This window comes from Crocuta crocuta, unplaced genomic scaffold (assembly GCF_008692635.1).
Source record: "Crocuta crocuta isolate KB4526 unplaced genomic scaffold, BGI_CrCroc_1.0 scaffold426, whole genome shotgun sequence".
NCBI classification, from domain to species: domain Eukaryota; kingdom Metazoa; phylum Chordata; class Mammalia; order Carnivora; family Hyaenidae; genus Crocuta; species Crocuta crocuta.
The window spans coordinates 291787-363875 of NW_027532452.1; the positions used below are offsets into that span (position 1 = coordinate 291787).

Genomic DNA, 72089 nt, shown 5'->3' on the forward strand with positions numbered 1-72089 from the left:
CCTTTGCTATATTCAAAGTGGAAAATTAAGGAATATCATAGTTTTAGTTTTCTGGAAAACACCCTAACAATAATTNGCTTTCCCCCCCCTTCCTCTCTCCCCCACCCCCATCAGTCCTCAGTTTGTTCTCTCATTCAAGAGTCTCTCATTATTTGTCTCACTCCCTCTCTCCCACTATTTTCCCCTTCTTCTCCTGCATGGTCCTCCATTAGCTTCCTCCTAATCCACCTATATGTGCAAACATATGGTATCTGTCCTCCTCTGCCTNCCTTTATAGCCTCTGACTGGTGTGAGGTGGTATCTCACCATGGTTTTGATTTGTATTTCCCTAATGATGAGTGATGTTGAGCATCATTTCATGTGTCTGTTGGCCATCTGGATGTCCTCTTTGGAGAAGTATCTGTTCATGTCTTCTGCCCATTTCTTCACTGGATTATTTGTTTTTTGGGTGTGGAGTTTGATGAGTTCCTTATAGAGTTTGGATACTAGCCCTTTATCTGATATGTCATTTGCAACTATCATTTCCCATTCTGTCAGCTGCCTTTTAGTTTCATTGATTGTTTCCTTTGCCATGCAGAAGCTTTTTATCTTGATGAGGTCCTAGTAATTCATTGTCGCTCTTGATTCCCTTGCCTTTGGGGATTACACACACACATATAAACACACACACACACACACACACATATATTAAGCCAGCAAAGCCACAGAGTAGAAAAAATATTTGTATGGGGCAGCTGGGTGGCTCAGTCAGTTAAGCGTCCGACTTTGGCTCAGGGCATGATCTCATGGTTCGTGGGTTCGAGCCCCACATCGGGCTCTGTGCTGACAGCTAGCTCAGAGCCTGGAGCCTGTTTCAGATTCTGTGTCTCCCTCTCTCTCTGACCCCCCCTTGCTCATGCTCGCTCGCTCTCTCTCTCTCTCTCTCAGAAATAAATAAAACATTTAAAAAACAATATTTATAACATGAATAATTGAACAAAGTATCCAAAATATGTAAAGAACTCCTAAAAATGAATAACAACAAAAACAAGGCAACTCAATAGAAAAAAGTGAACAGAAAAAAAACTGCAAGAATGACTTCACACAAAAGGATAGGGAATGATGGGGCACCAGAGTGGCTCAGTCGGTTAAGCATCCGACTTCAGCTCAGGTCATGACCCCACAGCTCATGGGTTCAAGCCCCACCTAGGGCTCTCTACTGACATCTCAGAGCCTGGAGCCTGCTTCAGATTCTGTGTCTCCCTCTCTCTGCCCCTCCCCCCACTCACACTGTCTCTCTCTCTCCTTCAAAAATAAACATTAAAATATTTTTAAAAAAGGATAAGGGATGAGATACACCAGGAGCCCCTCATCCTCCATGCAAAATCAACACAGAAGTGTGTGTAAAGGAAATGGGTAACACCTCATAGGGCAAAAGAGAAACGGGGCTTGGTGAGAAAATGCATCTCCTCTTTCTGATGTTCTCCTGTGCTCACAGGACAAACCCACCAGCAGGGCCTGGTCAGGTGGAGATAGAAACTGGTGGACAAATGTCTCCTTTTTTCCTGGCCCTGGGAGGTCCTTCTTGGGATGCAATTGATTCAGGTTTTCCGATCACAGCCTCTTAAAATTGAACATGCAGCTGCCTTTTGTGGGGGCCAACTCAATAGCTCACCTCTGAGTCCCCCTCTTAATCTGCCTCATTCACCAGGTTATTCCCCTTTGTCCCTCATTCCTGCTCCCTAGGACTGTACCCCCTAATAAAATGGTAGCACAGTAAACCTCGGCTCTGCTTTCCAGGCGACTCACGTTAAGACAACAGTATTCTCCCACCTCCCCCATGTGGTCAGTGTCCAGAGCTATTGTGGATTTTTCCCACCCCTGCCCCGCTCCTTAGCAACACCCTAGCAACAGGAAAGGCTTCGGTAATGGACAGCATGTCAGCATGTTACTGCGTTAAGCGGTATTTTAGGTGAAGGCTGTGAGGGGAACTTGCTGCCTGAGGGTAAGAGCAGATGGAAGGAGGGATCCTGGGACACAAGCCCTCCACTCTACAGATGCCTTGGGCAACTTTACTAGTCTTAGAGCCCCAGGCTCTGTTACTGATCTCTGCTCTCGCCGAAAACCAAACCAGCTTTCTACATTTTCTTGACACAAAACACAGGGAAGGATAGATCCAGTCGTGGTGCATTTAAAGATCTCTGTCTGATGCCAAATGAAAGGAAAAGGGAAAGTTTCATAAAGATCCCCTTTCAAGGTTGTGAACCCAAAGGCAACGATGAACTTCCATCACCACAGGACAAGATAGCTATGGTTATTTTTACTGCATCATTAATGTTAAAAATTCTGATTTCAAAGCCAGTTTGAGGGATCACACAATTGTGCAGATGGAATAAACAAGTTATTTTTTCAGTAGTGATTATTTTTCTAGACAAAGTAACATCAGTTTCAGAGCAGCCACCTTCTCTCTGTTGTGACAGTACAATGTCAGAGCAATGTTTCCCAATCACTTCCCATGTTTACACTAATTTAAAGCTGCCAATTATGTCAGATCCTTGTCAACAGAAAACAAAAATGTGCAAGCTGCTATACAAATTAATTATTGAAATTAAGTACTCACTGTCTCTAGATAGTCCTCTAAATTATTTAAAGGTTCCAATTTGCTTTCCTTAGTAGGAAAAAAGGCCCTTGGTCTCCAATGTTTTAAGACAGACAATTCAAATATACGAGAGAGATCCAAGTATAGAGCAGGAGTAAGTTTACACTGTTAAAATATAGTATATAATCATTAAAAAGCTAATGTCCGTGTCTTTTATCATCAGACTCGAGGTATAGTTTAAAACTGGGCGGAGGGTTGCTATGTAGGTCTCACTCTTGGTGGGTTTTTTTCTTTTTTCTTTTAATTCTATCCATTGTTCTCTCTTTACCATTATTTCCAGATCATGCTGTTTAAGCTAGGGTTCCAGCTCCTATAACAAAGGCACTACATATAGGTGCTTCAGGGATGACCTGCTCTTTTATTTCCATGTCTTCTTTCTTTGTTTTATGAGCAAGAGGGCGGGGAGAGGGGGAGGAGGTAGGTAGGCAAGAAACCATTTCTGGAAATCTGGAAATGTGCTGAGTCTCTGACTGTAAAAGAAATGCAGGCTTTCCCCAAATCATCGCAGATGGGACTTCTGCTGAACCTCTCTGAATTTCAGTTTGCTCAGCTGCAAAATGGGAGGAATAATGCCTGTCACACCTCTCTCACAAGATCTTTTTAAAAATAAATTACAGTAACAGGCTGCTTTTGGCCAACTGTAACTCTGTATCATAGTGCGAACCTAGCATTGTAACATAGACAAAAAACAAAAATAAGAGATGGTTTGGTTGGTGGGGTTTTCTTTATGTCCTCAGTGAATTATACCTCATCCACAACTGCTATTCCTGGACCTGAGCCCAACCTCAATTCCTACTTCCTTGGGGGCGAGGGGGAGGGGATTGTAACCTGTCGGTCTTCATCTGCCACCCAGTGGTCTGCTGGCCAAATGACACCAAATTATCTAGTGAATTTGAAACATTTCAGAAAAGTTAATTCAAAGAAAACCACCAACTACTTTAACCCACCACCTAATTAAATGTACCTAGGGGATTCACTTTTTAAAAACTTGTTGAAAAATCAGGGGCACCTGGGTGGCTTAGTGGGTTGAGCATCGGACTTCAGCTCAGGTCATAATCTCACTATTCATGAGTTCGAGCCCCTACATAGGGCTCACTGCTATCTGTATAAGACCTGCTTCGGATCCTCTGTCCTCTCTCTCTGTCCCTCCCCCATTTGCATTCTCTCAAACATAAAATTAATTTTTTTTAAAAATTAAAAACCTGTTGAAAAATCAAATAATTATGTTGTGATATGAATAATGCATCCCGAATTCATCTTTATAAATTAAGAAACACACATATTAATCAATAGTTTTTCAGAATAAGTTGTATAAATGAACTTTTACTGTCTGAGCACATTAATGAGACTCCATTACATAGCTTCAGCTGTTTAAACAAGAAGAGTTTCCAAATATAGGTAAAATATTAAATTTTAAAATCAATTCACCGATTTAAACATGTATAATACAATAGTGGCATTTTATTTTCTTTAACACTTATTTTTTTTTTTAATGTTCATTTCTCTTTGAGAGAGAGAGAGAGAGCGCGCGCACAGAAGGAGGGGAGGAGCAGGGAGAGAGACACAGAATCTGAAGCAGGCTTCAGGCGCTGAGCTGTCAGCACAGAGCCCGATGCGGGGCTCGAACTCACAAACAGAACCATGAGTTCGTGACCTGAGCTGAAGTTGGGCGCTTACCTGACTGAGCCACCCAGGCACCCTTGTTTATTTATTTTGAAAGGAGAGGGGCAGAGAGAGAGAGAGAGTGAGAGGGAATGGCTCCACACTCAGCTCATAGCCCAACGTGGGGCTCTATCTCATGACTATGAAATCATGACCTGAGTGGAAATCAAGAGTTGGATGCTTAACCAACTGAGCCACTCAGATGCCCTAATAGTGGTGTTTTAAAATGAAAATGAGCAATGCCCATTGCTTTGGCCCAGAATCTTTTTTAAAGATTCTTTCAACAACCACTCCTCCACAACTGAAAGGCAGTTAACACTTTGCAGTTATCCACATTTATTCATAAATCTTCCCTTTCCTGAACTCTCGAAATATGTACCACCTCATAAACATTTATAAAGGAGGGAGAACACTTCTTTCCTCTTAGGTGTGTTGTTTTCCTGGGTGGTCATAACTATTTTAGACCATTGAGATGATAAAGACTTCCTCATCCCCTTTGGGAGATGTCCAGTGTGGTCCACAGAGATCACCACTGCTCCTGGGACGGCTTGCTGAGGCCCCTGTTCAGCAGGGGCCCAGAGACAGGCCCAGGCTTTTGGAGACTAACATTGTGAGGAACCCTGGGCTCAAGGTCAGAAACTGGTACCCATTTAACAGCACACTGGGGACTCCTGCTTCGTTGTTACACGAAGTCCATCTTCCCACTGAGCCCATGTAAAAAAAAAAAAAAAAAAATTCCAACTCTGAACTGTGTCAGTCTTTTTGAAAGCTCTTGAAGAAATGGTGGCAAAGAGGGGAAACCGCATATGCAATACATACGTCCTGGAAGTATGGGCTTCCTCTTAGAACCCTGTTCATCGTGGCAAATGTCCCCCACATTCTCTTCTGTTGTCAAACCCCAACCTCGCTTCCACTCTTTTCCTGTCTTCTATAAATAGCTACATAGTCCTTCAGTTATTCATCCCAGTGAATGGAGACAGTTAGAAGTTGTACGGAGGCAGAGAAAAGCCAGCGGATGATACAAGCCAGAAGAGAGGCTTCAAGGGAAAGGAGGGGGTCAACACTCACAGCTTTTGCCAAGTCAATTAACCCTTTACGGCCTGACTTTTTTCTCCCTCTTCCTTTCTCCATAACAGCAACCTCAGGGATGCACTAGTCCAAACCCTATAGAACTATAGTTCTCTATACTTACGCCTTGACTAAGATGATCATCCTCTCACTTTAAACAGCTGTCCCTCCAGACTAGGTTGGCCTTGAAGTCCAAGTAAGGTGTCTTGGCCTGCTCAGCTGCTGTAACAAAATACCAGACTGAGGGGCTTAAACAGAGAAACCGTTCTGGAAACTGTGAAGTCCAAGATCAAGAACAAACTGCAAGGTTTGGTTTCTGGTAAGAGCTCTCTTCCTGGCCTGCAGGCCATCTTCTCGCTATGTCCTCGCATAAAGCAAGCTCTCTGCTGCCTTTCATTACAAAGAAACTAATCCTACAGACCTAAGGTCCCACTCTTATGACCTCACTCAACCTTAATCACTTCCTTATTCCAGCGGCAGTCACAGCGGGGGTTTAAGTGTTCAACATATGAATTTGTAGGGGACACAATTGAGACCATAGCAGAAGGTAACAGCCATGAAGAAAAGTCGCTTTCTCCACTTCCGGGGTGGCAAAGGCACACTTGCCCTCCAGTCCTCGCATATAAACAATAGAGCTCAGGTTTTCAGAGCACCCTAGTCTCTAGGGAAAGAGGGAGGAGGGTGTGCGATAAGAACTAAAATGTGCCTGTGCCCGCCCTTGCGGCAGGCCTGCGCGGCCTGTGTGCCTGTCTTGCACCTAATTCTCTCAGTGATCTCACCAGAGATGGCTCAGAGAGACAAGGTGGCTTGTTTCAGACTGTACGAGCGGTCCCTGGGAGAGCCAGTCTGAGCACTCTCCGCCGCACCACAGTGTGCTCTGAGGGAGCAGAAACCCCCAAGCCACATCAGGATCAAGCATGCTAGATCAGAGGGCCTAGCGAGCCCGATAGGGGTGTCTTCTCTGACTCTCCCTTTCCTCAGCAGTAAACTGGAGCTCATAACGCTTCGTCCACAAGGTTATTCTGAGGATTAAATAAGATCACAGTGTGAACTGGCTGGCCGAGTCTGCACTAAAGCCGGGCTGGTCCCCTTCTCTGGCCTCCCTCTGAGAGCCCACACGGAGCTAGGAAGGCAGCTTCGCTGGAAATGACTAAGCATTTGAAAGCCCCCCACATGAAAGATTACAGGGAACAAAATGAGAGGAAATGAGATTATTTTTACTCACCTAGCCAAAAAGCTTAGCTCTCCCGGTCAAGTAGATTGTAAAGTCAGTTAGCGAGGTGGTGAGCCGCTTGGCAAGCTGCAGCACAGGAGAGCCACCGTCCTGCAACCTCAGAAGGTCAGTCCTAACCTTCAGGCCTCGCCACCCCCTCACCCAGTCTGAGGGACACCCTCACCTCCTCCTCTGGTGCGTACCCCGAGTCCACTCAGTCCTCTCATTCCTGCCCCGGCGGCATCTCTGGGGGCAGGTCCCTCCCCTCCACCCATCCTGCACGGCTCACTGGGGGTACTGAGCACCGCTCACCTGCATGCACTGCTACAGCCCCTTCCAGTCCGACTGCTCCAGGCCCAGGTCCAGGCTGCTGGGATCTTCCTCAAACAGCCTATCCCATCACCATCCTACTGAAGAACCTCCACCCTCTTTATGACGGCATCCCCCACTGGCTCTCTTACCACCCCAGGACACACGTGCCCTTAAGCTCCATTCCCTTTCATGGGCTGCCTCCCCCATCCCCACGGGACGGCCCCTTACCCTGGTCTCTGTTCTTCTCCCAAGTGGCTCAAATGGCACCTCATTGGAAAGCCTTCACTCGACTCCCTTAGCAGAGAAGTGCTGCATCCTGCTGCTGGTCCTCACAGCATTTTGATGACCATTCTTTACCCTGTTACAATTAGCAGTTTTGGTTTCTGTCTTCTCGACCAGACTGTGAAATCCTGGACAGCAAGAGCCAGATTTTATTCATCTTTGTATCCCTATTGCCAGACCCAATAGATATGCTCAATAAATGTTTGTTGACTGACAGAGCGACGGAGGTTCCTTCTGTTGTGAATTTGTATAGTCAACACTCAATTTATCCCGAAATTACCTATCTTAAACCTTTCTCTCTTGCCCTATATTAACTTATCTTTTTGAATGTTAAACCTCAGAAATAAACTTTTCATTCGCATAGGTTCCATGCTGATTGGCTGACCCACTCACAGACTTCCCAATGGGACAGAAGTCCGGCAGGCTCCACACACAGCTTCCTCAGCTACACGGATCTGCCTATGGATCTGCTTTGTCAGCAGAGACGGGAATATGGAAGAACTTGCACCTGGCTCCATGGCTCACATCTGTTTTCTTGGATGTTCAGGATGCTGAGATGGTTAATAAGCAAATCAGCCTCAGTATTCAAATATGCAGTTAATAAATCCTGAAAGAGATACAAATCAAAATCCCCTTGGAGATTTCCTGACTCTATGCAAAGGACTCTAGCCAGAGGAGCAGTCAGAGTGCTCCAGGTTGTATACCCTGTTTAAATGACAGCAGCACCTTCCTATACCATGTGTATTTGAGTTTCCGGTCACAACTCAGCCTAGAGCAGAGAGCATACAAGGTAGTGTAAGGCCAGCCCTCTGGACTTGGTAAGTCTACAAGCTTACCTTTTAAAGGCTGCTGTGCCCTTGGGTTTAACTTTTCTTTCCTGGAGCTGGCCTCTTTCAAACAAAGACTCTGACCAGACTTTGGGAACACAGAATAAAATGCAAGATCAAGGGAGAGGCTAACACTCAGCCAAGGTCATGATGCTATGCTGCCCATTTTCTTTTCTCCCAGGGGAAGTACAAAGAGGAGCAGCTGTTCTCCCAGAAGGACCCTCCCGGGAGATGGAGACACTGGATACTAATGCCTCAGTGGACCAGAGATTCTGCAAGTTCTCAGAAGACTACAAGCAAATCTACCTCTCCCTGACCTACAGTATCATCCTCATGCTAGGGCTGCCCCTGAATGTCATGGTCTTGTGGCTCTCCTGGAGCCAAACCAAGCGCTGGAGCTGTGCCACCATCTATCTGGTGAACCTGATGGTAGCTGACCTACTTTATGTGCTGACGCTGCCCTTCCTCATCATCACCTACTCCCTGGGTGACAGGTGGCTCTTTGGAGAGCTGCTGTGCAGGCTGGTGCGCTTCCTGTTCTATACCAACATCTACGGCACCATCCTGCTACTGACCTGCATATCTGTGCACCGCTTCCTGGGTGTGTGCCATCCCCTGCGTTCACTGCCGTACCGGACCCGCCGGCATGCCCTCCTGGGCACCGCCACCACCTGGGCCCTGGTGGTCCTCCAGCTACTGCCCACATTATTCTTCTCCCAAACAGACTACATCAATGGCCAGACGGTCTGCTATGACACGACAAGCCCTGAAAAATTTGATCAGTTTTTCGCCTACGGCATGGTTCTAACACTGTCCGGCTTCGTCTTTCCTTCTTTGGTTATTTTGGTGTGCTACTCGCTGATGCTGAAGAGCCTGATCAAGCCAGGAGAGACCCTCCTGAGGACAGGCAACGCAGCGCGGACCAAGTCCATCCGGACCATCTTGCTGGTGTGCGGCCTCTTCACTGTCTGCTTTGTGCCCTTCCACATTACACGCTCCCTCTACCTCACACTCCGCTTCCTGTCTTCAGAGGACTGCCAGCTCTTGATGGTGGCCAGCTTGGCCTATAAGATATGGAGGCCACTGGTGAGCATGAGCAGCTGCCTCAACCCAATCCTGTACTTTCTATCAGTTGGCAACAACAGAGTCAAGCTCTTCCAGAAACTCAGACATAACAAGGTGGGTGAGCATCCAGCTAGAGCCAAGGGCGAGAGACCCAAGGGTGGGCAGATCTGGGTACTGACAAGATGAAGTTTGGGGACAATGAGCTCCAAGATGTTGACAATGACTTGTGTGAACACAGTTATCTGCTACTAGGAGAGGGGTTCAAGGTTTCCTAGTGGTGTCCTGCTACAAAGGATTTTATATTGATGTTAAGAAATTTTAAAATAAGCATATGGAGAGAGCCAACAACACAAAAGAAAACTTTCTTATTTTAACCAGAGTTGACAGTTATCTTGGCACTCAGGCCTCAGCTTAACCTGTTACCTCCTCAAAAGGCATACCTACCCACCTCAGTTAGCAATGTCCTCTCTCTCTACAACCCGGTCACTCTCTATTTCCCTATCTATTGTCTTTTTAACACTTACTACATGAACTTGTTCATTTTAGTTATTTATAGTGTGTCTCTTGCCCCTAGAACTTACCTTCCAACAGGACAGGGACCTCATTTGCCTGACTGCTGTACCCCAACACCAGCCTCCACAGCGGGCCCAGCACATAGTGAGTGCACAATGGATAGGAGTGGACTGAATAAGTAAAGAATGGGTGGATGGACGGATGGATGGATGGATAAGTGAAGAAAGCCCTTACTATGAAAGAGCACTTTACATGGAGGGACTCATTTAATCGTCACAAAGCCCCTGCAGGTGGGAGTTAATGTTAGCCCCATGTACAGATAAGAAAACTGAAGCATAGAGCTTCAAGTACTTGTCCAAGGTCACCCAGCTGGAGAATGCCCAGATCACAGTGCTGGATGGAAGCTTTGAACCCAGGCACTGGCCTCTGAAGCATACACTCCTAAGACTGAAACTTATATAGCCCAACCCAAGCACTGGTCAAGAGCCAGCCAGGTTCTCCTCGACAGCACCACCTCATCGTTTTAGGTCAGTTCACTTTCACAGAATTGCTCTCATGGGCAGACCACTGGGTATACAGTATGTGTTCTTTTCCTATACTTCTTAACCAGGGTTCTGATTAAGGTTAGAAAAAGTTCTGCAGAATAAAGTGGGGAAAACAGGATAATGTGGCTGCATGAATGACAATTCACCTTATTCTTATTTGAACATAATGTCAGTTTATGACAGAAAAGTTTTACTGCTATCTTTAATCATAATATGATATTCATTATTTAAAAAAAAGATCCAAAGTAATCCAAAAGATAATCTTAAAAACCTCTCATATTTGAACAATAATGATCTCTAAGGAGTTCTCAAATCTAAACATGCATTATTTAATAATTCATTATAATCTCCCTATGAAGAGGTGGATAAGCCTTTTTAATAAAAACCAAAGTGTAACCCCTCATTACTATCCTACTCTAATTACAGGAAGTGTCTGAGTAAGCCATGTAGATGTCTAAATTATATAATTTTATTTTAAAAGTGCAGTTTATTGCTTTCAAGGGCACACAATAATTAGAACCAGACGAAGTGTTGCCTAGTAGAATGCCTTAGGATAATTAATTTAATGAATAGGCAAGGATGTTTTCTAATTAGCAGGTCAGCTGTTTCCACATAAGTGCCTCTATAGCAGCTAAGAGAATTTAAAACTTTGCTCTTTTGAGCATTCTCTCAGCTCTCTTGCTTGTATTATTCATTTTTGTCCCTTTCTTTGCATAGCACACAGGGAAGAGTCAGCTGACCAACAGTCCCAATTATCACCTCTTACAAATTAATATGGTTTATATTACTGGAAAATTGGTGCACTAGGTTCCTCAATAAAAGCAGAAAGCCACCCCATGTCCCCCACTTAGACCTTATCTCTAATGCACACCAGCCTGCCAACCCTGGAGGTGGGAAAAAAAACCTAATCTAAAATCCTCAGAATATATCACCTTTATCTAAAAAGCAAGTGCTTTAACACCCCTGACCAAAGTTTTCCAGCCTTTAGTCTTTGTTAACTTAGGTACTTGCAATTATTTCTTCGATCCATATAATGCTAATTTTGCATCTGCAGATCTTCTGACCTACTTAACAGCAAAGTATAAGCATCCATTTTTAACTTACTTCTGGGTAGTTGGGATCAAAAAAGTTTAACTTAGTTGATATTATATCCCAGTTTTCTGGGACAATTATATCAAGACAAGAATCAAACTAGACTATTCCCTTTGAAAACAGGACTCCCTCCCCAAGGGGTGCCTGGTGGCTCAGTTGGTTAAGTGTCCTACTTCGGCTCAGGCCATGATCTCATGGCTCATGGGTTTGAGCCCCGCATTGGGCTCTGTGCTGACTGCAGCTTAGAGCCTGGAGCGTGTTTCAGATTCTGTATCTCCCTCTCTCTCTGACCCTCCCCTGCTCATGCTGTCTCTCTCTCTCAGAAATAAATAAAACATTAAAAATTTTTAAAAAAAGGAAAAGAAAACAGGACCCCCTTGTAATAGGAGCTGGGAACCCACTGCCCAACATAAATCAAGGGTATATTCCTAACTCCCTTGTGGTCATTGAAAACCCACCTACATAAGGGGGCAAGAAGACTAGAAGAAATGAAAGTTCTTCCAGGATCTACTCATTCAATGCCCACCACCCTGGTAAAAGCTGGGATCCTCAAATGTGATATTGCCCTGAGCCCCAAGAATCTTGCATAATGTGCGTAGCTGTTCTGACAGGGTAAAACAAAGCAGAAGGTCAGCAAATATTACCATGTTCAAAATACCATGACTGGGGCTGTAGTAGATGACAATATAATGGCTGAAGCCACCTACCAAAGGATCAAGGATGTTACAGACTGTTGGAGAAACAAAACAAAAACATACAAACAATATGAATGCTAATTAAACAGTTTCTGCAGCTACAGAAGAAATCATGTCAGTTGTTGATTAAACAAAAATGAACAGTACAGGCAGTAAGTATTAGGGACGTTTCACAAGCAGGGTTAAGACTACTACTGGCTGAGAGGGCCATGAGCATGCAGAAGACCGGTGAAATTTCAAACAGCACAATTTCCCACACAGTGTTCAAGAAAATGGAAAATCTGTGTGAGAACCAAATGTTGGTTCCTGAAGGGGAGGTGGTGGAGATAATGTTGGAAAGGTGGGCTGAAGTATGATTGCAAAGGCCACCCCGAAGCCAGCAAAGAACCACTCAAGGCACAGGCAATCTCTGAGGGCAGGAGAGTGATATGACCAAAGCTATGATTCAGGAACTTAATCTCGCAGCCCCCATGTTTTGAATGGATTAAGGAAGAAAAACAAACTGTCCACAGAAGACTTCTGTGAGGTCTCCTAATTCCTTCCCTTCAAAGCCAGCCTATACACTACCTCCACATTTTCTTTACAAGAGCATTTTTCATACATCACACTCTCCCCAATTCTGTCCATGCCCTCCCTATGCCCTCACTTCTACAGGACAAAGCCCAGACTTCTCATGCGGGCATACTACACCCATCACAGTCTAGTCCCAGCTGAACTTTAAGCTCACAACTCTCCTACCACATCACACTCACAACTCTCCTATCTACATGTGATTTCTACCCCTCACATGTTTACCACTCAACACCTTCCCCAAAAACTTCTCCACATGTTAAGTGCTTATCTTCCCAGGCCTTGGATTCTCCAGCTGCTTTCCCATCTCACTCTGCACTGCCGGCTCCCCCACTGGTTTATCACCTTGGAGTTGATGAGGGGTTCCATTATCATCCCAGGTCTGTTTTCTCTCCCCCAATACTCCCATTTTCCAGTCTATAGAACATGGCATGCTAGCAACATTCTGAACATAGTAGACACTCAGTAAGCAATGGTGATGCTGATAATGAAGATGAAGGCAATCCACATTTAGACCACTGCAGTGATCCAAGCATACAGATAATGGGAATGAGGAGAACTAAAACGATTGTAAAACATACTGGAAAGAATGAACAGAAATAAAATACTTACTTAGACAAGAGTGATAAGGGAGACAGAATAAAAATGACTCAGACACCAAGTCTGAGAAATCAAAGGAATGATAAACTAGTGCCTAGTACATGGTAGGCACTCAGCAGTCATTGGGGAAAGAAAGTGAGGGAGGGAGGCAGGCTGTGCATTGCAGGGGAAAGTGCAGATTCAGACAAATTAAATGTGAATGTCTAGGGAGGCCTCAGCTGGAAATGAAGGATGGAGATTCAGAGACAGCTTAGGCTCAAGCTCTGAGTTACAAATCTGTCCAGCAAAATATTCAAAGCTTCAGACTTAAATGGTACCTCTGAAAAAGGAAAGAGAAAGAACAGAAGACCTGTTTCTGTTATAGATATAGCAACCATAGAAATCCTGACAGGTAACACAGGGATAGGAAATGGTGTTGGATAATAGAGTGCTGGAAAATCAAATGAGGGAACAGTTTGAAGAAAGGGGGTAATTAATCAAGAGTGTCACATGAAACAGACTATTCAGAGAATGAACAACCATCTCTCAGCAAATAACTCAATCACCACCTCTTCCAAGAAGCCTTCCCTGATCATGCATCAGAACGTCCTTTCCCTTCTCTGACCACACCAAAGGTGCATCTCCCTTCTACCAAACATGAGCAACAATATTTAAATTCTCTTACTTACCCTCCCCCCACCCTGGAGAGGATCTGGAAGAGGCTTCAACATATGGGTACTCACTAAATCTTTGTAAAATAAATGAACACAAAGCAAATGATACTCCTGTGTATGCTTTTCTGGAATTACTGCCTAAATCCAATTTATGAATGTGTGCCTCTAACATTAAATCACAAGTTGCCTGGGATTTATTTGTTCTAACACTCACCAACTCCAATTCAAAGCAATTCCAGAATATACAATACCTGCAAGCATTCATCCTTTGTAGCCCACATTTTAAAGAGAGGAATAAAAACAATAAAGAGGGGAAATGTTTCACAAAGTTGTTTGCAATTAAATATAACTTAACCTAGTCTTATAAAGTTATATATTCTCATTATCTTTTACTTTCTTGTAAACAAGCCAAGTCTCTCTAGTATTTCAATTTCTCAACTTTTTGTTTTGTTGAGGGTTTTTTTAAATGCATCAAACTTCAAAGGTAATGGCCTCAAGAAGAAATCCATGATGAGAAGTAGAATTTATGTTCTTGCAGCAAGCTGTAGCTGGGAATGTTTACAGTGGTTAGTTAAACCATGAACAAAAAGCAAAAAGTGCCACTTCAAGAAAATTAAAGAATCGCAGAGTCTGAGAATATTCCAAGTAGAAAAACACATTAACAAGACCTTTGTAAAGCATTAACCTCACAATAAAACACACACACACACACACACACACACACACACACACACAGCCACTGAAGACTCCTTATGTTCTCTCTTTTATGAGCTNTTCTCTGATTTGCTATGAGCTAGTTTCTTGTAATAGTAGGCTACCTTTTTTATTCTAATTTCTACCTTGGATTCCTACTCCAAATCATTACAACCTGGCTGCTCTTTCTTGGTTAAATGGCACCACCGTCCATTCAAGCCAGAAATCTGGGAGTCATCCTCAATCCCAGCTTCTCCCCCACCTCGTATGTCATGATCATGTTGTCAGTTCAGCCTCTAAGCATCACTAGAACTTGCGCTCTCCTCTCCCATTTTCCCTGCCACTGCCTTAGTTCAAGTCCTCATTACTCTCGTAAGCTTCATTGCTCCAACCTATTAAACGTCCTCTTGACTCCAGATTTGGTCCCCTCAAACTCTACTTCATTTCCCTCCTTCTGCTTCTAGGGTCATCTTTCTGAAATGCAAACCCTATCTTAATCCCCAACAGAAAAATCTCCCCCCGCCCCCAAAAGAAACCCCTCCCATTTTCCTTCAGGATTAACATCACGCCAAACATGGAATGATGTTTGTACCAAACAAAACTTTCAAGCTCAACTCCTGGCGCACCCCTTCACTCCATTTCATTAACCAGCAAGCTCGCCCAGCATTAGCTATGGGACCTCTTGTCCTCCCCATTCTTGCCCCACTCCTTCCCTACTTAAGTGAATTGTCTTACTCATTCTTTATGATACAGATCGAAGACCATCTCCTCTGGGAATCTTGGAAGTATTCTAGATCCTCTGAACCCCATTAGCCATTGCTCTAGGACACTGCTCATCACACTGTATCACAAGCAGAATCACTGAGCCTTTGTCTGTTTACCCTATGCATCTATGCAACCTTTGAGGGGGATGGTCTACATTTTCCACATCTCTGAATCGCCACCCCTACTGAAGAGCTTTAGGTTCAGTGATGCCAGAAATAAGTGATGACACAGAAGTCTGTGCATATCTCACATCATCAAGCATCATCACATTATTCTAGCATCCTGCTTGGTTTTTCCCACAACTGGTTTTCTTTGAATTATAAGATGGTATCACACATATGTCCCAATTTCAGAGATGTCAAAGGTGAAATATTGTAGTCTATGAAGTACAGCATATTAACTTAAGTAACATGATCATGAAAACTTTACATATTTATGTAGTCATCAAACTAGAAAAGCAGTTTAGCAACTGAAGTGTTAAAAAATAAATCAAACATTGAGATTAACACTGGGTGTTACATGGAAACCAACTTGACAATAAACTATAAAAGAAAAAAAATAATAAACCAGGCAACTCTTAAATGAAGGGAACATGTGTACTTTACCTTAATATATTATAGTATTTTTTCCTTTGAAATGGTAACTGAGGAATTGTTTGTTCTGTATCTTAATTGTGGTAGCCTGAACACAAATCTCTATTAAAATTCATAGAACTTTAAAATAAAATTAAAGCTATGGAAAATATTTCTAAACATCCGTTAAGTACACCTGCCCTCTTAGGCCCATCCTCCCACTCTCCATCCACCGAGCCTGCGTTCCACCTTCCAGACCCCACTAGTACCCAAAGAGGACACTTATTTCTCCTTTGACACTCTCCATTTCATGAGCAGTGACTCTCAAATCTGAGATAACCTCTATCCAGGCCCACCTGCCCCGTCTGTGTCCCAGCCTGGGACATATGTCCCAGCCATTTCTCTCCCAGATCAGTGGCTGTTCAAGCCCAGATTCTCCTCCCTCTCACCCTCTTCCCACCTCACTCCATCAACCGTCCACTTCTTATCCACCATACCCATGTGAAATCTGGGCTCTATTGGATTGGGGAGGGGGGAAAAGAGAAGAGGGTTCACCTTGTGTCCTGCTCCATTTATTTGCCAGAGTTCCCAAAGGAATCTGAGCATAATCGCAGGGCAGCCTGTCTTCTCCGACCCATCAACTAAAGGCAAAGAATGGACAGATATTTCCCTTGACAGTGTTTCAGGTCATCCATCAATGAATATATATCTAACAAGTGGCCATCAACCATATCTGTATGTTTCACACATTAAGTACGTGAGTGCTAGAAAGAATTCTAGTGATAACTCCGTTTCGCTAATCAGAAAATGGAAGCACAGAAAACTACAACCTAATAAAGCTTGGGAGACAAGCATAGAAGGTGATCTTCAAAAAGGCAAACTTCTACAAAGTACACACTAATCCCAAATGGAATGTCTCATAGGTCCACTGATTTTCCATTACACAATTGATTTGCAGTCAAACCTACTGGGAAAAAAAAAAAATCCTTTTAGGAGTTGAGGGAGTTACGCAGGGCCTCTGCCAAAATGTGGGACTGATAAAGACCCACAGGGGAAAGAAATGTGTGCTTGAGTACATGACCTTATACATGAATACCTCAGGGGAGTAAGTGGTAAAAGTATGCAATAAGTTTGGTTGTCTGGCCTACCTGCATGATGTCAAGGACATTTCAGTATTTCTTACAAAACATCAAAGTTTTCCCCATTAACCTCTAGGTAGCAAATTTGTATTCAGGACCTAAATTAAATTTCCCCATGGTGCATTCCAAGAACATGCAAATGGAAGAAGCCAAGGGGTATGAAACTGAGGTTAAGGAATTCCAGAAATCATGCGGAGCTTGCAGACAACTTGAAGCTGTTCTTTGCCACTGGTGGGACCAAAATGTGTATTATTTCATTAGCCTTTACCCCATTCTCTATTCCGTCTCTCAAGGTTCCCTTCACATTCAATTTTCTTCCTGTCAATGCAAATTCTATTTCTAACTCAGAGCCCTGTTTAACTCCCACCTACATCCCCGAAGTTGTTTGGGAAACGGTACCTATTCCCTTTCTCCTTTCTGAACACCAACTTCCACTTTCCTCAAAAGTAGAACTCAAACTTGTGCTAAATTTTTTTTGTGGGTTTTTAAAAAATTTTTATTATATAATGTTTACTGTTGAAAAATTAGAAAATACAAATAAGCCAAAATAATCACCCAGAAACATTTACACACACAACCTTCAGACACGTTTGTGTGTTTTTACAAAAACAGCAGCACTCTGAATCTTCACGTGATAATGCCATCATTCCATGTCAATGCTCTCTAACAAATCCATTTAATGACTGCTTTAATATTTCACTCTAAGTGTATGATACAATGTACTTAACAAAACTTCTACTCTTATAAACATGAGTAGTTTCCTATGTTAGGCTATTATAAGCAATCTCGTGATCAAAATACTTTCTTAAAAGACATTTATGTGTGTACTTGTATAATGGTTTCCTTAGGATAAATTATTATAAATGAAACTGCTAAGCCAAAAGGCACAGGACCCACCACCATCTTTTTTAGGTCTTTTTATTCATACTGCCAATTTGTCCACCAAAAAAAGATTATTCCGTTTTACTCTTTATTTATGCATCATTCAAAAAATATTTATTTTGTGCCTACTTTGTCTAGGCACTATTGACACAATCATAACATAATAGACACAGTCCCTGCCCTCATGGAGCTTACAATCTAAAGGAAGAGGTAGATAACCACACCCCCACTATCACAAATTCTTCATTATAAGCTGAGGTAAGCTAAGATGGAAAACGTTACAGGGCTTTTCAAAGATGACAGAAATTTGAAAAGAACTTGATATAGTCTGAAGGGTCTGGAAGAGTTTCCACAGGAAGAATGGTTCTGAGCTGGTGCTAAGGTTTCCTGTTGTAAATGAGGTGAAAGCAAATCATGGAGAATTTTGATTTAAATATTCTAGGCAGAGAAGGTAGCATGGACAAGGCCCCTGAAAAGGGAAGGACCATGACCCATTTAAAAAAATGTACTTAAGCAGCTCACTGTGGCTGAGGCACAGAGGTGGCAGAAAGAGTAAGGCAAGGGCTGGACCACACAAACCCTCCAGCAACAGCAGCAGCGGGTTTCCTCTACTCTCACCAACTGAGAAAGCCAGCATTCAATGATCTGGGCTAGAACAGTCACAGGGCAGTCAAAACCTAAAGAACTCACAACTGAACAATGACACAATAAACTCTAAATCAGAAAAAAAATGGGTGTAAATAAACAGCTTGAATCAGGAATGCATTTTCAATCTGTTCAAGAACTTTCAAGCATAAAATGTCATGTATTTAAACAATATAATTAGCTAAATATATGACAGTTTAGTAGTTGTCTAAAATATCTGCATGTCCCTGAAAAGCAAATCACATGAAAAATTTCTCAACTTTAACATATAATATGCTAGGACTAAGTCAATTAAAAAGTATTTAAGCTTGTCAAAGAAATTTTATAACCATATTTTATTTAATCTGAAATATATAAATATTACCTAAGGTCCTACTCTGGAGAAAAAGGTGCTCCACTGACTTGAAGACTATAATTAGGCAAATTTCCTTTATTCCAGCTTAGAAATTTTTGTTTGTTTGTCTGTTTGTTTAAGAAAGAGTGAGGGAGAGAGAGCACAAGCTGGGGAGGGGCAGACAGAAGGAGAGACAGAATCCCAAGCAGGTTCCACACCATCAGCACAGAGCCTGATGTGGGGCTCAAACTCACAAACTGTGAGTACATGACCTAAGCCAAGATCAAGAGTCAGATGCTTAAAGGACTGAGCCACCTGGCATCCCTCCAACTTAGATTTTTTTAGAGATCATCTTCCAAATAATTAAGAGTTAAAATCAGTGTCTTAATATTTTTTTTAAAAATCAAAAGTTTTAAAAGACACCAAGTATTCCTTTTTCAGTGTTTTAATCCATATAGATATGAAATTATTATAATTTAAAGATAATGTTTAGTAATTAATTAGACTGTAGGGGAAAACTCTACCACAAAATTGTATTCCTAAGTGATCAGGGTCCTGAGTAATGGAGATATAAAGAAGCTCAAAAGGGGTCACTGCTCAGCAACCTCTTATAACTAATGAGAGCAGAAGACAATGTGCTATTTGTGAAAATGAAGAAAGTGCATTAAAAAATATCTTTCAAATATCCCCTATCAAAATAGGGAATGCCTATGAAAATGCCATTGTTTATTCTGTATAAAATATCCCTTCAACCCCTCAAAAGCCTTTATTTATTTATTTTTTTTGCTTTAAGATTTAAAGATACACCTTTTGAAAATTATCTCAATACAAGATCCAGGTTTTCCATTATTTACTCTCCTTACTAAAGTTCACCTGCATATGCCAGAGAAACATTCTAAACTTCACTGTTGATTAGCCCACTCCAAAGTAGAATTCTTCAGCAATACACAATTCATAAGACACAGGCCAAAACAGCCATCACAAATACACTTTGAAATAGGCGTTTTTGAAATATAAATATAATAACTTTCCAGATCATTATTTTTCCTAATGATTAATCTCTAGATTTAAAAAAAATAGAAGTTTTCAAACCAACGATGTGTGCAGCCCATCTCACGACAGTCATTTAATCTTCTCATCTGCAAAACACAATGCAGTAAGTTATCAAAAAGGAGAGGAAAAAAACAGATCTCATCTGGTTTACAGTATAAAAACCATAAGCATTACAAAATATGTAGTAGTGCCAAATTATTAAAGGTTGCACACTTTGCTGAGTATCTCTTAACTCCTCTTGATGGCAAAAGTAACACAAGATCAATGTAGAAAATTTGGAAAATATGGATAAAGGATAATGTATGCCTGTAACTTACCATTCAAATGGAATTGTTAGTATTTGAGGTTTTTCCTTTCAGTATTTGTTCATCATATACAAGTAAATAAGTAAGAAATACACATGCTTGCATACTTTTTTGAACAAAACGGATATTATGTTCGTATTTTAATCTTTTGTCTACTTAACATCTGGTAGGGTAGGTATCTCTGACTTGGCCCAGGGATGGAAAAAAGTCATCTTGACTTTTAAAATCCTTCTAAAGCATGATTTTAACAACATATTATACGGATGTATCATAATTTATTTAACCATTTCGCCACCTTGGGACATTCATGTCCCTTCCAACTGTTTGAAATAACAAGACTGTCATAAAGACATTTAAAACATGTAATACTTTTGGTTATTTTCTCACAATGTATTTCAAGAAGTAGAATTACTATGTTAACAGGAAACTTGAAAGGGCCAAGAATCACCTCTCTAAAAAACAGCTTTGCTCTACAAGATTTTAAGCTATCTAAAATTCACAAAACTTATAATTACATGGTATAGGTTTATAAACACATTTTTAAATCATAAAAAATTCAATATCTAAAAAATCAGAAATTATAACAGGAAATAGAATCCCTCTTATGTTTTAGCATATACTTATGGAAAAAATGAATTTAACTTAAACACCACACTATATAATTCATCTGTTCCAAATGAATCAGAAGACACAGAATGTTAGTACCAGTAGAAGATGAAAAATTATCTCAACTAGTTAAGAAAAGGAAAACATCAGAGAGAATGGAAGGGTAAGCCCAGAATAGGAGTTCAGGACAAAGACCTTTCCTCCAATAAATTAAAATACTACAGGTCTCAGTCTCTCTCTCTCTCTTTCTCTCTCTCTCAGAAAGCAATTTAAAGCCCCAATTCTTCTTTTCCCTTTCATTTTAACCCTTGAGATCCACCCTACATAAATTTTCTGAACAAAGAAGAATTTTGTTATAGTAGTTCCAGAGATCACTGTTAGCTAGCTCTCAAATCTCAAGATTAATTGCTTAAAAGTCCAAACCTAATACTTTGAAATAAAATGCTAATGTTTGAGATTTGCAAATGAAAGACAACTTTTCTCTTTTAATACTTACTCAGCATGGGAAAGTTTTATTTCTTCCCTTTGTTTTGCAGAATAATTTAGGGTCCCCCCTGTAACACAAATAAGCGTAGAACGTTTTCTGCAAGGCTATTAAAAGTAAAATTCCAACATCCACTCACACACACACACACACACACACACACACACACACACACACACCACATTTACATTGGTATACCTTAAAGTAACAGTAAAGGCTACAGCAAATGAGAAAGAAATAGTTTGTCTCCTGGAAACTTCCCAAGGGGAAAAAAATGTACTTTAAAAATCTCTATATGATACAAATACAAATATCACTCTGTAATGTGAGCTTTTTTTTTTTTTTAAGTTTGGATGTAGGTATTTTATTACATCTTATTAACTGGGACATCATATTAACTATTCAATAAGAATGAAAATTAGGAGAAATTAAAGGAAATGACCTAAAATAATTTAAGTAGCAGGTACACACATTTTTCTAGGTACATAACAACCTTTAGGGGCAAGCCAGTTAGAAAAATTAATAAGGGTAACATCAAAATCTTATAAAAAAAAAAAAGAAAAGAAAATGGGGCTTCTGGATGGCTCAGTTGGTTAAGCATCTGATTTCAGCTCAGGTCATGATCTCACAATTCATGGGTTCCAGCCCGTCAGCCACTGTGCTGACAGCTCAGAGCTTGAAGCCTGCTTCAGACTCTGTCTCTCTCTCCCTCTGCGCCCCTCCCCTGCTCACACTGTCTCTCTCTCTCTCATAAACAAACATTAAAAAAAATTTTTTAAAGGGCAAATGCATATAGAATATACAATAAAAGAAAAATTCTGTAACACCTCATTCTGTATCAAACACTTTCAACCTTAAAATGCAAACTGTAGCCGTAAATTTGTATACTTATTTTTTAAAATATGAGACAATAACATAATAATGGCTTTAAGTTATTTCAAAATCGCTTTATGCTAACATAAAAAAGGCAATCTAAAATGTTATGTTACATAACTTAAACTGGCCAGAAAGAAAATGACAACAATTTTAATAAACCTGAAGTTCCAGAATACATTTATATGTTAAATAATGAATCGTGTTTCTATCACTATGAATGGAATGTCATTATTACACGAACTAAATAAAGCACTGGCCTCTAAAGAGGCATGCAGACAATCCAGGGACCCCACAAGATGATCTATGGTGGTTTAAGAAGAAAATGGCTGAATTCTACTTACCTCGAGCACGATTCACCACATAGAGTAAGACCACAGCTAAAAGTGACACTGGAAGTAGAAAAAACACAGGGCCCTTAAAAAACATGTACTTCTTCTCAATGATTCCTATGCAATCATAATAATAAAGTAAAACTTAGATAAATCTTTATTGACTGGCATTTAAAAATAAAAACACTACTGGGGTGCCTGGGTACCTCAGTCAGTTAAGTGTCTGACTCTTGATTTCAACTCAGGTCATGATCTCAAGGTCATAATATTGAGCCCCGTATCAGGCTCTACATTGGGTGTGGAGCCTGCTTGAGATTCACTACTCCCTCTGCCCCTCTCCTCTCCCAAATCTCCTACCCTACACATCCACTCACATTCTCTCAAAAAAAAAAGTAAAAATAAAAATAAAAACTCTATTCACATCATTTTCCAAAAATCACTAAAAATTATTTACACACCATTTTTTTTTCCCATGGGCTACATGAGCCCAGGGATGGCAAGACCTGAAACAAAGAACCTGAGACAGAACGGGCTGACCTACCCATGGATCATCCCTGTAGCTCTTTCCTTTCCCTTTTAAGTAGTAGTCTTTCCTTACACTTCCAAAAACTCCTGCCAGCCACCTGTTTATCTTTTTACATAGAACCAAATAGAAGGAATCTTTCTAGTCTGAAAACACCATGTCCATTTTACAAATTAACCAAATATGAGAACATGGTCATTTGAATCCCAGAAACCCAGAGACCAGGAAAACCTCAGAAAGTCAGAACTTCTATTTTTACCTTAACAAGCGAGGCACACTTAATTTACTTTAAGTTAATATGGCAACAAAAACATTTTTTAAATGGCATGGTTTGAGAATCAAATATACCTGGAATTGTGGACTGAAATTAAACCACATGTTGCATCATCAAAAACAGACAAAAACACTTTCATGACCTAGTATTGTGAATTCTACATCATCAACTTTTTAAAAACAAATAATATGTTTTTGAAATATGACATGCTTACCCTAAAAGTTTGAGGTAATACAATGCATTCAAGCTTTTCATAACAATTATCTACAAATACGACATTTTGAGTATAAATTGTCTTTAATCCCTATAAATGAATTCTGATAAAAATCATCACTAGGGTTTGCCAATTAAACACATGTTAAAGCATAATAATAGACAACTTGATATGTAATATAATAACTTTTTTCAGATAAATACAACTATGTGTATGGTGAAGCCTACCACAGGAAATATACTAGTTTATTTTTGTAGTCTTCAACAGTTCCCAATATATCCTATTTCTAACCAATAAATCATTGCAGGTAAAAATTAAATTATAGGACTAAGAATAAAAGCAATTTAAAGCTGCCTAATGAATAAATGATGAGCATTCACACCTAAATCACACAGAAGTCCACACATTCACACCAGGGACATACTCGGCACCCTTTAAATGGGTCCACTTTAAAGAAGATAATGTTTTCTAAAAACTGTATTTAAAACAGCATATGAAGCAGATTCCACCACTACCTTTGAAAATAGGCATCTCCCTAAAAAAATGCTTGTGAATCCTCATAGAACTGAGCCACTAGCTTGGAAATTCTGATGTACAGACTAAGAAATAGGCAAATCCGAGAGATATATCTTAGAGATTTGGTTTAAAAGAGGGAAAATGAGAATAAATAAAAACATTCTGCCACATATTAAAAGAAACTAAATGTTGCCACCTCACACACTTACAAGAAACACAGGCAATGAAGAAAACTTCTAAAAACAAATATCCCCGAGTATCCAGTATCATGCCAGCAATGATGGAAATGATCGCCAACCCAAGATTCTGAATGGACTGCATGCTACAATTCAAGAAATATAAAAGCACATTTCAATTTCGAAAGTCTTCACACACAGAGTAACAATTCAATTGAAGCATTAGTATCTATAAACGACATACTATTAGTGTTAAAAGATGTTTTCAACCAGGAATGACCTGATTAGAATTGTTTTTTATCCCATAACTGTTTCTACTACTAGATGTTATGCTCAAAGGTAAGGGAGTCTGTTTTGTTAAGTGAAGTATGAACTCAATACTTTCCTGCTGAATGAAAGAAAGAGCTAAGTGAATAACAACCACAGTCGCAGTTTCCCCCTTTTGTCTTTTGGGCCAGAGACCAAGCCTCAAATTCCCATTGAGAAGGCCTCTGATAAACAGGCAGCCAAAGTCAATGTCAGAAATCTTCTAATGGGTTAGCTTAACTCCAGCTCTCTTGTGGAGGATTTCTGTTGCCACAAAAATATCACCCATAGATCAAACTGACTTTTCCAGTGATTTCCACGTTCAGAGCTGTCCAAGGAACCTGAAGGTGACTGGATTCAGGAAACCAACAGTTTTACATGATAATTAAATTGATACAGCAGAGAGAGACATTATGGTGCGAACACTTACAAGCCATATGCAGTTCCTAGCTGATGTTCAGGAACCACATACGCCACCATCGGCCACAATGCACAGGCAAGCAATGAATAAGAAATTCCCAGGAGACACTGTGAAAGCAATACCAAAAAGGATAAAAATCTTAACATTAAACAAAAGGTGATTTTCCTTTGATGCAGATTAGCCAGAGTGACATAAGTGCAAATATATCAAGAGTCATACAAGTTTTATTGCAGTTATGCTAAAATTCACATTTGATACATACACACTGTCTTAACCATTTTATATTATGCATATATAACTGACTGGGCTCAGGGTACAATCAAGGATTAAATAAGAAAATAAAGCTCAATTCCAAAATATTATTACCAACGTTTCAGGCAAGCCAATATTCCAATATTCATTAATTACAAATTAAGCAATTGAGGAAACATCACACCAACACTCCATTATATTATCTCTGGGTAATCAACACCTAACTGAAGGGCATGGCAGAGAACTATCATCTAATGCTGACTTTTCTTTAATTAAAAAAGAAAATTTATGATTTAAGTTTAAATAAAATCATCTAAACCTATCGTATTGGCAAAGATTAAAAACAGAGCCAATGCCCAACATGGCTAGGATACTAAAAACAGACATGTTTGTGTATTACTGATAAAGCTATAAATGGGTAAAAACTTATTAGAGGAGAAGTTTCACGATGTCTATCAAGATGTTACATGTACAAAGGCTCTCTGATAGCATTTCTACTTCCAGGAATCTGTCCTATAGAAATCTAAGAGTGCAAACATATGTGCTCAAGATATTCTTTTATTAATAAATAAGAAATGCAGCACTTAAGTCTGTGGTCTTTAAAATGACATTCTAAAGAACAATAATAAAAACCTGATGAATTTGGTATCACTTTTTAACCTTCTATAAGTTAAAGACAAAAGAAAGCAAAATCATGAATCCTGGGCTAATGAGGTTTTTGGGTTTTTTTTGTTTTTTGTCTGTTTTTTTGCCACCTATGATGAAAGTACAGAAAAATAAATGGAACCAATAAGCATTTTAGCTTTTATAAGACTACTTTATTTCAAATTTGATTTCAGCACGGAGATTACTATTAAATAAGCCAAATAAAGTTAAAAATGCCTTATGTACTAATAATTAATATTTACTTTAGAAATAGTTATTTTGTAGAAATTAAAACCAAGGCATGGTTCTTCCCACTGTCATAAGCTCTGCTGTCAGAGGAGCTGAGTGTGGCTCTGCACCTGTACTCTACAGAGTTTTCTCTAAAGCCCTGAGCCCCACAAACATCAACAGTGATTTTACCATAGCAATCCAAGGATTCCACAGTGTGAAGGCCAGCAAGATGTGGGCAGCAAGAGTGGTAACCACTGCACACAAAACCCAGATGATGTTCTTCCCTGTTTTATCCACCAGGATCCCAAATATTGGGGACGTCGGAGCTGATATGACATACACGATACTGTCCAGAGAATATGAAAGATCTTTAATGAAATGTATGACATCCAAAAAGTCCCTAAAACCACTAGGCAAACCAAATCGTAGCTCATTTCATTTAGCATTTTATTTAGCATTCTTCTAAAATGGTCATCAACAGAAATTTAAAGATATAAAGGGTGGTCCAAGACCTCGGCTTTCCATTAATGCAAAGATGGCCTCTCAGGATCAAGTACCAACATAATCTTGGTTACACATATGGATGTTAAGTTGCATGTCTTTGTCTCATAGAACATTTGGTTATAACTATAGACCCACACTAAACACACAATAAGCACTTACAGAATTAATGAAATACCTGTTAATAGCACTTGCTGCCTGGGAAGAAAATCCAAATTTCTCTGTAAAGAAAACTCTAAAATAAAAGAGAGAGAGGAAAAAAAAATAAGCATTTTAGAGCAACCTATTCTGTTTTCGATAATTAAAACTAAATAAAAACAACTCTTAAGTTTAGCCAACTTTTCCTTCTTGATACTGCTTTCCCATCTTATTTAACATTACCTTCAAACAACTGGACCTAAAGCTTTAGTATTTATATAAATACTTCACTAACTAAATAAAATATACTGATGTCAATTTTTTCATTTTATTTTATTTACTTACCATTTTTTAAGTGTATTTATTTTGAAAGAGAGAGAGAACCAGTGGAGGAGGGGCAAAGAAAAGCGGGGAGACAGAGGATGTGAAGCAGGCTCTGTGCTTATAGCAGAGAACTCATGAACTGCGAGATCATGACCTGAGCCGAAGTCAGATGCTTAACCAACTGAGCCTCATAGGCACCCTAATATTTTTCATTTTTTTATTTTAAAAAATTTGTTAATGTTTATTTTATTTTTGAGAGAGAGAGAGAGAGACTAAGCATGAACCAGAGAGGGGCAGGAGAGGAGACACAGAATCTGAAGCAGGCTCCAGGCTCTGAGCTGTTAGCACAAAGCCCGATGCAGAACTCCAACTCACAGACCGGGAGATCACGATCTGAGCTGAAGTCAGATGCTTAACTGACTAAGCCATCCAGGCACCCCCAATTTTTTTTTCATTTTAAATATACAGCAAACAGTACACATAAGTTTTCAGAAAACCAAATATATTACTACATGAAATTAAGAATGCTTCTTTCCCTTAAAGTGGGACTGGGTAGGTTCTGTGCCCAGGGCTCTTGTCTCAAAGTCACATAAAGAGCCTGAATTTAAAGGCTCTGATTACAAAGACACTCAGTACCAAGACACTCATAATACTGCTCTGTTTAAGCAGCTGCCAATGTAAAGGGAGAGGCAGGTGATACAGCAAAAAAAAAGATTTTGAACCCTGGCATAATTATAATCCTAGCAAATGGAACTGTGGCCAGGCACAACGAGCCAAAGCACTGTTTCCTTTTTCAAGAAGCAGCTTCCAAACAAAGGAATAGAGAGGAACTAAAAAAGAATGCTAATCCAATATAAAGCATTAAAATAAAGCTATATTATGAATCAAAAACTGTTATTAGGTATTTCATCAAAAAAATAATGAAAAGTACTAAGCCAAATACTAAATCTTTTTTTTAATTTTATTTAATTTAATTTTATTTATTTTTTTACAAATAGTTTATTGTCAAATTAGTTTCCACATAACACTCAGTGCTCATCCCCACAAGTGCCCTCCTCCATGCCCATCCCCCCTCCCCCCCACATCCATCAGTCCTCAGTTTTTGTCAGCATTCAAGAGTCTCTCATGGTTTGCCTCTCTCCCTTTCCCCCACCATTTCCCCCCTTCTTCTCCCCCTTGTTCCTCCGTCAAGTTCCTCCTAATCCTCCTATACGTGCAAACATATGATATTTGTCCTTCTCTGCCTGACTTATTTCGCTCAGCATAACACCCTCAAGGTCCATCCATGTTGCTACACATGGCCAGATTTCATTGTTTCTCATTGCCATGTAGTATTCCATGGTATAGATAAACCACATCTTCTTGACCCATTCATCTGTTGATGGACACTTAGGCTCAGCCAAATACTAAATCTTAACTAAGCTAAGAAAATCCATTGTATGTCAGGATGTAAAACAATTCCTGTTCATTGCAAAAAAACTAACATTTATGTGATTACATTCTCATTATAATTTAGTCAACAAAAATGGAATGCTAGAGAATACTCACTTCCCAAGTCCAATGAAGGGGAACACTGCCACGTAATAGCAGACACAGATGACAAATATCAGCCACAGGGGTAAGGAAAAGTCCTTCACATCAGTTAACTTAATAACTTCACCTTAAAAAGAAAGGGAAGAAACTATCAGCATAATTTTGCATATCTAAGTCAAGACTATTTTTCTTTTATCATGTGATTAACCTCTACCATTCACTTTACAAAATACTTTTCTCAGTAAATTACAGTAACATAGCTTCTGGGAAAACTTAAGAAGATATTAGAAAAAGCAAAATCTAATATCAGTGTCCACTTTCCTGTTCTCTTCCAGGAACACTCATCATTTTGCATTTAAATACAAGAATATAAATGCTGTCAGTGCTTAAGAGAAAAAAAATGTACCCCAAAATTTAGACAAGTAGAAATAGGTTGGTAAAGATGAGGAAATAAAAAAAAAAAAAGCATGTATTAAGCCTCACTGGGCTTATGACATTACATTAAGAACTTATCTTGTAAATTATCCTCCAAGGTCTGCAATTCCCAAAGCCCCACTTTTCTTGCATTTAGACCAACCTGTTTTTCCTTGTTCTTTGTGAAGGATTCTTTCTGCTCTCTGATCCAAGTAAGCGAGAACCAAGGCACAGATTAGTGAAAGAATACATGTTATACCTCCTATAATTAAAAAAAAAAAAAAAAATTTAAAGAAAGGTTTTTAAAAGAGAATCAGACTGAAGGTTCCTAAGAGGTAGCACCTTACACAACAGCAGAAAACTTAGCAACTGAAAGGATGGCATCTAGATTCATTTAAGAAAATCCTACAATTACTAAGTCAGGACAGAAAAAAAGGAATAACATGTGGTAAGAACTCAAGAAACAACAATCACTCTTACTATATTATTTCCCAATAGAAGGTTGGAGACTAGACAGGAAAGACTAGAACATACTAATCTAATCTAGGCTTATAAAGCAGAATACAGACTTAAGAAAGTGGATGACCCACTAGCAAATCAGTACTCATTTCTTATCTCCGTCTAAACACTAATTATTGACAGATGCCAGAGGGAAAAATTATAAAAGCAAAGTCTGATTCTGTGATCATCTCATCTTCCTCTAGATTTCTTCCCAAAGTCTGTAACCCTTGAGCCTTCCTACCCTCTGGCAGCCCAAAGGGTCCCACCCTCCCCACAGCACAGCTCACCCAGGCTCTCTTTCCTTTTCATATTCACCATTACTCACTAAATACTAATCTCGTATTATTTAAGCAAATCAGAATAAAGAGTGAATAAACTTTAGACTTCCCAAGACTTTTAAAAAGAAGATCAGTAAAATAAATGAATCTTTAAATTAATAATGTAGTCTAGCTGAAAACTGCTAAAATGAGAGTCAGTAGGCGTGGGTTCTACTTCTGCCACTAACAAGCTGAATGATCTTGAACACAGAACTTAATCTCTCAGAGTTTCAACTTCTATCTGTAAAATTAGAGGCTTTGAATTGATGGCACAGATCCTTTCTGGCCTATAAGTCTTTAAAATTCTCATATTCTCCATTGTGAAGAGGACTAGAAGAATCCTGAAGAGCATCTGAGAGTAAGAAAGAGGTTTTAAATAAGGCAAGGGATTTGAGAATGCCGGGAGGAACAGAGGAATCCCTCGATACGAGCTGCATGTCCAAGATTTCCTCTCCACTGCCCTTTTTCCACCAAGCTATCATCAAGGAATTGTAAGGAATAAAAGGTGGCACAGAATGTTCACCTCCCCATCCCACAGGTCTTTGTAGGGCTCTACAGTGGCCCTGTTACCCACCACGGGGCTCTGCTCAGAGAAAAAGCACAGGTGGTAACTCCAGAAGGCCTCATATGTTTCCCAGTGACCCACCAAGCAATCAGTACAACCCAAGCCTTAGCTAACAGAACTTAGGGCCAGAAGAGACCTATACAGTTTTGGTCAAACACCTGAAATTTTACAGAAAAGAAAACAGAGACACAAAGTTTAACTTCCTTGTCCAAGATGACAGTTAGAGCCAGGGCTAGAACCCAGACTCCTGACTCCCAACTTAGTGGAAATATGGTGTCACCTCTGACTTCTATAAAATCTTAGCTCCGTAGGTATACAACTGAATTTGATCAAAAGGAAATCATAATCTCTCTGCTATGGACTAGTAACACCCTACATGTATAAAGTCTCTGTTTCCAGAGTTTTCAGACACACTCTCTTATTTGCTCAGCCTGACAATGCTCAAGTAGATAAGGTGGGCCAAGATTCTCCATTTTAAGTAAATGGAAAGGGTGAAGGATTCACTATTTCTAATTAGGTCCAAGAACCAGGGAACTTCTCAGGAAGAACTATCACCAAAGTGGTCCAACCCCGAGTCCAGTGTTCTTCCCTCTCTACAACCATATGCTCTATGAGATGCTTTCAGAAGACACAAAACGTGGGACATCAGGATCCACTCACCAATCAGAAGTGTGATACCAAGAGTTGTGTGACCAGCAGACCCCAACGAAGCTTCAACCTTAGAATACAGCCATCCCATGAGGTTCATGTTTACTGTACTTCCCTGAAAGAAAAGGGAAAAAGTATATAATTTTGATTTGTATATACTCTGTTCAAAAAGGATGTGAGGTGGCTGGAGACACAGATACAACAGGATTCAGATTAAATAAGAGATAGATTTTTTTAAACATTACTAGGAAAAAACTAAGATAAAGTCATAGATAAGATTACTGCACCCAAAAAATGCCAATTTATAAAAAAATGCAAGTATTGAAAACAGCACAATATATTTAGAATTTCCTAGCAGCCAAAGCAAAAATGAAACACAATGAGTGACAAAATTCATAGGGTAACTAAGAATAAAATAAACTTTAGCTCAGAAAAAGCACAGCTTTTGCTGATATTGACACCTTAAATAAAATCATCCTGTCCATAAAGACACAGTAAAGATTATAGAAATATAAAAATATAGAAAAAATCATCTTCATTCACTTCTTCAATCAGCAATTACTGAGCCCTGATTGAACCAGTCACTGTTTTAGATACTGGGAATATAACAAAGAACAAAACAGAAAAATCTCCAGCTCTCATAAAGCTTACATTTCAGTGGGGTAGAAGAGATAGAATATGTAGCATATTAAATTGTGATACATAGTTTTAAAAATAAGGAAAAAAACAAAGCAGGGAAGGAGAACATACATAAATCTCACTGAGACTGTGCCTTTGAGTAAAAACTTGAAGGAAGCTAGCTGTCAGGTGAACCAGGAAGGGACAGCGTATTCAGGCAGAAGGAATAGCCAGTAAGTGCACACGGCGTGCTCAAGGAACAACAGGAATGGCAGGGACTAGAACAGTGTAAGTGAACAAGATAGAAAATGAGAGGACATCCCTGGAGAGGAAATTGGGGGGAGACAGGTTATCAGCTATAATAAGGACTTCTGGCTTTTATTCTATGTGAGATGGGAAGCCACTGGGGTTTTGAGTAGAGAAGTGGCAGGATTACATACACTTTCACAGACTTGCTCTGGCTGTTATATTCAAAAGAGACTACAAGTGGTGATGAAGGCAGAAGCAAGAACAGGCGTTAGGGAGCTAGTGCAATAATTCAGAATGGAGATGATGGGTCTTGTGACTAGGTGTATAGCAGTGGGCATGGTGAGAAGTGGTCAGAAAATAGATGTATTTTGATGGTAAAGCTAACAGGGTTTGACAATAGAAAATGTGTGTTGGAGGAGAAGGAGTAATTTAAGACAACACCTAAGGAGATGCCTGGGTGGCTCAGTCAGTTAAGTGTCCGACTTCGGTTCAGGTCATGATCTCATAGTTTGTGAGTTCAAGCCTCTCATCAGACTCCATGCTGACAGCTCGAAGCCTGGAGCCTGCTTCGGATTCTGTGTCTCCCTCTCTCTCTGCCCCTCCCCTGCTTGCACTCTGTCTCCCCCTCTCTCTCAATAAATAAGTAAACATTTAGAAAAAAATTTTCAAGATAACACCTAAGGTTTTGCCCGAGCAATTGGAAGAAAAGAGTGGCCCATAACTGAGGATGAGAAAACTACAGCATAAGCTGGTGTGGGGGATAGTAGGTAGAAAAGCAAGAGCTGGGTTTGACATGTCTACTAGACATCTAAATGAAAATGTCAAATAGGAAGTTGCATATAGGGGTGTGGGATTCAGGGGAAAGGCCTGGACAATGATATGAATTCAGGAGCAAAGACACACTATTTAAAAGTTCAAAACTAGGCAAACGATGAGAGACTCTAAAATACAGAGAATAAACTGAGGGTTGATGGGGGTGGGGAGCGGAGAAAATGGGTGATGGGCATTGAGGAGGTCACCTGTTGGGATGAGCACTGGGTGCGGTATGTAAGTGATGAATCACAGGAATCTACCCCCAAAACCAAGAGCACATTGCACACACTGTATGTTACCCAATTTGATAATAAATTATATTCTTAAAAATAATTTTAAATGGTAAATAAATGCTATTGTTTGTATTTTAAAAAGTTCAAAACTAGACAAGATCACCAAGGAAGTGTCAAAAGAAAAGAGAAGATGTCTAATAACCAAGCCCTGGGGCACTCCCGTATTTACAAGTTGAGAAGACCGAGAAGGAATCAGCAAAACAAGCAGAAGGAGGAGATAGGAAGGCAAGAGGGAAAGCACGCAGTGTCCTGGAACAAAAGAGAAGAAATCAAGGTAAGAGGAATGTTAGCTGTTTTATTTATTTATTTTTTTATAGTTTATTTATTTTTCAGACAGAGAGAAACAGAGTATGAGTCAAGGAGGGGCAGAGAGAGAGGGAGACACAGAATCTGAAACAGGCTCCAGGCTCTGAGCTGTCAGCACAGAGCCCAATGCAGGGTTCAAACCCACGAACCGTGAGATCTGACCTGAGCCAAAGTCAGATGCTTAACCGACTGAGCCACCCAGGTGCCCCAAAAGTTAGCTGTTTTAAATGCAATCGATAGGGCAGACACTGAAGACTGAGAAATGAACATGTCCTCAACAATATTCTCACAGCAAACACGATAGCAAACTTCACATGGCTTTTTTTTTTTTAATATTTTTTAAAGTTTATTTATTTTGAGAGAGAGACAGACAGACAGGGCACAAGCAGGAGAGGGGCATAGAGGGAGAGAGAAAACCCCAAGCAGGCTCCACGCTGTCAGCACAGAGCCCAACACAGGGCTCAAACTCACGAACCGTGAGATCCAAGATGAAGAGTAGGGCGTTCAACCATCTGCACCACCCAGGTGCCCCACAGATGGCTACTTCCTACAAAATGCTAGCCTATGGCATTACTAAAATGAGCAATAACGTATAAATGGAGCAATAAGGTATAAAACTAGAAATTTTCCTCATTATCATTGGAAATAAAAGCTTCTCAAAAATAGGGATGTCACCTTAATAAACCTTTAATTCTAAAATGCTTAACACGACATGGCTTAACAAGTAATAAATATCTGTTGAAATAGTAAGTTTAAAACACATTACAAATGAAAATCAAAAGGGTGCTGGACTCCCAACCCCCAGTAAGAGATAGATAATAAAAGTGAGAAGGCACTTTCACTGCCTGAAGGCATAATGGTAACAGATCAAGCGTCCAAAACCAGACAAACTCATAGCGCAGGCTACAGAAAAGGAGAAGTAAAGCCAGAACCTCTCTGACCATTTTGAATATGCATGAGGACCAGGCAAGTGCAAAAACACCAAAACCCCATCTACCCCAACAGCTCTGTAATGGAATCCTTTGGTTTTGTGCATCTCACGAGGATCTTAAGCACAGAAATCAGCTCAAAGTTGAGCCACCCTGGCTGAAGAGGTGCCTGCTTGAGGTCTCGCTTATTCCACCTCCTCCTCAGCTCCCCCCATTACCCCAAAAATCCCCACCTTGCATCCTAGAAGCCCCAGAGATTCCTTTCTAGAAACCTGGGGCTCCTCAGAATGCAGCTTGGGGGGGTGGGGGGGGCCGGAGACTGCAAGTGAATGGATTAGAGCTAATTTGTGACCTCACAGAAAAGAACCTGAAACTCACTAGTGACAACACTGGTGTTGCCAGGATTGCATCTTACATCCTTGTTTGGTAAGTTATTACACAACAAGACTCACAATCTGCCACAGACGTATCTGGACTTGCACAAGATACATAATCAAGTACTCAGAATATTCTTGTGGATAAAATTTAGACAATATAGGAAATCACACTAGCTAAAATTACAAATTAAAGTAATATTTAAGTGTTTCTAATCAATTTGATAAAATGACTTTTTAAAAAAAATTTTTAATGTTTTATTCATTTTTGAGAGTGGGAGCAGGGGAGGGACAGGGAGAGACAGGACTAGAAGATCTGAAGCAGGCTCTGAGCTGCAGCAGCAAGCCCACTGCGGGGCTGGAACTCACAAATCATGAGATCATGACCTGAACCAGTATCACACGCTCAATCAATTGAGCCACCCAGACACCCCTAAAATGACTTTTTTTAATGTAATAATAGTCTGTACTATCAAAGCTATAATAAAAAGGATCCTTCCATATCCCACAGAAGGGGGTGTAAATATTGCTGCGAGGATAATATGGGAATATTATTATACAAACCCTAACAAATCCTCTAGACTCAATTTCATTCCCAGCAACCTAGCCTCAGGAAACAACCAGAGACGCAGGCAAGTTTTGCAGAATGTCACACAACAACAGCACTGTTTATAATCGTGAAAAATTAGAAAGAACTGCATGTACAAGACCCGCAAAAATGTTCTATAGATGACACATATATGTCATATACTTCATATAATGAAATAATACGTTAAAAAACTTGTTGTTCTGAATTTCTTCTTTCCTAAGAATATATTACAAGCATTTTCATGCCATTTTGGAACCTTGGTCTTTTGAACCCTGATTTCCAATGGCAAGGATTTTTTGTTTTTTTAAATCTCCATTCATAGGAGTTTGTGAGGAAAAAAAAACGTAACAGAGTTTGGGATTGCCAAACACCTTACAGGTTGCACTAATTAAAGTATAATGTTGTTTCCTACCAAACCAAACTGGAAACACCATGAACATTTCCAGGTTCCAAATGCTGGGAAAAGTAGTGACCACCTGCAGGAAGCCCAGGCAGGCCAGAGCACCATAGTCAGGGAGCTGAAACCCATGTCACATGGCTTAGACGACCACAGGAAATGAGCATGTCCGACCAAGAATTTATAAGCCATCTTTACAAGCAAAGCGCTGGTGCACAGTGGAGGAAATAAACATTAACTGGATCTCAAAAATGGGAGGAATCAGAAAAAACTTGTGGAGGCAGATTTCATCTCTATGTGAGACTGAACTGTAAAGTTAACTGAAGTAGATGAGCTGCCCTATCACAGAGAGAGCTTCCAATCACTGGAAATGTGCAAGGAGAGTCTAGATGGCCATATGTGAAGACTTTCATAGCAGGGATGCTGAAAGTGGGAGAAGAAATTAGATAACAAAACCTGTAAGATCCTTCCCAAGGCTCAGATTCTTTGAACTAATGAAAGCTCAGTTTGTCTTTTTAAAATGTTTCCTAAGTGAAATAAGGTTAGGAATGCCTTAATTAAAGGAAGGTAAATGCTATACTGTGGTCTAGAGATATATAAAAAATCAATACCTACTTTATCAAACAAAAATATACTTCATCCTGTTATTTTTAAGAGATAACTACAGGGGTGCTTCGGTGGCTCAGTTGATTAAGTGTCAGACTTCAGCTCAGCTCATGATCTCGCAGTTCATGAGTTCCAGCCCCACATCGGACTCTGCTGACAGCTCAGAGCCTGAAGCCTGCTTTGGGTTCTATGTCTCCCTCGCTCTGCCCCTCCCCCACTCACACTCTGTCTCTCTCTCTCTCTCAAAAATAAATAAACATTAAAAAAACCTTTTTTTAGGGGCGCCTGGGTGGCTCAGTTTACGCATCCGACTTTGGCTCAAGACGTGATCTCGTGGTTCGTGGGTTCGAGCCTCGCATCAGGTTTTGTGCTGACAGCTCTGAGCCTAGAGCCTGTTTCAGATTCTGTGTCTCCTCTCTCTGCTCCTCACCTGTTCGTACTCTGTCTCTCTGTCTCAAAAATAAACATTTAAAAAAAACTTTAACAAATTTTCTTAACATTTATTTATTTTTGATGGTGTATGTAGGGGAGGGACAGAGAGAGAGGGAGATACAGAACTGGAAGCAGGCTCCAGGCTGAGCTGTCAGCACAGAGCCCGACATAGGGCTCAAACTCACAAACTGTGAGATCATGACCTGGGCTGAAGTCAGATGCTTAACCAACTGAGCCATCCAGGCACCCCTAAAAAAAAAAAACTTTTAAAGATAACTACAAGATTAATCTCTTGCTTCCCATTTGGCTTTATTACTTTGTCATACTTACAATTCTAGCCATGCTAAGTTGGAGTCCAAACACCAAGTTTAATTCTTTGCCTTTAAACCAACTCACAGTATATGTATTTTGGGCAACTGCTAAGGACTCCCCACCAATCCTAAAAATGAGGAAAGGAAGAAAAGTCACAGCTTTTACAGAAATACCACAGTGAACAATACAAGTTTAAATTTTTGACAACCTTCGTATTAGAAGATGGGATCTACGTTCCCACTCCTGAATCTAGGTGAGCTTCAGACTGCTTCAACCAACATAATAATGGTGGAAATGGTGCTGTGTTATCAAAGGTGACATCTGCCTTTTCACTCACACTTGGAGGCCCCGAACCACCTGGTAAAAAGTCCAACTACCCTCAGTACGCCACGCTATGGGGAAGCCAAGCCACATGGAGAGGCCGCATGTAGGCACTCCATCCAGTAGTACTAGTCTTCAAGTCGTCCCAACACCGGAACCAGATGTGTGAGTCAACAAGATTTCAGATGATTCCAATCCCCAACTTTGCATGAATGTTTCGAGCTGAGGCTCCAGACATCAGGCGCATAGACAAGCCATCCATGCTGTACCCTGTCCAAATTCCTGATCCACAACGTCCACATGCACATTGTAACTGCTGTATGACACTGCTAAATTTTGGGGAATGTGGTGTGTGCTGCCATAAAAACCATGACCTGTAATAAAAGAGTCTGGATTACATTATTACCTACACTATAAAAAATGTCTATGTGGGAAGAGTGGTTCATACTTGTAAATACAAAAAATACAAAAATTCATTTTTCAGGCCAATCCCTTTCATATTCGACATTTTCCTATTTCCTGGGTTTTAACTTGCCTTCTATAAATTCTACATATTGACCACTCCCCTCTAGGCTTTCAGTTAGGAGATTCTCCTCCATATCCTAATACTGAACCCTCCTCGCTTTGTCCTAATCCAAAAATATTCCCCCTTTTCTACTAATCCAAATCCTATACTGATCAGCCCAAACATTCTTCATCTCTGAGGCTGTTTCTGTCCACACTTTCATCTCTGAATCCCTTTCAAATTTTTATATACATTTTATTTCCTTCTCTCTCACTTAGAGCACTTGGTGGAGTATGCCACATATGTCTACATGTCTCCAGTACTTCTAAAAAAGCTTAAATAAGTTATGTCATCAGCATCTCTCAAGGCAGGAAGACCAAGGCTGGACTCAGAATGGACTTACTGAACAGACACTGAAATTCATAAAGAGTAATCAATCTATCGGTATTTTGCTCATTCAAGCCTCTTTAACAGGTTTCAAAAGGACGTGCACATTATCCACTAAGAAACAGCAAAATCACCAGCCTACAAATTGATGTCTATACTTTTCTAAATGATGTTTAAATCAGTCTTCAATACAACAAAAAAACAAAACACCAAAGAAAAATATTATTTATAGAGAACTATTTAATATCCAAACAGCGAAGAGAGTTAACTATGACCACTCAAAATTGTTGCTTACTTTAAAGGAAAAGACAATAAACAGTTCTGATGTATGTAGCTAGATTTTGAGGAATTGACATAATTCTCCAGAAGAGAAAATAATAGATTTTTTTAAAATCTTAAATAAATTGATAGATGAACACACAAACAATAATACATTAGAATGAATGAAATTAATATATAACTTACCCAAACACAAACCTTCCAAATTCCATCAGCCAAAAAGCATTAAATATTCCACCCAGAGCAAAAACTACCTACAATTTAGAATATAATGTAGAATCAATGAAAAAGTGAATTTCAAGTATTCAAGAGAAATAAATAATTTACAAATCAGTAACAACTTCTATAATGGTTTTAACATCCCTTCTCAGTAAATATGTGAAATTTAAATATTAATGTTCATGTAGCTCAAGGCTTAAAAGGGACCATGCATTATGCTACATGGGTATTTCTGGACCCTGTTTAATTAAGGCAGGCCTTCAATAAACACATTTTTCTGGTAGAATTAGACAAGAAGTCACTGTTACATAATCAGTGAATGCTTTGGATTTTCTTACCTGTCCAATGCAAACAAAGCAGCTAAAAATAATGGTGCCCCATCTGTTAGAGAAAGAAAGAGAATGAATTAAGAGTCTGTCACCAAGTCCTTCAGTAATAATCTACTCCAGTTTTCTTTATCCCCATCCATTCCCTCTAAGGAAAGAAAAACAAAGTGCTGATCTGTCCCTAAAATCAGTAGCTTTCCCAGACTAAATGCTAATCTACACAAGTCTTGACTTGTAAGGAGATTCCAGAAGCTTTAGCAATGGCATATTAGTTTAAACCATTATCATCTCTTAAACAAAACTTGTTAAATAATCTTTAAGAAGTTCCCAGGGTTCCCACTTAAAAATGGACATTCTTTATAAAATTACTATTAATAATTTAGAATTTATTCCAAGATTAAGTAATTTTAAGTGGTTACAATTCCTGATAACCATTTTTATTTTATTTTGTTTCCTGTTTGTGGTTTTTGTTTGTTTGCTTTTTGCTTTTTTTTTTTTTTTTTGAGTATAGTTGACCCAGTGTTATATTACTTCCAGGTATACAACATAGTGATTTCACAAGTTTATACATTATGTTATGTTCACTACAAATATAGCTGCCATCTGTCACCATGCGTTGCTATTACAATACCATTGCCTATATACTCTATGGTGTGTCTTTTATTCCTGTAACTTATCCATTCCATAAATAGAAGCCTGTATCTCCCACTCCCTTTAAGCCATTTTGGCCAAACCTCCATCTCCCTCCCCTCTGGCAACCATCAGTTTGTTTTCTGTATGGGTAAGATTCTGCTTTTAGTTTGTTTATTCATCGGTTTGTTTATTTTTTTTTTTAGAATCCACATGATTGAAATCATATGGTATTTGTCCTTCTCTGTCTGATTTATTCCATGTAGCATAACTATTTTTAAAAGGACAAGTATCAGTTAATACAATTACAAATCTGCCTACTCACACATTCTGCACTTCGAATATCTGATTAACATTTCCCCAGAGTAATAAAACATCAGTATTAGAACAGTCCCTAAAGATCCTATGAGGAAACCATACTCCTGAAACTCAAGTCCCTCTCAAGATCCTCGTGAAATGGCCATCCCACATTCTACTGAATGTTCTCTAGCACTGGAAAACTTGCTATGGTCCCAATGCAATTCACTACCCCTCATCAACCTTGACCAAACAAAGTCTTCATCATACTAAGTGGAATCTGTCCCCCTGAAGTTTTAAGTTAATTCCATCCCTTTACCAAGCAAAATAAATTTAATTCCTCCTTTATACTTAATCCTTCAAAATTTTTAAGGCCCCAAACCTAAACACTTTCCCTTCAATCCTTTCCCATCATACATGGTTGAAAGATCCTTGACCATTTTCCCCTCTGCCTCCTGAAAATATTCCCAGACTACATCCCCCTTAAAGTCTCCACTAACAATATATACACAATCATAAAGATGAAAAGTGACAAAGCTTATTATGTTATTCCTTCCTCAGCCACAGAAGTGGCCACAAAAATTTCAATGCCCAAAGGCAGGAAGAGAAAATCTCACTGGGGACGGGAAAGGCAAATACTACGTATGAGCCAAATACCGTACATCTATCTCTTTCAATCCTCATAACCACCATGTAAAGCAGGCATTACTACCCATACTTTACCAATAAAGAAACTAAAGCTCAGGAAGTTAGGACAGCTCACAGTAAGAAGTGGAGCAAGTGGCAGCAATGGGATTCAGACCTTGTTTGCCTGATCCCCAGTGAGGACAAGATTTATACTTTTAGATAACTGAGTTACCATATTCCATTAGTAGCAGTACTAGTCCCAACCTTAACTGAAATACCAACCAAGTTTCAAAAGTCAATTCCAGGAACATAAAAAAAATCATAAAATCACAGTCGATACAGAATTTTATTCAGTTCTTCCTAGAAATAGTTTAACTAATTCTGTGCTTTCCTAATAATATTTTACCCACAGGTGAGAACGTTTTTCAAGCTTACCGTATTCCGAATACTCGGTCTATCAAAAAGCCACCAAAAAAACTCAAAACTACATTGGGCCAAGAATACCAGGCATACAGCATCATGAATTTCGTGGTATTCACCTGCATATCCTATATGAAAAGAAAATAAAACTTTTTTTTTTCCAAACAGTTAAGTTTAGCAACAAATCAGAACATTATTTTTGTGTAGGGCAGGAGTTTCTTAATCATTTGTAGTCACTAACTGCTTTGAGAATCTCATGTCTGCTATGGCCCCTGCCTCAGAAAAAAATGGTCATACCTGGGCTCCCTGGGAACCTCCTGGGTCCACATGCCTTTTCAGAGGCCTCATGGAGTCCAGGGTCAATTAGATTCCCCCTTACTGGGACCACCTCCATCTACATCTGCCTATATCTTCTATATTCTTATTCCCATTACACGATATGCATTGGTGCCCCCCCCCCACCAACACATGGAAAAAGACTATTTTAGCCTATCCCTACCTCTCCCAACTACCTCCTGCCTTCTTTCCCTTTCATTCTAGAATGTGAGGGGCCAATCTATTTCTTCCTGGCCAAAGGGAGAAATCTAAATACACAAGAAAATAGGGGCTTCCAGGTGGCTCAGTCGGTTAAATGCCGGATTCTTGGTTTCAGCTTAGGTCATGATCTCACAGTTCATGAGTTTGAGCCCCATAACAGGCTCTGTGCTGACAGCATGAACCCTGCTTGGGATTCTCTCTCTCCCCTTTATCTGCCCCTCCCCTGCTCTCTCTCTCTCTGTCTCTCAAAATAAATAAATAATTTTAAAAAGTTAAATACACAAGAAAAGGAAAATTTTTAAATTTTAAAAAACTGGGCGCCTGGGTGGCTTGGTCCATTAAGTGTCTGACTCTTGGTTTCAGCTGGAGTCATGACCTCACGGTTTGTAAGTTCCAGCCCCACATCGGCCTCTGTGCTGACAGCGTGCAGCCTGCTTAGGAGTCTCTCTCCCTCTCTCTCTGCCCTTCCTCTGCTCTCTTTCTCTCTCAAATAAATAAATAAATCTTTAAAAAAAATATGAACGAACAGGGACGCCTGTGTGGCTCAGTCAGTTAAGCATCCACCTTCAGCTCAGGTCATGACCTCACAGCTCAGGAGTTAGAGCCCCACGTCAGGCTCTGTGCTGACAGCTTCAGATTCTGTGTCTCCCTCTCTCTCTGTCTCTCTCTGACTCATGCTCTGTCTCTCTCTCTCAAAAATAAATATTAAAGAATAAAATTTTTAAATGAAAGAACAATAACAAAGACATATTTATGAAAGCAAAAAGCTATTGCTACCCAATCATTTGCCATGATTATGCAACTGGAGAGTGAAATGCAAACAAAAATCTGCTAATACTTTTTGGCATTTCTGTGGAAATAGCACTTAATTATTTATCTAAAATATAAAACAGTATCAAGTCACAAGTGCTATAAATGAAGTCTTTGTGGCCACTCATTTCAACTCAGTAACACTCCTTGGTACATATGGATTTGACTACGGATGTTAACATGAACTTAATGGACAATGTTTCAGATTAGGCAATCTGAGACCTGACCATGCCTCAACAACTATACTTACTCCAAAGCCAATGAAAGAGACAAGGTGAAAAGTCGATTTACCCGTTTCACTTGAGTCTGAAGGGCAGCAGGATTATCATAGCAAAAATAGCTGCCTAGAATAAAGAACAACAAATATTTCATAGGTGATAATACTGCCCATGTAAAAGTTTCAAGCTGCAAATACTACTCAAATGGTGATTTTCAATGTTTATATGAGGGGCTTGAGGACTGACATGTGGACCACTTCCTTTCCACTAATATTTTTTAAGTTGTAGCCAAACAATGCTGAGAAAACATGCCAAATCATTTACAAATACTTATGTGCATATATAGCAAATATTGGGACCTTAGATTAAGAAGTTAATGAACTAATTGTTCTTCCATTTTACTTTCATCTTTCATGTGTCTATTATTTTTTAGCATCTTCATGAAGCAGCTACATTTTCCATATTTAAAGCTACCAACACACACACACACACACACACACACACACGCACAAAGGATATTTAATAAACATCCTCAGCAATTTCCTAATAATGTTACCTGAGGTCACCACTTACCATGAGAGCACAAGAATGTAGTTTAACTACTCTTTCTGTTTGAAGAATCTAACTCTACAAACAGAATACCCGAGATCAAATAATTTAGTGAATAAAGCACCAGGACTGAAGAAGAAACAGAGTTCTAAAAGATTAAGTTAAAACATGATGATAAAGTCTGTGTGGGTAAGACAGCAGTGTAGAGAGGTTTGATACTCATGCATTCAGATTTGAAGGAATATAACTGGGAGAGGGGGGCGCCTGGGTGGCTCAATCGTTAAGCATCCCACTCTTGAGTTCAGCTCAGGTCTTGATCTCAGAGTTCTTGAGTCTGAGCGCCGCACCCCACTCTGCACTAGTGATGTGTTGCCTGCTTGGGATTCTCTCTCTCCCAATCTCTCTCTCCCTGCCTCTACCCCCCTTGCTCTCTCTTGCAAAGTACATAAACTTAAAATAATAAAAATAAAGTAATATAACTAACAGATTTTTAATGGGCTACAAGATAATACTGCGCCCACTTCTTCACTTTCTAGAAGTACAAATTAGAAGCTACCAGTTCAAAACAAAGCAAATTATCATTATAAAGATATGAATCTGGCTTCTGAAACCAGGCAGTTAACCAAAATTTACCAAAAATAATCTGTCTGCTTGAGTGGAGCAATTCTAAGTGTTTTGTATAGTTCTTGTTTTTGGTTTCTAAACTCAGCAAATTGTGATTCCTGCTTTAACTGCTGTATAGGCTACCAATGTCATGCTTTAAAGCTTTGATGGGCATCATCTTTCCACAAATTGTAGGGGCAGGGATGCACAAAGAGTTGCAAGGAAACTAAGACCAAACCATCTTTCATGCCTGTTTAAGTATTCCAGCAGCAGCATCAAGTGATCCACCATACTAATGTTCTAAACCTGTCGATGACACTGGTTTTAGCCAGCCCCCTGCAAAGCACATTATTACTTCCATAACCAACTGACATTAGAATGCTTCTGAATACATCAGTTGCTGGAATACAAACAGATGTTTTTAAAACTATCTTAAGAAACTGCTTTCTGAGCCCTCAGATTTCGTAACCGAAACCAAATACCGCCCAGACTACCACCCCAGTCCAGTAGGATTACTTCACTAGCGGCAAAGCGGAAGAGTAAGAGAACACAGCTACTGAAGCTATCGGCAAGACACACTCCTATATTTTACCCAAAGAGGATGGGAAACAGACTGCTAACGTGTTATTTATTTAAACGCGGGGCGGGGGGTGCTTAGGAGTGGGTAGTTAAATCTTTCTGAACCCCTTCTTAACAAAGTATAACGACGGAGCTTTAACGATACAGAGATTGCTTCACTTCTATGGCCCCAGGGAGCGAGCTGCTAGCCTCTGGGACTTCTTGGGAGAGCAAAGGGTGGGACACAACTCGCCCAGTTCAGTCCCCTGACTCCCACCAGCCAGTTCCNGGGCTCCGAGTAAAAATCGGAAATTTCTTGATTATCAGCCCCACCCTACCCAGTCAGATGGCTCACCGAAGCCCAGGAAGCACATCAGCAACAGCACCAAAAGCCGGTGCGCCAGGCGACTAGGGTCGCAGAGGGCCGGCAGCGCCCCGGGGACAGCGGGGACGGCCGAAGCCCCTCTGCCGTCCTCACCGGGGCTGCCTTCCAGCAGCGCCCGCGCTTCCTCATCGTCCTCTCCCATTGAGCCACGGGAAGACGGACGCAAGACTGCTAACTCCGAAATAAAGCTCCGCGGCCAAAAGCCCAGCGAAGAATGTGTTCACATGACTGCAACAGCTCACGTGTCACCAGGGCAGGTCACGCCGAGCTACGCTCACGTGAGCCGTCCTGATCACGTGGTGGGCAGAACTCGCCGGGTAGGTGGAGAGGGCGAGTTTTCACCGTCCCTTTCCCCGGGGGGGGCTGGCTAAGGGGCTCAGCTCCGGCCTTCTACAAACCGGCAGCGCTTTGTGTTTCCTGCCGTGCCCTGGTTGCAGACTCTGCGCCGCTCCACCGGAAGAAAGGGCGGAACTTGCATCCAGTTGGACGCCAGGCTCTTCCCGCGGGATCGGACGTGGGCTGGAGACCCGGAAAGAGGCGCCGCCCTTCTCGCAGCTTTGCTCTCCGCATCCTTTTTGGGTGCTCTTAATACTCACATACTTGATTGAGCGCCTGATGATATGTCGTGACATGCCAGGTACTGGGAATACAAAATGTCATAAGATAAGCTCTTGGACCTCAAGGTGTTTACGGTTTAGTTGGAGGTATTGACAAAAACTGGTATTTTAAAAAACTAGCTGAATGGATGAATGTAATGAGAACAGTGACTGAAATAAGCACTGAATTTTATGCTTATTTCTATGCTTATGCCCAAGAAGGACATTTCGGAAAGGGAGAACAGGTGCACAGTTTAACTAGCTTTGGAGAAAGTGCCCATAGGGGGAGTGGGAAATGCTGAAGCTACTTGAAGGTTGTATCTAAACTAGTATTGGTAAAAATGAGCCAGTAGTGATGCCGGTTTCAGGGAATGGATTACTGGGAGAAGGTGAGGGATGGTTAGGAGGGATAATAAAGTTGCAAACATGAAATAGAACTCTGTGTGTGTGTGTGTGTGTGTGTGTGTGTGTGTGTGTGTGTGCGCACGCGCGCGGTGTGTTAATTTGGGATTGAGAGAGAAGGGACTCAAGAGTAGGAACACTGAACCTGTACCATGAAGAACCATGCAAAGATTTCAAGCAGAATAGCAAGAATGTAAGATTGGTGTTTTTAAAAATTCAATCTGGCAACATCACTCAGTCTCCACGTCCCCTCTATGCGTGTTTCCAGGCTTTGCAAAAAGACTTTTGAGGGTGACAATCCTAGAGGTATAATTACAGTGAGGATTACTAGGTATTGGGAAGATTAGAAAGAGGTGGCAAGGGCCTTCAATGGGGAAATACGAATAGAGGAAAGAAGACAATAAATATTTAGGAGGTGTAATGGGGATGACTTTGTGAATAAAAGCCTATGAAGTCTGAAAGAAAGGAAGGACTGGAGAATGTCTTCTAGATCTCTAGCATAGGCCCCAAATAGAGTTCCAATGTAAGAAGAGACCAGAGTAGCATGGAGGAGGGCACTTGTGGGGATGAACACTGGCTGTTATATGGAAACCAACTTGACAATAAACCATTAAAAAATAATAATAATAAAAATAAAAGGGGAAAAAATAAATCTACAAATCTAAAAAAAAAAAAGAAGAGACGAGAGTGGAGGAGAGTATCATAGACAGATTAGTTTGGAACTTGTTGCCTTGCAGATAGCTGTACTTTACACCTCCCATTCTCTCTTCAGTTCTGAAAGAGGAGCCCCCAATCTAATGAAACTGTCTTGCCAAGATGACTAACAACTCCCATCTTCCCAATTAACTGATCACTTCTCTGTCCTCATCTTACTTGACTTCTCGGCGTCAGTTGATGCACTTGATGGTCTCCTCCTTTGACACTACATTTGCCTTGTTTCCCTCCTAGTCTACTGGGCTCTCATTTGCTGTCTCATTTGTTAGCTCCTCTTCTTCAACTTGAATTCTAAATGTTCAAGTGCTCCAAAACCCTGTCCTGGGCTCTCTTTCTTTCATCCAATCCCATAGCTTGAAAGATCATCACTGTCTCTGTGCTATTAGGTAGCCATCACTGTGTGTGGCTATTGAGCCCTTGAAGTGTGGCTACCTAATTAAGGTACCTGTAAAATACATACTAGATTTCCAAAACTTAGTATGAAAAAAAATATATTCTTAATTTTTATACTGATTACATGTTGAAATGATAACAGATGTATATTGGGTCAAACAATACAATTTTTACCTGCTTTTTTAATGTGGCTGCTAGAAAATTTTAAATTGTGTATGTTGTTTACACACATATATGTATAGAGAGAGAGAGGAAATATGGTAAAACCTTAATATTTAGGGGATCTGGGTTCCAAATATATGGAAATTCTTTGTACAAGTCTTATACCTTTTCTGAATCCTATTACCATATGACCTTTTATTAGTCAAGTAATTGGACTTTATAACTACCAAGTGATGGAAAAATAAGAATGAGGGCATAGACACATCTAGGACACAGGCTGTTGGACTGACCAGCCATTTTCATTGGTATGGGGATGGCTGCAGCCTTCGGAGTAAGGTTAGCCCCACAGGGAGAAAAGAGGATAGAGTCCTCTCAAAATCTTAAGGTCCACATTCAGCCTTCACATGTCTTGACTTCTTACCATTCCTCCAGAGGGTTGTATGGTTCAGAACATTCTGCTTACCTCCATCTTATGTGGAAGCCAAGCTGGAAACCCATAGTCTTTTCAGTGCCTTTTTTCCCTCACAGTGTGAGTTTCTAATGTGGGACTAGAGTGAAGAGTGTCTGATTCTGCTTGGGAGCCCAAAAGCAGTAATAAGTGAGCTTGATCTCCAAGAATGGAAAATATTGAGGGGAACAGAGGGATTAAGGTATTTAAGGCAAAAGCAAAACCATATACAAAGGCTAATAAAAGGGATACAAAATCACACAACTGCCATATCAGCTTCATTGAATTCTATGTGGAAGATGTGCAAATAAAAGCTTTGCCAGTCTGGTAAAAATAACTACATTGATTTAAATCATGGGACTAGTGTAAGATAAGATTGCTCTTATATTTTAGAGTTGAATTGGCAAAACTAGTGGCCCAGATAATGGGAAGGCACCCATTGGAGGTCTGGGGAGCCTTGTCTAGTTCATCTACTAATCACTCTTGAGCTGCGTCCTTTAGCTTTTTGTTTTTTTTGGGGGGGGGGTGGTTGGAGTAGTTTTGGGCATTACCAGCCGCAACCTGAGAATCTGTGTCTCCCACACATTTTGCCTGATACCTGCCTTTGGTTTTCTCCAGTGTGGAGAAAGCCCTTTCCTCACCTTTCAACTCTGGGACTCAGATATTGCTCTTTTTCATTCATTAACATTTCTGTCAGCAATATGTTTGCAAGGAAATCCTCTCCAAATATCTACTTCCTTTGCACAGAATAAAAAAGTTGAAATGATGTCTTAATTAAGCATGATTTTAAAAGTTGGTTGAAATAGAAATGATTTTTCAACGAGATAAGATACTCAGTATGTGACTTGGACTCATTGTACATTTCTGCCCCTTAATTTTCCATCAGTAAAAATCATATTTGTGACCTGCATACTTTATTGAAATGTCATGGTGATTATGGGTATTTTAAGCATGTTAATATCTTCCTATGGAAAAAATATGAATGACAGTGAGCAATAAATACTAGTCTTAACGATGCTCAGCATCCCTCATCAGGGAAATACAAATCAAAACCACACTGAGATACCACCTCACACCAGNGTCTTAATGTTTTTTAGATACGGAGTCTTGCATTTAAAATAATTAAAGCCTAGGGTACTTGGGTGGCTCAGTTAGTTTCCACTCTGAATTTTGGCTCAGATTATGATCTTGTAGTTGGTGAGATCAAGCCTCACGTCCAGCTCTGTGCTGACAAGGTGGAGCCTCATTGGGGTTCTTTCTCCCCCTCTCTCTCTGCCCCTCCTCCATATGTGCACGCATGTTCTCTCTCTCCCTCTCTCTCTCTCTCTGTCTCAAAATAAATATTTTTAAAATAATAATAAAAAAGTAAAATAACCAAAGCCAAAGAGCAGTCTTCATGGATCTGACCCTCTCTGGCCAAACTTTTTATAAAGACCTGAAAGAATGCTTGCATGCTCAATAAAGAATGCTTTTTATCATCTAGAAAACCACCTAGGAAGTGTTTAGATTTATTGTATTCACTTCCAATGGAATAATTCTGTTGTTTTACTAATTTCTTTATGGCAAATTTGAGTCCTGAAAGAGCAGAATAAATAAGTCACTGGGGTTTTAATACAAATTAGTAAGTAAAAAAAGATGATATAGTAAATTGCTATATGACCTACTTGAAAGAACCATTTAAAAGAAAGAAAGAGACTACAAAAGATACTCTGTTAATATTTATGGCTATTCCACTGACAATATATTTATTAAAAATACAAAAATTATATAAATACTGGAAATATATGAGGCTCTATGACAAAACAATAATAGATATGCAATAAAGAATAACAAGATGAGAGGAAAGGATAAGATAAAATTAACAACACCAAAAGCAGCTCTGTGGATAAACAGCATTAGAAAGTAAATATGAGCATGTCCCTAAAGAAGCACAAGAGATTTCTTCCTGGGAAAAGTAGAAAATGGGAAGGAGAGAGCTCTTACATTCAGAGGTCATAGCCACTGACCCTCAGATCCCTGTGTGACTGTTAGAGCTGCATGTGCAGGAGCGTGAAGTGTTAAGAGTAAATACATGTGTTTCCATTCATACACAGACCCCCAGTTGGGCACATTCTTATTATATGTTTTGAAAACTAATTAAAGAGAAGAGACCTCCCCCCAAGATACATAATTGGCAAGTATGTCAGGATGAAGAGGAGAAAGGCTGGCATATTGGGAACAAAGATCGGTACCACACCCAAGATGAGAGGCCATCCCAAATTTCCCTAAATTCCTAATGTCAATGACTGTATTTATTCCCTACAGGCTTCAATTTTTAATAAAGATATGTCTCTCTTATTGTAATTGTCTTTATGTATTATTCTTTCAGTCTATTTCTGTGGTCTTTATGTATGTGTCCCACAATGCATTCATCCATACACCTACCTCTTCCTATACATTTATCTATTTATCTACCATGGTTATGGAAGTCTGCTTTACAGACTAATTGCAAAAATTAACTCACTGTATTTTCCCCCCTCATAACAGGTGAAAGGGCTTAGGAAAATATAGTTAATACTAAATTTTCTAATTGGAAAAATTCAAAGGAACCTTCCAGCTTAGTAAAAGGAAAATATACATGCATACATATTAAGCAACAAAACCTTGCACATAATTATGAGTTACATATTGAAGAAGCAAAAGGCAAAGAATGAGAAAATATTCTTAGAAAAGTTAAGCTATTGGAGGAGCAGCCGTAGCAATTATATATGGACCTTCCTTACCCAGGTTGCGGATTTACTGTCTTCAGAATTTAAAGGTTTCCACTGCAACTGGCACAATGTGAAGTTTTGCCGGTAGATGGCGCAAGAGAGACATCTCAGGCTGGAAGGATTTAGCCAGCAGTTGGCCTGTGTTTCTGCACAGCCTCTCCAGTGCCTCGTTCCTGCAGCACAGGTAAAAATATCCAGGAACCTACAGCTTAATAGAACAAATGTATAAAATTATTACCATAGCAAAACTACACAACAAATTTATCTCAAATTTAAAGAGGAAAAAGGATGAGAAAAACTTAAAATAACCAGCCTGTTGGAAGAGCAATAGGGACATATGAGCATACCAGTACAGAAGCAGGGCAAATTTTATAATTTGGGAAGTAATAAGGTCTTCTCTACTCTCAGGTTGACATTTAAATCAACACACACCTAAGTCAAAGAGATCATTGTAAAATCTTACAGTGAACAAACTTACTAGATTCTGGGCCTTCTGCTGTCATATATTCAAGCGTGATTTGTCTGTGAATACTGCAACATTGGCAGAGTAAGTGCGTGGTTTAATTCATACATCTAAGCCTAAACACACTTTCATTATCTGTTTCAGATCCCTATGTATGTATATGTGTGTGTATGTATGTATGTATGTATGTGTATATCTTTTGAGAGAACCAACCTCCATCAAAAAGAATGAAATCTTGCCATTTGCAGTGATGTGGATGGAGCTACAGTGTATTATGCTAAGCAAAATAAGTCAGAAAAAGACAAACACCTTATCATTTCTCTCATATGTGGAATTTAAGAAAAAAAATAGATGAATATATAGGAAGGAAAAAAGGGAAGAAAACAAGAGACTCAACTATAGAGAATACAAATTGAGGGTTGATGGGGGCTAAATGAGCGATGGATATTAACGAAGGCACTTGTTATAATGGGCAATAGGTTTTATGTGTAGGTGATGAATCACTAAATTCTACTCCTGAAACCAATATTACACTGTATATTAACTAAGTAGAATTTAAATAAAAATACAGGGGAAAGTCACAGTAAAAGAGACAGAGAGCGAGCATGAAAGTGACCTGCCACATACAGAGTACATTAGTGAATATGTCAGGACGGCTGGACCATGGAAGGCAAAGACCTATACCTGTCTTAAAATGCCTTCCTCATCCATCTTTACAATTCCGGATTCACTACAGATTTTTACTACAAAAAATTTAAATTATCACCTGGCTTAGGTCAAAAAACAGCATTGATACTGATGTCAAATGATAAAAGTTGTTTCTGCCTGCCTAATCATATGTCCTGAAAAGTCCTCCATACCAGTTCTTATAGATCTTACTTATTCTTTTTTATACCCGCATAACACTGTATTATATGTATATACATATATATACACATACGTATGTATATGTGTAGTTTATTCAACCACTATTCTGTATTTGTTATTTATTAAGCTTTCAATGTTTTGCAATTACAGATCGTATTACAGTGAATAATCTTGTGCATATATATATTTTTATATTGTTGGAAGTTTGTGTTCATGCTAACATGCAATTGCTGATCAAAGGATAAGTGCGTATATAGTTTTGTTAGATATTCCAGATTTCCCTTTAGAGGGGTTGCAACATTTTGTGAAACCTGAAAATATGTGTTTTCCCACAGCCTCACCAAGTGAGTATACTGTCAAGCTTTTGAATTTTTGCCTCCAAATGTTCTTGCTTTGTTGCTTAGCAGGGGTCAGCTCTCTTACAGCCACTAATGTTTGGCCAGTGGGTGTCAGTCTAGTGCTACTTTAAAGGATAAATCCTGGTACAGCCTTCTCAGTTCAGGTATCCTAGGACAATAACTAAAACTCCACTGCATGTGTCCACTGGATAAACTAGGCAAGAGTTTCCAAGGGATTACTCTTTTTTTAAAAGCCCAAGACTAATATGCTTAGCAGGAAAGAGCTTTCTGAAAAGCTAAAGAAAAATAATTTAGTGTGTTCTGATTTAAACAGTGTGTGGCAAGTTTTGATCTAATAACTAAAATTAGCTAAATTGAAAACAAAATTCATGGGCAGTAAGAACTAAAAAATGATCATGTGGCTCATTAATACATGTAAATATTAACAGCATTGCGGTTTTTGTCCTTGATGAAATAACATCCACAGGTCCAGAAAACTAGAGGGTGGCCTTACGTGCACTCAGCAGAGCCCTCTCCAGCCAGACACGGTGGCTTTTTCACTTAGAACAATCCCCAGGCGTGAAATACAAATGTCTTAGCTCTTGCACTCCCTCTGCTAACACTGCCTTCACAAAATTGATCTTGATGTGAGTTGCTAAAGCATTTATGCATTAAGGAAAGTTGGCAAGGATGATCTTAAGGACCACAGAATCCTTGCATTGATGACTTTGTAGACTAAGACAAGAGAGAAATCTTAGCAAATCTAGAATATTAAACTGTAGATTCTGAATATTCATTACTTCAAAAAGCAGGTAATTTTCAAATCAAAAAGAAAAGATTAAATTCACAGATTAGGGCTGTTATTTATCTTCAGTATCAGGCATATTTGTTATCAAAATTAATTAAATGTCATATAGATTGTATTTTTAAATAAATATGTTATCAGCAGAGTCCCAGCAGAAAAATGAGAGCATAGGACCGGAGGATACATCAAAAAAGGTTCTAAGAGTATTAATAAAGACCACCAAAGATGAGCTGAGAATAGCCAAACTCCCCATTCTAAAATAAGCACAGTATTCAGTAAACATAACCAGAATCGATAAAACTGGCAACATGATACACACTGAGTTCTCATACCAACAGTTAAATCTCTCCTTATGATAATCTTTAGCCAAGTGTGGCTAAGAAATCATCTCCATTTGGCATTTCTTTTTCCGCACTATGGAAGTTCTGCCACACAACTGTCACCTGCTGACTCAGTACCATTTGGATGTTACAGCCTCTGTTCCAGTTGCCAGACTGTCCTGAGTTCCTGCTTATGTTCTTTCCAAGGTCACCTGAAGTGCAGTTTTCACAAAGGAATTCCCAGGAGTGTCCTCTTCTTTCCACTGTGCTTGCTGAATGTCTGTTGCTTATCATGCATGACCATAGGAGTGGCTCATCTCATTGTGTGTGTGGCCCTGTGGCTTCTGTGTGTTTCTAATTTGAGCATCCTGAGTTTTCTGGCCATGGCCTCTATGTTCTCCCCACAAGCAGTTATAGAAGGAGGAGGGTTTTTTGTTGTTGTTTTATTTTTTTTTTTATGTTTATTTATTTTTGAGAGACAGAGAGACAGAGTGTGAGCAAGGGAGGGGCAGAGAGAGAAGGAGACACAGAAGCTGAAGCAGGCTCCAGGCTCTCAGCTGTCAGCACAGAGCCCGACGCAGGGCTAAAACTTATGAACCACGAGATCATGACCTGAGCCAAAGTTGGCCACCCAGGTAGCCCAACTGAGCCACCCAGGCACCCCTAGAAGGAGGAGTTTCTGCTCCGTAAATATTGAGCTATTTTTTTAAAAGGAAAGATTAAATTGTATGGGTAGTAGAAGATGACAGTGATTTAGAAGAGTTACCATTTTATTACCTTCCATTTCTTAAACAAGAATTTCACTAAGTCTACCTAGAAACCTTGAATTTAGGAGATGAACTGCTAAATCACTTACAACTGTTTGAGATGAATAGTATTTTACATAGAACTTTTGGAATTTTTCAGAAGCTGAAATTGAAAATCAGCTAAGAGTTCCTGAAGAATCTATTGCCTTTCTAGTCTACCAGTGCATTTCAGTGAGCAGGTTGAAGGAATCTAGGCATTCTAGTTTTTCTAATAAATACGCATATGCCAACTATTTATACATACGTAGTAATATTGAGTGCTTACTCTGTTCCAGGCAGTTCAAACACTTTACTGGTATTATCTGACATAATCCTCACAACAACCCTATGAGATGGATACTCTTTATTTCTCATGTTATAAATGATGAATTTCTAGTAGTCATAAGGAAAATGCAAATTAAACTCATCATGAGATAACATTTTACATCTGTCAGAATGACTAAAATGGAAAACACAAGAAATAACAAATGTTAGTGAACATGTGGGGTGGGGGGAAGCCTCATGCACTGTTGGTGGGAATGCAAACTGGTGCAGCCAGTTTGGAGTATGGAGTTTCATCAAAAAATTAAAAATACAATTATCAAGGGAGCCTGGTGGCTCAGTTGGTCAAGTGTCTGACTCTGGATTTCAGCTCAAGTCATGATCTCATGGTTCATGAGACTGAGCCCCATGCTGGGCTATGCACTGAGAGTATAGAGCCTGCTTGAGATTCTTTCCTTCCCTCTCTCACTCTACTCCTGCTCGTGCTTGCAGACTAAATAAATAAATAAATAAATAAATAAATAAATAAATAAATAACTTTTTTAAATTAAAAAGAGAATTATCATATGACCCATTAATTCCTCTACTGAGTATTTACCCAAAGAAAATGAAAACACAAATTTGAAAAGACATATGCACCCCTATGTTTATTGCAGCTTTATTTACAATAGCCAAACTATGAAAGCAACTCAAGTGTCCATCCACAGGTAAATCAGATAAATGGATGAAGAAGTAGTATGTGTACACACACACACACACACACACACACACACACACACACACACAAAGGAGTATTACTCATCCATCAAAAAGAATGAAATCTTGCCATTTGCAACAACATGGATGGATGAAGAAAATATAATGCTAAGTGAAATAAGTCAGAGAAAGGCAAATACCATATGATTTCGCTCAATTTAAGAAACAAATGAACAAAGTTTTAAAAAGAGACCAAAAAAACGAGACTCTTAAATGCAGAGAAGCTGATGGTTGGCAGAGAGGAGGTGACTGGAGGGATGGATGAAATAGATAAAGAGATACACTTTATTTTTTTTCTCCTTTTTTTTTGACCCGCCCCCAAAGAGATATACTTTAAATAGATTAAGAATGCACTGATCTTGATGAGCACTGAGAAATATAGTGAATTGTTGAATCATTATATTGTACACCTGAAACTAATATAACATTGTATTACTTATATTCAAAAAAAAGAATTTAAATAAATGATGTATTTCTATCTATGTAAGTAGTAAAAGGTAGAATGAGGAAACTGTAAGTAAGCCAGAGATTCTGGGGAATGTAGGCACTCTACCAAGAGCAGGCAGGGTGGATCAGTCCAGGGGACCTACATAATACCCAGATAAAGAGTATTGCTCAGTATGTGGCCTGATAGGGGAGCCTATGTACTGAGGATAGAGAGCCAGGGATTCAGGATAGGTGCCCTTCCTATGGGAGAAGAAGCCTCCTATTGACCCTACTAATTAGCCTGGGCTGGTAAAGAGGTAAAACAAAACAAAGAGTAAACCCTAGCAGGACTTCCTGTGACCAGGACTTGAGAGCAGAGAGGGGAGAAGACCTTATTTCTGTCTTATATTCATAGGCAAACTCTCCCTTATGCTGTCACTGCACCAGACCAGATTGCAGCTTCGGAAGGGCTCCCTAATGGGAATAAGGTACAAGTAACTCATCCTAGAGAAAGCAATGGGCAGCATGTGAAGTAACTGGGCAGTAGCCTTATGTTCATGTTTGATTTCTTTTAGGGACTGTAGGAAAAGTGTCCCATCATATTCTGCACAGGCGTATATGATTTCCATATGTGCAAATCCAACTTCCAACTGCAGCTCTTTGCTTCAGGGCTGGCTATGGCCACCAGAGTCCACTGGGCTTCACAGGGTAGACTGGAAATTCCAGACAATACTAGCTCTTTAGTTGGGTTATAAATATCACATCCTTCTTGCCACTTGAGTGTATAACTCTGAAGTACATGTTCTACACTCGTTCCAAATTCCCCAGAAGAATTTTGCTCTGATTGCCCACTCTGGTAACTTATATGATAATATATCCTTTTAAGAGCCATCATCTCTTCCCTTCTTAGTGTCTTCCGGGATCACCTCCTGTGTTGAGGGTTTCCAAGACCACCCCTCTCAGGTTCAGTAATTCTCTAGGAGGATTCACACAACTCCGTATATAGTCATACTTACAGTTATGATTTAATGCAGCTAAAGGACAAAAAGCAAATAGAAAAGGTGTCTGAAAGCCTCTGGGCTTTAGCCTAGAGGAAACAAGCTTCCAAAGTGTCTCCTCCAGTAAATCACACAGGATATGCTTTATTCCCACAGCAACAAATTGTGACAGTGTGTTTGAAAAGCTATCTACCAGGGAAGCTTACTAGAGACTCTGTGCCCAAAGTCTTTAACGAAAGTTGGTCATAAAGGCACCCTCTGCTTGTCATGTGCCCAAATCCCAGACTTCCAAAAGGAAAGCAGGTGTTTAGCACAAATCACATTGTTTGCATGCAGTTTAGGCACAGGGAGCCATTTATAAGGGTTTTGGGAACCCTCTCAAAATCCAAGTTCCCTGAGGCCAGCCAAGGGCCAACCTTGTGAGCAGGATAGCAATCTTAGGCCTGGTGTGTTAATGCTTTTATCCACATAAAGTAAACACTGACACAAAGATCTGAGGACAAGAAATATCCTAAGTAAGTCCTCTTTGTGTCAGGGTTCACTTAATCCATGCTAATCCTGGAGTATGCTCCTCCTCTGAGATTACTGGCCAGTAATCATGTCGTAAATGCAATATATTTTATTTTGAAAGTCATTAACGTTTCACTCCTTTTTAAAATGCTTTGAATTCATATATAATAATAATATACAAACCAAAAAGAACTGAAAATGTAGTATAGTGGCCAGATCACTATTCTGGGAGTTAGGGATCTTGACTTTAGTCCTTTTATACCTCACACAAGGATTGGCCAACATCAATGGATTTCAATTTGTTGCCACCAATGACCCCTTGTTAATTCCTGTTTTCATTCATTTGGGCTGCTATAACAAAATGCTGTGGACTGAGTAGCTTAAAAATGATGTACATTTATTTCTTACAATTCTGCAAGCTGGCAAGTCCAAGATCAAGGTGCCAGCAGATTTGGTGTTTGGTGAGAGTCCACCTCTTGGTTCTGTTCACTGTGTCCTTAATGGCAGAAGGGGCAAGTGAGACTTCTTGGCTGTCTTTTGTAGAGGCACTACTCCCATTCATGGAGGTTTTGTCATCATGACCCGAGCATCTCCCAAAAGCTCTCCCTCCTGAAATCATCACATTTAGGGATTAGATTTCAACATAAGAATTTTAGAGGGAAATCAAAAGTTCAGTCTATAGCAATCCCCTCCCACCATAAAGCCCACATTTCTTTGATTTTTTTCTAAAAATGTTAATCACTTTTATTGAGGTAATTTACATTCAGTAACATTTTTTCCTTGTCACTGTGCAAATCAATGATTCACGATAAATTTATACCATTATGTAATCACCACCTTATCAAGACAGAATAGATACCACCCCAGAAAGTTCCTTCATGGCCCGTTACAATCTTTTCCTCTACCCCTAGCCCAAATACTAGACATTGACTGATCTGGTTTCCTTCATTATAGTTTNGGATACCACCCCAGAAAGTTCCTTCATGGCCCATTACAGTCAATCTTTTCCTCTACCCCTAGCCCAAATACTAGACATTGACTGATCTGGTTTCCTTCATTATAGTTTACCTCTTCTAGATTTCCATGCAAATGGTATCATATGATAGGTAGTCTATTTTGTCTACCTTCTTTCACTTGGAATAAGTCATTTAAGATTCATCCATATTGTTGTTACTACTAGTAGTTTACTCCTTTTTATTTCTGAGCAGTTTTCCACTGAATGAATATAGAATGGTCTGTTTAACCATTCACCTGTTGATGAGCACTTGGGTCCCTTAAAGTTTGGGCTGTTATGAATAAAATTCCTAAGAACATTCACAGAAAAAACCTAGTAAAAACATGTTTTTATTTTTCTTGAGTAAAATCCTATGAGTAGGATTGCCAAGTTGTGTAGTAAGTATATGTGTAATTTTTTAAGAAGTCCAGGACTTCTGCACTTCTTTAAGAAGTGCAAACTGGCTGTGCCTTTTGCATTCCCAACAGAAATGTATGAGAAATCCACATTGTCATGGACACTGTATATTGTCAGGTGCTTTCCTTTTAGTTTTAGCCATTCTAATGGATGCGTAGTAATAGCTCATGGTGGTTCTACTACATATTTCCCTTATGACCACTGATATTAATTGAACAACTTTTCATGTGTTTATTTGATATGCATGTAACTTCTTTGATGAAGTGTCTGTTCATATCTTTTCTCCATTTTTTTTAAATTGAGTTGTTTGTGTTATCAATATTTAGTTATAAGAGTTCTTTATTTACTTAGGATATAAGCCTTTTCATCAGATTATATTTTGTAAATAATGTTTCCCAGTCTGTAACTTGCATTTTCATTTTCTTAATGAAGTCCTTTAAAATAACTCATATATCCTACAATTTACCATTTAAAGTATATAAATCAGTGGATTTTAGTGTATTCACAAAGTTGTGCAACCATCAGCACAATCCAAGTTTAGAACATTTCAACACTCCAAAAAAATATCCGGTACTCATTAGCATTCACTCTCTCATTTCGCCTTACTGACCCCACATTACCCACCCCCCGGCCACTGTAATCACTTATCTATTTTCTGTATCTCTGGATTTGCCTATTTGGAACATTGTATACAAGTGGTATCATATAATATGTGATATATTGTGATTAGCTCCTTTCATTTTGTAAAATATTTTCAAGTTTCATCCATGTTGTAGCATGTATCAGTACTTCATTTCTTTGAATTGCCAATAATAGTCCATTGTGTGGACATATTACATTTTGTTTATCCACTCATCAGTTGATGGACATTGGATTGTTTCCACCTTTGGACTATTATGAATAGCCTGCTATAGGCATTCTTACACAAGTTTTTGTGGATATATGTTTTCATTTATCACTAGTAAGGGTTTCAATTTCTCCACATCTTTGTCAATACTGGTTATTATCTTGTCTTTTTTATTTTAAGTCATCTTAGTGGGCATGAAGTCACAGTACTTTGCCTTACATTTCCTAATGGCAAATGAAATTGAGCATCTTTTCATGTGCTGATTAGACCTCATAAATCTTCTTTGGAGAAATGTCTTTTCAGATCCTTTTCCCATTTTTAATTGGATTATCTTTTTATTATTGTGTTGTAAAAGTTCTTTATATATTCTGGACATAAAACCCTTATCAGATATATGACCTACAAATATTTTCTCTCATGCTGTAGGTTTTACTCATACTGTTTGCAGAACAAAGGTTTTAAATCTTGATGAAATTCAATTTGTAAACTTTTTCTCTTTTCCCTTAAAGTTTAGGTGTCATATCCAAGAAACCATTACCAGGGGCGCCTGGGTGGTTCAGTCGGTTAAGCATCCGACTTCAGCCCAGGTCAATGGTCTCACGGTTCGTGGGTTCGAGCCCCGCATCAGGCTCTGTGCTGACAGCCAGCTCAGAGCGTGCAGCCTGTTTCAGATTCTGTGTCTCCCTCTTTCTCTGACCCTTCCCTGCTCACGCTGTCTCTCTCTCTCTCTCAGAAATAAATAAAACATTAAAAACAAAAAAGAAACCCTTACCAAACACAAGATCACAGAGATTTACATTCTTCCGTGAGTCATAATTTTACTCCCTACACATATGTTTGATCTATTTTGAATTAATTTTTGTGAGGAGCATAACTTAATTTTTTGTGTGTGTATATATGTAGTTTATCTAGCACTATTTGTTGGAGACCATTTTTCCCCCATTAAATTGTCAAAAAGCAATAAATTATAAATGTAAGGGTTAATTTTTGGACTCTAAGTTCTATTTCAATGATATGCATTTCTATCTTTATGCCAATACTATACTCTTTGTAGTAAATTTTGAAATCAGGAAGTGTGAGTCCTCTAGTTTTATTCTTTTTCAAGATTGTTTTAGCTGTTCTGGGTCTATTGCATTTCTGTATGAATTTTAGTATCAATTTGTCAGTTTCTGTAAAGCAAACAAACAAAAATAGCCAGCTGGGATTTTTGGTAGTGGTTGCATTGATTCTGTAGATCAATTTGAGGAATACTGCCATCTTAACAATATTGTCTTCTGATCCATGATTATGGGATATTTTTCTATTTATTTTTAATATAGTTCATTTTTTCCACAATATGTTACATTTTTAGTGTACAAATCTTGTACTCTTGTTAAATGTATTTATTATTCTATTATTTTTGATGATATTTTTGATATTGTAATTGAGTTGATTTTTATATACAGAACTTATCTTTTATCCTGCAGCCTTGCTGAACTTATTTGCTAGTTCTAGTGTGTTTTACTGGATGACTTAAGACTTACTGTCAACAAGATCATGTGATCTGCAGATAGAGATCACTTTACTTCTTCCTTCGTAATCTGAAAGCCTTTATTTCTCATGCTTAATTGCCCTGGCTATACCCGCCAGTTAAATGTTGAATAGAAGTGGGAAGAGCAGACATCCTTGTCTTGTTTTACCATTAAGTATAATGTTAGCTATAGGATTTTTTTTTTGTAGATGTCCTTTATCATGTTAAGAAGTTTACTTACTTTCCTGGTTGTTGTGTTTTTATCATGTTTTATCATATTTTGTCATGAAAGGATATTAATTTTGTCAAATTTTTCTGTTTCTCTTGAAAGAATCGTGGATTACTACCCTTCATCCTATTGTTAATAGTATATTATATTAGCTGAATTTCATAAATTAAACTGATCTTGAATTCTTAGGATAAATCCCATACGTACGTGATATATAACTATTTCTATATGTTTATGGATTCAGGTTACTAGTATTTTCTTGAAGATTTTTGCCTCTGTATTCATAAAGGATAATGGGTCTATAGTTATCGTTTCTAGTGGTGTCTTTGTCTGGTTTTGGTATCAGGGTAATCTTGGACTCATAGAATGAATTGGAAAATATTCCATCCTTTTTTATTTGAAAGTTTGTGAATGAAAGGTGTATTAACTCTTTAAGTGTTTGGTAGAATTCACCAATGAAGCCATTTGGGCCTGGGCTTTCCTTTGTGGAAAGTTTTATTTATTTATTTATTTATTCAATGTTTATTTATTTTGATTGAGGGAGAGAGACAGAGCGTGAGCAGGGAAGGGGCAGAGAGAGAGGGAGAGACAGAATCAGAAGCAGGCTCCAGACCCTGAGCTGTCAGCACAAAGCCCGATGCAGGCTCGAACTCATGAGCTGTGAGATTATAACCTGAGCCAAAGTCAGATGCTTAACCAGCTGAGCCACCCAGATGCCCCTGTGGGAAGTTTTAAAATTACTAACCTTTTACTCATTAGTCTATTCAGATTTTCTCTATTGAGTTAGTTTCAGTAGTTTGGATCTTTCTAGGAATTTTTCCATTTTATATCTCTAATTTGTTGACATACAGTTTTTTAAGGTATCCTCATATTTCTTCCTATTTCTTCTGCATGTAGCTGTCCAGTTTTCCCAACACCATTTGCTGAAGAGACTATCTTTTTCCCACTGGATATTCTTTCCTCTTTTGTTAAAGATTAATTAACCATACAATCATTTATTTCTGGGCTCTCTGTTTCATTGATGTTTTGCCAGTACCATACTGTTTTGATTACTACAGCTTTCGGTTTTTGTAATGCTTGGAAAGTTTGTCATAATTTAATCTATCAGCAAATGCCATCATTCCCAAAAATGAAAACCAGATTCAAATTATTAGTATTAAAGCAGTTCATATTTCAAATCACGTATTTACAAAATTCAGTCTTTTGTGACTAATCATTATGTCATATAGATGACATGTACCCTTGATAATTTGCTACAGTACATAATGAAATACATTTTTTTCTGTTAAAAAGAGATCGTTTCAATCTTTTTGGTTCACATTGTCTTTTTAAAATCAAGATATAGTTATTATTGAGAAAACAATGTTAACTTATCAACAAAAAAGTATCTTCATTGATTACAAGAAGAAAACTATACATACCCCAATATTCTGACAACCTGTAGGGTCTACTTAGGGTACACAAAGCCTATGAAGATGAGGAACCTATATTGAAAAAATAAAATAGTCACACTTGGGATTTGTGTTTCTTTGGACAGCAGGTAGTTGAGTCTTCTGCTTTTTTGTTGCTGTTGTTCCATTTATAAATACAAATCAGTATATTTTAGTATGTAATTTGCATATGAACTCTATGGAGGATAATCGAATTGTCAGTGTTAAATTCACACAGTGTGATAACTGTATTTTGCTAATGGAGTTGATTACTGCAGCTTTGTAATATAACTTGAAGACTAGAATTATGATACCTCCTGTCTTGTTTTCCTTTTTCAAGGTTTCTTTGGCTGTTCGGCATCTTCTGTGGTTCCATACAAATTTTAGGATTATTTATTCTAGTTCTGTGAAAAATTCTGTTGGTATTTTGATAAAGACTGTATTAAAGTGTAGACTGCTTTGGGTAATGTAGACATTTTAACAATATTTGTTCTTCCAATCAATGAACATGGAATGTCTTTCCATTTCTTTGCATCCTCTTGAATTTCTTTCATCAGTGTTTTATAGTTTTCAGAGTACAAGTCTTTCACCTCTTTGGTTAGGTTTATTCACAGGTATTTTATTATTTTTGGTACAGTTGTAAATGGGATTATTTTCTTAATTTCACTTTCTGCTTCTTCATTATTAGTGTGTACAAATGCAACAGATTTCTGTACATTGATTTTTGTATCCTGCAACTTTACTGAGTTCATTTAATAGTTCTAGTAGATTTTTGGTAGAGTCTTCAGGATTTTCTGTTTATAGTATCATGTCATCTGCAAATAGTGAACGTTTTCCTTCTTCCTTGCTGATTTAGGTCCCTTATATTTCTTTTTGTTGTCTAATTGCTGTGGCCAGGACATACAGTACTATATTAAATAAAAGTGGTGAGAATGGACATCCGTGTGTTGTTCCTGACCTTAGAGGAAAAGCTCTCAGTTTTCCCCCATTGAGTATGATATTAACTGTGGGCTTTTCATATAAGCCTTTTATTATGTTGAAGTGCATTCCCTCTAAACTACTTTGATGGGCAGCAAAGGGAGGATTATCATGAATGGATGTTGTTCTTTGTCAAATGCTTTTTCTGTATTTACTGAAATAATCGTATGGTTTTTTTAATCCTTTCTATTATTGACATGTTTGTATTACATTGACTGATTTCATATAAGTTTTAGTATGTTGTATTGTGTTTTTATTTATTTCAAAGGACTTTCCAATTTCCTTTGTGATTTCTTCTTTGACCTGTTATTTAGGAATATGTTGTTTAACTTACACATATTTGTGAATTTCTCCACTTTCCTTCTGTTATTGATTTCTAATTTTTATTCCATTGTGCTTAGAAAACATGCTCGATATGACTTAAATCTTTTTAAATGTACTGACACTTTCTTTGTGGCCTACTGTGTAATATATCCTGGGCAATGTACTGTATGCACTTGAGAAGAAAGTATATTCTGCGGTTGTTAGGTGGAGTGTTCTAGAGATATCTGTTTAGATCTACTTGATTTATATTATTGTTCAAGTCTTTGTGTCATTCTTGATTTTCTGCCTAGTTCTTCTACCCATTATTGAAAGTAGGGTATAAAGACTCAAACTATAATTATTGAATTGTTTACTTTTCCCTTCCTCACATGGCCTTTCCAGAAGTCTCATCCTCTATGTTCTAAGATTATTTATATTTTTAATTTTGATGAAGTCCAATTATCCTATTTTTTTTTCTTTTATGCTTTCTGCTTTTCTGTATCTTATCTAAGACATCTTGCCCTTACTCAGAATCACAAAACTTTTCTTCTCCTATTTTTTTTCATAAGTTTTACCATTTTAGTCTCTATATTTAGATCTATCTAGGTTATTTCTCGTTAACGTTCATATATGGTGTGAAGTAAGGGCCAAGGTTCTTTTTTTTCTTTTTATTCATTCAGTTGCTCCAGTATTATTTACTGGAAATATAATCCTTTCCCCATTGAATTACCCTAGTACATTTGAAAACAATTAATTGAATATATATGTATGGGTCTATATCTGGACTATCGTATTCCATTTATCTGTAAATCTATCCTTATGCTAAAGCCATTCCATCTTAACTAATGAAGCTTTGTTATACATGCTAAAATTAGGAGTATAAATTCTACAAATTTATTCTCCTTTTTCAAAACTGTTTTGGCTATTCTGTATCCTTTGATATTCCACATACATTTTAGAATCAGCTCATAAAATTATATAAAAGATGCCTATGTTATAAGAATACCATTAAATTCAAACTAAAATTACAGAAAAGAGGGATATAAAATCATTTACTTGAAACCAATCCTTCACCCTTTTTGTAACGGTCTGTGTAAAGACTGACTAATACTGAAGAATCATAGAAGTATTGTAGTTGTAATGGTGGGGGGGCAATGTGAAGCCTTTGTTTGGGATTCAGTTCAGCCACATTCATCACTTAAAATCCCTGAGTCTTCGGGCACCTATATGTCTCAGTCAGTTAAGGGTCCAACTCTTGATTTCTGCTACCATCATGATCTCACAGTTATGAGATGGAGCCCTGCATTGGGCTCCATGCTGGGTGTAGAACCTGCTTATGATTCTCTCTCTCCCTCTCCATCTGCCCCTTCCCCGCTTGTACACATTCTTAATTAATTAATTAATTAATTAATTAAAAGAAAACCTTTTTTAAAAAATGAAATCTCTGAGTCTTGATTTCTCTTGGACATAATTAATAATTTTATCCATTCTTTTTTTTTTTCTTTATGAGAGAGGAAGATAAAGAGGGAGAAAGAGAATGCCAAACAGGCTCCATGCTGTCAGTGCAGAGCCCGACGCTGGGCTCCATCCCACAAATACTGAGATCATGACCTGAGCTTCAGTCAAGAGCAGGATGCCCAACCAACTGAGCCACTCGGGGACCCTCCATTCTTTTCTGGTTATATAAAGTATCCCGAAATTCAGTAGTTTAACCAATAATCAGTTAATACTATAGAGAGAAATACTTTGTAACTGGAGAAGACTTGTGAAAACATAAGAGATTATTACTACTGATTTTTTTTTTTTTTCAATCCAGGGGCACCTGGGTGGTTTAGTCAGTTAAGCTTCTGACTTTGGCTTAGGTCATGATCTTATGATTCATGGGCTTGAGCCCCACATCAGGCTCTGTACTGACAGCTCAATCTCTGTGACAGACACAGGTTCTGTGTCTCCCTCTCTCTCTGCCTCTCACCTTCTTGCACTTTCTCTCTCAAAAATAAATAAAACATTAAAAAAATTTGTAATTGAGACTAACTTTTTCTAATTCTAGCCTATTAACTTGGAAAGGAGTAAAATAACATCTAACAATGCAGTACTGTTCTGAGCTAATGTATTTCTAACAATTTGCTAACCAGCAATATCCCATGTACACTCTAAGAAGTAAAATCACCCCAGAGAAAAAAAGGGGCATAAATCTCCCTCTCCCCTCTTTCCAGATAAGACAAATTATGACAGGTCAGTACCCCTGGAAGGAAGAATATAAAAAAGAAGATGTCAACACAAGATGACATAAGAAAAATAGAGACATGGAGAAATGTAGCTCATCCATTCCTTTTCCCCAAAGGAACTGTGGTTCTCACACTTCCCAGAACTTGTCAAATGCTCCTGTGTGGCTCAAGGATGATCCAGGTTCTAGCCTGTCCTACCTCTAACTTCTAAGTCACCTTGGACAAGTCAGCTTCACCTCTTTAGGCTTCAATTTCCTTATTTTTTTTTCCAAGCATAATTATGGTTTGGCTAACTAATACAAATTATATACATTTAAGGTATACAGTATGATGTTTTGAATTTTATATACATTGTGAACGTATTAATACAATCAATCTAATTAACGTATCTGTCACTTCACATAGTTTTCATTTTGAAATCTACTCTTAGCAAATGTCAAGTATACAATACATTATTATTAACTATAGTCACCATGCTGTACGTTAGATCTTCAGAACTTACTCACCTTATAACTGAAAGTTTGTAACCTTTGGTCAATATCTCCCATTTTTTCCAACACCCACCCAGCCTCTCATAACCACCTTTCTACTCTGTTACTATGAGTTCCACTTTTTTTTTTTTAATTCCACATGTAAGTGAGATCATGTGTATTTGTCTTCCTATATCTAGCTTATTTCACTTAGCATAATGTCATCCATCTAACTGCAAATAACAAGATTTTCTTCTTTTTTATGGAAGAATACTATTCCATTGTATATATATTTAGTGCATTTTCCTATTCATCTGTCGATAGATACTTAGGTTGTTTCCATATCTTGGCTACCATAAATGATGCAGCAATATAAAAGAGGAAATGTAACTAAATGCATATGATTCCTTCTAGTTCTAAAATTTTATGACCCAAAGGCAGTAGTGGTAATCCCCTATTAGTAAAGAAGTTTGAGCACACATCTCTAATATATGCATACTTAGTTTTAAGATGTACATATATACACAGTACTTGTATCTTACAGCAATAAACAAACACGTAAGAAAAATTTTAAAGGATGAAGAGTGCCTAAGTGGTTCTGTTGGTTAAGCATCTGACCCTTGATTTTGGCTTGGGTCATGATCTCACAGCTTTGTGGGTTCGCACCTTGAATCAGGCTCTTCACTGACAGCATGGAGCCAACTGGGATTTTCTCTCTCCCTGTCTCTCTCTGCCCTTCCTCCCTCACACTGTCTGTGTCTCTCTCAAGATAAATACTAAAAAAAGAAAAGAAAAATTTAAAGGATGAGATTTTGAAATGAAAACAATATTTTAAATGTCTGATTAATTCGATACTTCAGGTATCATTATCAGTATCTCAAGTCACAGTACAGACTTTGTCAATAAGGATAGTGAATGTCAATCCATTTCTCAGATAGTATTCTTAATATAAAGGTTTTGTGTGTTGGTTTTTGTTAATGGGTTTTCTTTTTTCTCTTGCTAGGAGAAAGAGGCATGTATGCCTAGACATTTCCATGTTCATTTGTCTCTGCTATATGATTTAGCTGGGAGTCAAGAAATAACCTTTGTTTCTTACCCACCTGTGTTCTAAGACACAGCACTTAGAGATATGGAGATCAGATGATAAGTAGTACACTAAATGGGCCTATGTACAGAAAAGAGTTAACATAACAGGCCTAAGCTACTATCCTTGAAAAGTCCAACTTGCAAGGTTGGTCCTTCGCTGGTATCTAGAGCTTAGATTTCAGGAGGGTTCCCACCCATTAACTGATAAATGTGCCTCACTGAACCCAACTGTTTGTGCAAATAATGTAGTTTGTGCTGAATGTCTGCTTTCCTTTTGGTAGTCTGGAATTTGAATATATGTTAGATACAGAGTACCATGTGGCCAGCCCTCAAGAAAAACTCTGAGGGTTGACTTCTAATGGACTTCCCTCGTTGGCAACATTATACATGTATTGCCACAACCTGATGCTAGGAGAATTTAGAGTGTCCTGTGTTGATTATACTGGAAGAGGACTTTCAGAAGCTTGTGCCTGATTTCCTCCAGAGTTCACCCAATGCACCTTTTCCCTTTGCTAGTTGTGCTGTGTATCCTTTCTCTGTAATAAATCAAACCCATGTCTCTGACTTATGCTGAATCCTATGGGTCCTCCTAGAGAATAACTTAACCTGGGTGGTCTTGGACACTATGACATGGCCTGCTAACAATTCTTGACATTAACTTACCTCACATTGCAGCCCTCCTTCGTTGGATTATTTGAAAAGAAAGAGCCTTTGTCAAACTTTCAAGTTATGTGTGATAACAAAAATAAATCCACATACTGTATCTTAAGAACAGTATTCAAAGAAAGCAATACAGGGCCACCTGGGTAGCTCAGTTGGTTAAGCCTCTGACTCTTGATTTTGGCTCAGGTCAAAGTTTGAGCCCTACATCAGGCTCTGCTGTGCATTCTCTTTCCTTCTCTCTCTGCCCCTCCCTCACTCGCTTGCTCTCTCTCTCAAATAAACTTAAAAAAAAGAAGAAGGCAATACAAATCTGTGTCATTAGCCAATACAAGTTTTGTTTTTCCATGACTTTTGGGCTTACTTACACACAGGATGAACTCAATAAATACTTACAAACTGAATAACAAAAATTCTGAAAATGTAAAACAAAAATGGAATAGTCTCATAAATTTTTCCAAATGTGTAACTAAAGCAGCTCTTAAATTCGCATTAGGGAAATTGGGTGTTTTTTAATTAACCATCCTTTAGATGAACTAGATGCATTTTGGTCCAGACTTGCTCTGACACTGCCTAAAAATAAACATCTCTCACCCTTTAATATGGACTCAATTATAATGTTCCTTGTTATGAAACTACTCTGAATTTAGACTCTTTTACTTTGGTAACTATTGAAGTAGTTCTTCAAGTAATTGAATTATACCACCCTAGTTGTAACCATGCTGTTACATGAGACAATCCACATAAAATTAAACAGAACTCACAGGAATTATGTTGAATTTTTTTAAAAAGCCAATATCAAAAGGTTACAGACTATACAATTCCATTTATACAGCATTCTTGAAATAACACAATTATAGAGATGAAGAAAAGATTAGTGGTGGCCAGAGTTGGGTCAGGGGGGAAGGAGGTGGGAATAAAAAATAAAATAAACAGAATATGATTATTAATCAGGAATGTAGAAAGATGAAATCCTATGTCACTTATTTTTAAAATACTTATCATTACACATTTGATCTTTTTCATTTCCAACCATATATAGTTTTCACCTTGGTGATGACCTTGCTGGGTGGGAAACATAATATCTTTAATACATGAGTTAAATCTAAGATGATGTTCAAATGGACTGCAGGTAACTGTTTATGTCAATAATAAATACAGTAGATTACTTTTAAAACCCATACTTTGGACTTTTTATTACAGATGCAATTGCTGACTTACCATAAATCAATGTGCTTAAAGTGCCATATGATATCAAATGTTTAGCTTAACAGCATAAAATTGAGCTGAAACTGTAAAACATGTTTTATAGGTGCTATAAAATCCTGACGCTGGAGGTCCCGATTTTTGCATTACTCTGATCCATCAAGTCCACTGAAAATTCCAAATAGCTAATACACTTGGGAATTGCAAATTGGCTTTCAGAGTTTCACTCACTTTGGTTATTATGACCTCCAGAGACAGTATCTTCTGTTTCCTAACATGAGGAGAGAAGCACGAGCTAGCATAGGACCTGCAGATTTAAAACCTTGAATCCTTTACAATGCCCTCTGTTACTTCTTCTGGCTGAATCTGGCCTCCCCCCCCACCCCACCCCTCCACCCTAGTCCCTTGTGGGCATCTCATTAGCATCTGAAAAAAGACCAATTGATAAAGCTAGAAATTATTCATTGTTTATCTTAAAATGTTTGTTTCTGCCATTAATGGGACACTCCTTCAGTTAGGAAAATGAGTTACTGCTCCACTTTGCAGCGTTCTGTGGTTAAGCAACAGAGAAGAGGTGGAGACAGTGAGGAAGTGAAGATGGAGAGAGGTGAATATCTGTGAGGAAACTTTAAGATACAGAAGCAATCAGATTTAGTGGTGAAAATGTGTGAGAAAGAGAGAGAAGTCAGAGATGATGCCCAGGTTCCTGGCTTGGCCACTGGGTGGATGGTGGTGGTCTTGCCTGAGAGAAGAGTAGAGAGAGGGAGCTGGGGCTGTGAGGAAGGGAGGATACATTGAATTTGAGATGCTCATGGGTAAGCTGGTGGCAATTTCCAATAGCAGTTAGTTACATGGATCAAAACCAAAATGCAAATTAAAAGGAATCAACTGTAGTAAACACCATTGATAGTGTTTTCTCTTGTTGCAAATGCAGTCCCCTCCATTATAAAACCATGTATCTAATAGATCCCTTCAAGGAATTACCTGATTCAGCCTTCCATCTTTATTTATCCACCCAACCATTAATTTCTAAGCTTAAACTATTTGTTGCTCATGTTTTAGAACTCAGAAAGTCTGCTACTTTTCCTCTTTAATCTATGGGATCCAGAACTGCATGTAATGTCTTAGTATGTTGTCAGACATCAGCATGAAGGAATGAAAATAGCCAATAAAAAAGACTATAACAAGTTAGTAAAGGGGAAAATGGAACAATAAAAAATGTACTAATCAAAAAATGAAAGGAAAGAATGTAATACAAAGTGGGTGGGTTAATTAGAAAACAGTAAAAGTCACTATAAACTCAACTAAGTCAATAATTAATATAAATTGTCTAAATCTAAGTAAAAAGCTAAAACTGCAACATTGGATAAAAAAAGCAATAGGCACTCTTTTTATTGAAGTAGAGTTGACACACAGTGTTACTTTAGTTTCAAGTGTACAACATAGTGATTGGACACCTCTATATGTTAAGCTACGTTCACTGCCAGTATAGTTACTGTCTGTCACCATAAAACATTATTACAGAACCACAGACCATATTCCCTATGCTGGCCTTTCATCCTTATGACTTATTCATTCCATAACTGGAAGCCTGTGCTTCCCACTACCCTTTACCCATTTTGCCCACCCCTTTAATTTCCTCCCTCTGGCAGGCACCAGTTTGCTTTCTGTATTTATCAGTCTGTTTCTGCTTTGTTTGTTCATTTATCTTGTTTTTTAGATTCCACATATAACTGAAATCATATGGTATTTGTCTTTCTCTGTTTGACATATTTCACTTAGTGTGACACCCTCTGGGTCCATTTATGTTTTCACAAATGACAAGATCTCATTATTTTTAGTGGTTGAGTGTATATATATAAATATATACACACTCTTCTTTATCTGTTCATCTATCAGTGGACATTTTTGTTGCTTCCATATCTTAGCTATTGTAGATAATGCTGCAATGAACAGAGGGAGGCATATATCTTGTCCAATTAATGTTCTCTTTTTCTTTAGATAAATACCCAGTAGTGGACTTACTGGATCATATATTTCTATTTTTAATTTTGAGGGGGAGCCTCCATACTGTTCTCCAGGTTACACTGCCACCAACAATGCACCAGAGTTCCTGTTTCTTCACATCCGTACCAAAACTTGTTATATCTTCTCTTTTGGATTCTAACCATTCTGACAGGTGTAAGGTGATATCTCATAGTGGTTTTGATTTGCATTTCCTGAGGATGAGTGATACTGAGATGGATGTGGGCAGAACACCTGAAAAGACATTTTTCCAAAGAAGACATCTGTATATGTTTATATATATGTATATGTCTATATGTATATATACAGATGTCTTCTTTGGAAAAATGTCTTTTCAGGTGTTCTGCCCATTTTTAATTGGATTATTTTGGGGGGTTTTGGTGTTGAGTTGTAGAAGTTCTTTATATATTTTGGATATTAACCCCTTATTGGGTATTTCATTTACAAATATCTTCTCCCAATTGGTAGATTGCCTTTTTGCTTTGCTGGTGGCTTTATTCTATGAGTGAAAGCTTTTCAGTTTGATTTAGTACCATTTGTTTATTTTAGCTTTTGTTTCCCTTACCTGAGGAGACAAGCTAGAAAAATGTTCCTAAAGCCAGTGTCAAAGAGATTACCAACTATGTTTTCTTCTAGAAGTTTTATGGTTTCTGGTCTCATATGTAGGTCCTTAAACCATTTTACTTACATTTCTTTAGTGTTGATTTATTTTGAGAGAGAGAGAGAGATTTAAGTGGTGGAGGGACAGAGAGAGAGGGAAACACAGGCTCCAGGCTCTGAGCTATCAGCATAGAGCCAGACATGGGGCCTAAACCCACGTACTGCAAGATCATGACCTGAGCCTAAGTAAGACGCTCAACCAACTGAGCCACCCAGGCACCTCTATTTGCATTTATTTTTGGGTATGGTGTAAGAAAGTGGTCCAGCTTCATTCTTTTGCATGTAGCTGCCCAGTTTTCTCAACACTATTCATTGGAGAGATTGTCTTTTCCCCATTGTATATTCTTGCCTCTTTTGTCATAGATTCATTGACCGTGTAAGTATGGGTTTATGACTGGACTGTGTATCGTGTTCCATTGATCTATTTGTCTCTTTTTATGTCAGTACCATATTGTTTTGATTACTACAACTTTGTACTGTATCTTGAAATCTAGGATTATAATACCTCCAATTTTGTTCTTCTTT

The 72089-nt window shown here is 38.8% G+C and overlaps 2 protein-coding genes across 4 annotated transcripts; one reads left to right on the top strand and one right to left on the bottom strand.

The window, feature by feature from the left end:
- Positions 1 to 4772: 4772 nt before the first annotated feature.
- LOC144244194 (uncharacterized) lies at positions 4773 to 9253 on the top strand. Its single transcript, XM_077779419.1, is given in 5 exon segments — positions 4773 to 4931; positions 5843 to 5915; positions 8184 to 8824; positions 8827 to 9134; positions 9136 to 9253. Coding segments are annotated over 5 exon segments (1299 nt in total).
- An 8604-nt stretch (positions 9254 to 17857) lies between these two features.
- MFSD1 (major facilitator superfamily domain containing 1) lies at positions 17858 to 44739 on the bottom strand. 3 transcript variants are annotated; one of them, XM_077779414.1, is made up of 16 exons: positions 44477 to 44738; positions 42485 to 42537; positions 40862 to 40974; positions 38885 to 38927; positions 38514 to 38581; positions 36854 to 36962; positions 30930 to 31032; positions 29050 to 29148; positions 28488 to 28599; positions 26656 to 26712; positions 26166 to 26322; positions 24858 to 24955; positions 24155 to 24267; positions 22431 to 22478; positions 21226 to 21283; positions 17858 to 19904 (listed from the first exon to the last, which is right to left on the bottom strand). In XM_077779414.1, the coding sequence occupies exons 1-16, from the start codon at positions 44646 to 44648 to the stop codon at positions 19901 to 19903; spliced, it is 1407 nt and encodes a 468-aa protein (XP_077635540.1). In that variant the 5' UTR covers positions 44649 to 44738; the 3' UTR covers positions 17858 to 19900. The 3 variants fall into 3 exon arrangements, with proteins under 3 accessions (XP_077635540.1, XP_077635542.1, XP_077635541.1); XM_077779416.1 differs by lacking the exon at positions 44477 to 44738 and having other exon boundaries at positions 42444 to 42531; XM_077779415.1 differs by lacking the exon at positions 17858 to 19904 and having other exon boundaries at positions 21222 to 21283; positions 44477 to 44739.
- Positions 44740 to 72089: the final 27350 nt, after the last annotated feature.

Coding starts and splice junctions, on each gene's coding strand:
- MFSD1 (XM_077779414.1), bottom strand. CDS start 44,648: ATGGGAGAGGACGATGAGGAAGCGCGGGCGCTGCTGGAAGGCAGCCCC. Junction 38,928..40,861: donor GACCGAGTATTCGGAATACG/GTAAGCTTGAAA, acceptor TTTCTCTAACAG/ATGGGGCACCATTATTTTTA. Junction 24,268..24,857: donor CTAGGAACTGCATATGGCTT/GTAAGTGTTCGC, acceptor CTTGAATTGTAG/CATGCAGTCCATTCAGAATC.